The 70,717-nt window shown below is 44.2% G+C and overlaps 1 protein-coding gene across 1 annotated transcript; it reads right to left on the bottom strand.

Annotated features, from left to right (window-relative positions):
* Positions 1 to 10,055: 10,055 nt before the first annotated feature.
* LOC142490796 (uncharacterized) lies at positions 10,056 to 52,350 on the bottom strand. The gene is made up of 7 exons (XM_075593218.1): positions 52,341 to 52,350; positions 40,476 to 40,553; positions 39,382 to 40,112; positions 25,550 to 25,735; positions 14,018 to 14,173; positions 12,635 to 12,880; positions 10,056 to 10,160 (listed from the first exon to the last, which is right to left on the bottom strand). The coding sequence occupies exons 1-7, from the start codon at positions 52,348 to 52,350 to the stop codon at positions 10,056 to 10,058; spliced, it is 1,512 nt and encodes a 503-aa protein (XP_075449333.1).
* Positions 52,351 to 70,717: the final 18,367 nt, after the last annotated feature.

The following is a 70,717-nucleotide window of genomic DNA, read 5'->3' as shown; positions in this document are numbered from 1 at the left end:
TGTATTACTTCCTGGTAAAACATTTTATAAATTAATTAATGTTACGCTAAAGGTGTTACTTAGAATAAGCATTAATGCATCAGTACATTGCAGGCTCTTCTGGAAGTAAAGGGGTTAAATTGGAAAGTAATTGAAGGAATTGACCTTAGCAGATGTAATGCAGGGTACAGCTGATGCATGAGCAATACAGGTTCATGTGGATTGTGGCATGTAGCTGCTCTTTGTAACACCGGGTTTGATGGTAAAGAACAAAGCATTGCAGTTGCTTGTCTACAATACGGTGTTTCCTTTGGGTCAGCAATGTGCCTGCAGTTCCTTATTAAAATCAATGCACTAACGCTACAGTAAAATTGCCTTGAAAGAATTCTCTATCCATGGCTGCAGGGGAAGCAATGTATGCTAAGAGATAATGGGGAAAGGCAGGGCTGCAGACATGTCTGAGACATGTGAATGTGCTCACAAGAGATATTTTTATTTCCTTTACACAGTGCGGGGGAGGGTTGTTGTCACTTTTTTACCCACCATAACTTGTATAATGTGTGGTTGAAACGTATTCCAACTTCACATTGCAAATCCAGTATAACCCGCCTCGCACTGATGAGACCCAACAAGTCAAAACAGCTGTCTGTGAGTAGGGTTACTGGCCTTGCACTTCTTTAACCCAGGCTGTGCTGGAAAGCTGTGTAATACGGCAGGCATACCCTTATAGGGGTGCCATGTTAAAATAAACATGAAGTAAAAGGTGGCACTGTGAGTGCTCATTTGCATGTCATTACCCAGAATCCCTGGCTGCAGTGGAAGCACTGATAAGAGACAATGGGGAAAAGCATACAGACTCGTCCGAAAGGTGAATATGCTCACAAGTGATATTTGTATTTGCTTCCAGATGAGAAATAGGCAACGGCATCCTCGTTATACACTGCTCTGCTCATTATGCTGGGAAGCTGCTTCCCAAGGTCAGAGAAGAGCTCAAATGAATGGGACTACAGTCTTCTGCACCACTGCAAAGCGGCGTCACATCTTATTGAATAAGAATCTAGAAAATAAAGCTGCTCAAGGCAGACTGGGTATAGTTATGGAAATGATTCAGCTTGAACACGTACATTTTTTTTTTTGCTTCCAAGCCTGTGTTCCTTGAAACAGGAAGTGTCTGACCAAACATGAAGATAAGAGGAAAATGTTGCCGACGCCCCTTTCTAAGCTTTTGCTTTTATTGTGCGTTTAATCAGCTTACACTTCCTTGTTTCCCAAGCATTGTCAACCCTATTATCTTCCTCGCCTACTTTACAACTTTACAAGATGCATACATTACGCCCAAAGGGCAATTTGCTCTGTCTGGTTTTTAGTCTTTGCATGTCTTTGGTTGTTTTAGGATCATGCTGTATTCTGTGTTATGGTAAAAGAACAAAGAACTCCCCCCCCCCCACACACCCTCCCGAAAGTTAACATTATTTAGAAGTGCCGAAGGCACCCACAAAAACAAAACTGCATGAAAAATAGACGAGACCACAATATTCATGTTTTCTCATCGAATATATATTTTATTTTCCTTTTTCATTACAAATGCCCAAGTCTTGTAGCATAGTGTTCACATGCTGCTTATCTTTTCTGAAAGTCCCATTTCACGTAGCAGACCCCAAAACATCCTTTTGTAACGTTTTCTGTAAGTCTCGTTGTCTTCCTTAGGCTAAGATTATAATACCTGCGCGCGCACGCGAGGCAGACCACGTGGACTCGCACACACCTGCAGCCTCAGCGATATGTGAACTGAGCTGCAGGCGATTGGGGAGGCGTGGTGAAGTGTCACAATGCTGGTTCGCCCTCATTGGCTGAACTGCTCGCGTGACGCGGACGCGCTTGAAAAGACATAATTTTTTGTCTCTTCAAACGTGCTCGAACCATCGCGCTCCATCATGCGAGTGCACTAGGGGCGGCCTCATAGGCATTATGTAATTTGTGCTTGTAGCACAATCGCACTGACTATAAGCTCAGCCTTAGACTAGTCACACCATGCTAACATTAAAGATCGGACGTCTTGTTTTCTGGAAATAAATTACCAATTGCATTTCTGAGGGGTCTCTGAACTTGATTGGGGGTTTGTTTGATGGGGGTGAAGACGGTACCAAGGCAAACACTGTGCAAAAGTAGCCAGAGGAAATAACCGTCCAACCCCCAGTCTCTGGTCCCCATTATTGCATAATAACTTTAAAAAATGATGTGGAAATACATATAGGTGCCAGATTTTTTGTAATAAAAAAAAATGAATAAAAGGCATCAATCACCCAGATGTATCATCTTACACGTCACTGTCATTAGTACACTTTAATTGCCCCTTTAAAAAAATACAATATCCATCAGTGTGTTTAAATGGCATCCGAGTGGGCCCCCAAACCTAAGGATTTTGAGTAGTGACATGCAGATGTGACTCCAGTCCGTGAGTCACATTTTTCTTCCCTAGGGCTTTTGGCTGCTGAATAAATCAGCTTAAACAGCTCAGCCTGGGACAAGAAAGATACAGAATTAGTGTACCCTCTCAAAGACAGCTGTTTCATTCTTACCTACAGGAGAATTCTCCCTCATTGTACTACATGGATTCTCATTCACAACTCATCTCCCAGCTGGCTACACCACCTACCATACTGTTTAAATCACTGGGGTGCTAATATTTAACACTGTTCCTCACAGTTACACAAGCTCTTTCTTTACACGTAAGATCCTATGGGGCCTATGCAGAGAGCAGCGAATTTTAAAATTGGCGAATTTATTAAAAAGTAGCTTTTTTGGAGAGTTTTATTCTCCATATGCAGAAAAGTGCGACTTCTGCTATGTTTAACATGGATGCGTGTGGCGAGTTTAAATTGGCGAGATGCGCGCTTCAGAAACGTGTAAAAACAAATTCGCGCCTTTTTTTCCCATTGCAATGGCCGCGAGCGGCAGCTTCTTGCCAATTTTTTCTGGCGAGGCAAAAAGGAGACAATCGCGCCATTTTATTGGCGCGAACAGCCGCTAGATGCCGTTTGCGCCTCTCTGCATTAGGATATTTTTAAAACTGGCGAGATTGAGGTTCTCGCCAGCCGTGAGGTGAGTTTTCGGAACTCGCCATTTTCTGCTGCTTTCTGCGCGATTTTCTCCAAAAAATGGCGAATTTCGAAATAGCGCTTCTCTCTGCATAGGCCCCTATGTGTTTTGCTTTTTTTTTTTTTTTTGCCATAACCCAAAACAAAGCCAATCCCAGTGTGGTTTTTTTTTTTTTTTTTTGCAGCCTTTTTGATCTATTTTAGGGATGGAAAAATAATTTAGAGATTTTCCAAAAAAGAAAACAATCGCTAACAAGCAGCAGATGTTTTATAAGTGCCCAAAACTTGTATTAATAATATCACTTAACCAACAGAAATATCAATTGTTCTCTGTTCATGAGTTTGCAATGACGACGTGTTGTGCTTATAATAATTTAGGCTATTTGATTGCCATCTCTCCATTTCGTTCAGTGAGATATATAACTTCTTTTATTTGAAAAGCAGAAATATTTTCTTTATTGGAGAGACAAAGCAAACACAATGGCTGTCCTACAAAGACATGTTAAAGCTGCAGACTAAGCAATATCCTACGTGTGTTTATTTTAATAAATCAGTTCTGTACTATGAGAAAAAACTTGTAGCATTTTTTTTAAAACAATTCTGAATTACATTTTTTATGTATTATAATGTAACAACCATTTTTGGTTTCTATAGCAAATATTTACAAAGTTACATCCCCTTCCTCTCCTGAAACAGGCTCTAGCACATAGCACACGCCTTTTTGAGCCCTGTCCTCTCTCTAGCAGTGCACCAATTGTATCTAGTGACTGCCTGGTCACATGATCTTCCCCACAGAACTTTGCATCTTTGGTCCTCAACTGCTGCACTGACAGCCATTTTGTAAATCCCTGAGCCGAATCTTCACCGATCGATCACAGGAGAATGGATCATGCAAACTGCTATAAAATTGTGGGAACTTGATAGAAAACCGAACTCCAGACTACACAGTGTTTGAGAATAAAAAGTTATTTATTAAAAGTCAACGTTTCGGTTTAATAACTACACCTTCATCAGGACTTGAAGAGGGTGAAGTTATTACACCAAAACGTTGACCTTCATAAATACACTTTAATTCTAACACTATATAGTCAGGAGTGTGGTTTCCTATCAAGTTCCCACTGGGCGGTATATAAGCAATTTAGAACTCTAGTAAAAGATTTAACACTAACTTCAGATACAATAGTTTATAAACTCTTTTCTGTGAGGGGGGTGTTTGTGGGGGGTGTTTATTGTGCCTGAGACACATACAATATAAGCATTATAGAACAATACATTGTTTTTGTCATCAGTACATTTGTTTTCAATGGAGTGTAGAAGAGAGTGAGGTCACAAAGCCTGATGTTCAATAACACCTATGTATGTATATATATATAATGCTGAACCCAGACATAAACGCACCTGCTTTCACTCAGGCATCCCTGCCATCTCCTCCAATGCAAATGGTGTTAACCTTCTGATTTAATCAAGACCAACCTTAAAACTCGCCCCACAAATCAAGCATCCCAATAGCCTGCACTCATGGCTATTGACCCACACCCACAGTCACTCCTACCCCCCATTGTGAACAAGCACTGCCATCTACAGCACTTACTCCCTCACCCGCTGTCTCTATAAGTCTCCCATAATACCTCTTAGATTGTAAGCTCTTCAGGGTAGGGATTTCCTTTCCTATTGTCTGATTTTGCTGCGCTTAATGTATTATTATAATCCCCTGTACTGTATTCTTTGTGAAGCGCTGAGTACACTTTTGGTGCAATATAAATAAAGACATACAATACGATATGACTTATTTTATTAAAGCACAAAAAGGCCTAAATGGTGCAAAATAGGTGTACAATACATAAATGTAAAAAGAAATTCATATTCCTTAGGATTGGAACAGTTGTGACAGCTCGTCAGCCGTTGACAGTCAAGCAGAGTTTATGTAAAATAACTTATCCTCCTGCTATTACTTCAGTAGAGCAATTGAACAGGCACGTACTGATATTAGCAAAGAAGAGAATGAGGCGCAGACGCCCTCAGGAAAAACACTCTGTGACAAATAAATGTGTGAATGAAGGTGAACATACACACTCCCAAAACACTAACGGTCCTTCCAGGTGCAGGGAAAAACGCTAAATTAACTAGTGGGGAAAAAAATGACATAGTGTGTAATCTGTTTTTAATGCCAGCACGCATCAAAAGGCATGAATTGCACTCACAGAATAGATTAATAAAACGTGCAGTGTTGCATATGTAGCCCTGGTTCCTATCGAACACAGATCACTACCATGTGCTGTATAACCTGTAGGCTCACAGGGCCTAAGCCTCTGCCACGGAGAGCCTGGGGTATTCACAATACGTGTTAAATTGGTGCAGCGCCTCCACCTGCGATAGCTTCCGCCCTAGGGGAAGTGGGTCTTCGCAGGAACTTATGTACATGAAATACACACCCACAGCAATACCTTAACCAATAAGCTTTACTTATAGCAACCGTCAGCGTAATCAACAGGTGCCCCCTTCCTAGAGGAGGCACTACTAACAGCGTCCTGTGAACGCTGACTCTACCTTTCCCTTCACTGGGTGATCCCACCCCGTGTCCAGTTCCCTCCTGAGATACGTTCCCCACCCCCACGTGAATCAATGAATGTATGAGTGTGTGACTGCGCAGCCACCGTGTCCCGGAGTGAATAATGGTACCGTTGGTGCACTTGAAGTTTACCTGCCGGGCACTCCTGTACCCAGTGCTGCAACTGTCTTCACAAGGGATCGGCGTGGGCGTAGATGACGTCACCCGTAGGTGTCCGGGGCGATCCCACCCAGACACGCGGCTACTTGGCAGCGGGGCCTGGTCCCAAGCCTCCCGCTGATATAGAACTGTCCCGTAACTATCGTCGCACAGTAAGGGGATCAGGAGCCTGACTTTGGCCAGTCACTAGCTCCGCTGCACTCTACTGGAGCTCGGGGCCTATCTGGGCCTGGGGCATGCGGCCTAGGTAGGGGGCGGCTGCCTCCCTACTCCGGAGCTCCTTCTCCTTCCTCCGCCAGCTAGCTCTGACTCCTCGTGCGCGCCACCACTTCCTATCCTCCCTAAACTCGTACCTCATTGGTCCTGCCGTGTCACGGGGGGCCGCGGGGGCTGCTGGGACCCGACGTCCCCTAACTCCCCTCCTCCCTGAGCTCTCCTCCTTCGTGGGTTTCTGACACCCTGCCCTGCGCATGCGCAACCTCCAGCCGGACCAGGTATGCGCCAGCGCCACCTTTAACATGGCAGCTCCCTAACGCGGAGCCTCCGTTATTGGAGCGTTCCCTAGGTGCAACAACCCCCTCCCGTAACATCAAACAAAGGGTGAATGGGGGTCCCGGCTACACATAGTTACATACAAGTTCAATCTATGCTAAATTTAGACGACAGATACTTTATCCAATATCCCTACAGTAAATAGACAAACAAAAAAAAAAGGCAAACAAAAAAACCCCAGTGAAATATCATCCAATGATATCTTATAAGGGGAAAAATAAATTCCTTCCTGAGTCCAAGAATTGGCAATCGGATTACTCCCTGAATCAACATCTTTCCCATGTATACTTATTTGGTATATCCCTGTATATTTTCCCTTTCTAAAAAGATGTCCAACCTTTTTTGAACATATCTATTGTATCTGCCATCACAGTCTCCATGGGTAATGTATTCCACATTGTAACTGCCCTTACTGTAAAAAAGTATTTCCTTTGTTGCTGGAGAAATCTCCTTTCCTACAACCTTAAGGGCTGACCCTGTGCCCTTTGTACTGCCCGTGGGATGAATAGTTATTTTGAAAGCTCCTTGTACTGTCCCCGAATATATCTGTATATAGTTGTAGCCAGGTCCCCTCTGGCTCCCCAGACATTCGGTTCTCTCTCTCTTATCTGCAACAGCGTGAGGGCAGGTGCAGGGGTGATCATCAGCTACAGGGCGCCGCCATCTTGTGTGTATTCGCGCATGCACGGAAGCTCGCGCACGCGCAGTATAGCCCCAGAAGCAACACGACGGCCATTACAGGGAGTGGGAAGAGGCGCTCCATAGTCAAGGACATCCCCAGTTTGCACATGCGCAGTTAGCAGCGGCGGCGGCCATTACAGTTCGCGCACACGGCCCCAATGTAAAAGAGGTCCTGAGAGGACTACAACTCCAGCAGCCTCTGGAGACTGCCCTTTCACCCCTATCACCTGCTGCATTGAAGCCAATAAGGTTTACAAATTCTCCTGCAGCAAAGAAGATACATTGTTGTGTGCAGACAGGGAGTGTCAGTTGGTGCTGGAATAAGGTAGGGGAAGGTAGTGTGTGTAGGTAGCAGTGCTCCTACACACTAGGCCAGGTTGCCCCCTAGGCCCAGCTAGGCCCAACTCACCTCAAGTTGTGATAACTGTAAGGACGCCCCTGCAGTTAGGGAATTGCCCATGTAGCAGTTAGATTAGTCAGTCAGGGACACAGCTGCAGTGCTGCGTGTCCTGGCAAGAGTGATCAGTGAGACCAGACCTATCTCACTACAGATAAGGGACTATCTGTGTGGTGGGATCATCCTGTTTGACAGAGGACGCAGCTGTGGAGACTTCAGCGCTGGACACAGGCGGGTCCTCTTCGGTTGTTTTGCTGTACCCGGGTGCCGGAGCCCGGGCAGGTACAGTCAGTCATCAAGTGCACCAACTTTACCAACAGTCACTCACTTGGGGTATTGTGGGACATTTGGGACTATTGATATAACGTGTGGGGTACAAAGCCCTGCGTGTGACGGGTAGTTGTGCCTATTAGTGTTATAGAGGGACACTGTCAATGTCATATTGTTGATGTATGTTGTGTTGTGTTATTTGAAAAAAGGAACATAGGGCACAACGGATTTAGCATATCCAAACTCATTTATTGAGCCAACACAACGTTTCGACCATGATGGTCTTTTTCAAGTGACAATGGCATGTCACTGTCACTTGAAAAAGACCATCATGGTCGAAACGTTGTGTTGGCTCAATAAATGAGTTTGGATATGCTAAATCCGTTGTGCCCTATGTTCCTTTGTTCATATATCCAGGACTGACTGCAGGCTTTCGTTCTAACACTGGAGCACCGGTAACTGTATCAATTCTTTTTACCTTTGAGGTGTGCAGCATTTCTCTCTATTATCTGTGTTGTGTTATTTGCCATATAGTAAACCCTTTTAGCCATAACCTTTGGTGTGGGCTGGTTACTTTATGGATGTTCCTATGTGAGGGCCACTCTACACTCCTAGAATCTCACATAGGTGGAGGCGCTGACAAGAAACGTTCCAGAGAAGCACCCCAGGTTCCCATCAGCGGAGGCTCAGGTCTCCTGTGAACCTGCAGGTATACGCACCACACCTGGTAACATATAGGCTCCCCCTCACATGCACTGTATCTGCGATTGGGGTAGGGGGAATACCCGTTACATAATTATCATATCCCTCTTAGATGCCTCTTTTCTAATGTAAACAAATCTAACTTAGCTAGCCTCTCCTCATAAATCAGATTATCCATCCCCTTTATTAATTTGGTGGCTCTTCTCTGCACTTTATCTAGTTCCATAACATCTTTTCTAAGGAGTGGTGCCCAAAATTGTACTCCATATGGGTGTTGTTTTCACCAGGACCCCCGCGCCTCTCGATGACACATTCCAAGACTCAGCTGCTGCTACAGCATGCGACTATGCAATCCTTCTCTCATTCGGCTGATGTCCGTGTGTCAATAGTACCTGCTGGGCTGGGAGGCGCTGTTGCATCGCATCCCCCCAATTCTCCTAATGATACAGGTCAGTCAGAACTCCTCACAGTGGCTAAGGCCCCGCTGCACGCGTCCACATGGCCGCCTCGCTTGCCGTTGGCGCGTGAAAGTCACTGCTTGCAATTAACTTTTTTCAGCACGGCGGGGGTGTGGCCAAAACAGGTCGGGTGGGCGCGGCCATGACGTGGGGGGGGGCCATCACACAAACACTACCTGTCTTCAGATTGGCTGCTGGGATCCAATCTGTGATTGGTTCCCTTGCGTACCACGTGACGCGTCACCACTCTGGATCACCAGAGGCTTGTAGCTCGGACGGCTGACGCGTCACAGCACGTAGTCAGCCACGGAGGGAGGAGGCAGCGGGGACCACCAGAGTGCAGGTAAGGGGCTGCGTGGCCCGCGCGCACGCAGCCGCGCACCGCCGACCGCAACGGGTCCTCAGCCTTACCCACAAGTAAAAGAAGCGCACAAGTCTATAGCAGCACAAACTGGGTACAGAACTGCAGCCAAAAACAGGCACCAAAAACTTAAAAATGTCTCTGTAAAGCGCTACATAAAACTAGCAGCAACTAGAACAAACAATTATAATTATTATTATTAAAAATAAATAAATATACTGTCTTGTAAGCTGAAGCAATGAAGTCCGCTACATCTGTATATCATGGAAAAAAACAGCATTACATTACTCTTAGAAGTTTATTCATCAAAGTCTTCTATCATATGTATAGAGCCATTATTTCCTGTGATAAGAAACTGCTGTCATTCTTTACCACAAAAAAATGTATAAAGAACATTACAGATTACTGTAGGCAGCATACTGTTAAGAGGTGGCAAACATGATTTTTTTTTATTATTATCAGCTAGCATGGATTGTACCTTTAATAGCTGTACTGGTGGCGCTGAGCTGATGGAGTGGCTTAGTGAGGAAAGGCACTGATGTGAAGTTGGAGAGCCCAAAATTCCAGTGTTCGCTCCTTGATTGCAAGCTTGTTAGGGCAAGCACTGTACCTGCATAATTGTATGTTCATTATGCTATATCCGTAAATCCCATTGGGAACAAAGCGTTGCATTAAATAGTTCTTATTATTAGCTATTGGGACGGCTGCAGCTTGTCTTCCCTTTCATTCCACAAACATTAAAGCCCTCCATGAAAAATGCTGTAAACATGACGCCAGTAGTGCCTTTCCCATCGGAAGAAGCAGAACATGCCCCATACTTTTCAGAAGTTCATGTGCCATTTATGAAGACTTTCATGTTGGGCCACTTGCAGCTATCAAGAGCAGAAAAAAACCTATCCTCAAAGCCTTCTGTGTAAGTGTTTATTTCACACATCTAGAAAAACATAGGATCAAAGCCAACTTCACAATTACCGAAGCTGCTAAAATGCTGCTCAGATACTCTGTAGTGCAACAACAACAAAAAACGTCCCAAAGATCTTTCATGCCCTGTTGTTCATCAAACAGCTGTTTAAACAACCTGTTTATGGGCTGCTTTTAGTCTTTTTTGTTGTTGAAATAAACAGTTAATTATGACTGAACAGACAATTCAATCTTCTATCCAGGGCAGGCATCCTACTCACAAGTAGTCCTCTTCTGCACTTTTCATACCTTCACTGTCGTACTTCTACATGTTTGATCCAGATCCGACTGTCTTCAATATGTCTTGTCGTGTCAGTTTACCATTATCTATAAATCAATGCAGAGTAGGGATAAGTTACCCAAGAACCATTTTTCTGGTCAAGCCAAACTTTATAGAGGTTTCTTTTTTAAAGTGAGCTATGGCTGAAATGACACTCATTTATAAAAATGGACACGCTTTCTTGGGCCCGGATGCAGCAAATTGCGGCAACCTTAAAATGCAGTATAATGACCAAAACATAGTGCGTTCATTTAATAGTGCAATACAGTTCAAATTTCACCGCCAAAAAAATGCACTTTATATCGGATCCGAAAAGGCAGAATACCGTATTAACGGACATACATCATGGTCTGATATTTATCAGAACGGGATTAATGCCAGAAATCCGGCAAATATTTTACCACCTACGCTAGGCTGGTGCTCGCGCTAGCGCTAGCCCTATATTTTCTATGTATATAATGGCCAATATATTAACTGTTATATACATAGGTAAGATAAGCCATTATACTTTAAATACATTACAGTAAATATTAACCCCATACTAGCACACGGGTCAACTAGCCATGGGTTTTCATGACTAGCAGACCACCCAGGGCTACAAAGGGTTAATATAAACATTAAATTACACTACCTACCCCCAGTTGTGGGATTCAGAAATGTTAGCAACAGATTCTCTCTCACTTTACCGCTCAAACACAGAGAACCTGAACGGAACCCGGGGACCCAAACCCGGGGCACCGGAACGTAACTCGGTCCAAGCCATGATATTTATAAATGACTGTTACGTCATTTTTTCTAGATTTCACTCCAAGTATTCACCAATTTGCACCAATTTATATTCTGTTTCGTAAAAAATCTGGTGAGGAGTCTTGGGAGGGAGCACCCTTCCGAGGATTTTTTTAGGAAATAATTATGAAATAGTGCAAATTGGTGCATGCTTGGAGTGAAATTTAGAACAAATGACGTAATGGTCAGATCATTTATAAATAACTGACCTGCAGTCATACTGTACATGGCGAGCAATACTGATCTTACTGCTCCTCCCACAAATTCCAAGATTGTTGCACCCCTCCTCATCCTCTCTCACTCCCTCTCTTCATGCTCTCTCGCCCCCCTCCCTTCATCCTCTCTATCCCCCCCCCCTCCCTTTATCCTCTGTCACCCCTCATCCCTTCATCCTCTCTCATCCCCTCCTTGTGATTCTCACCCCCACTGAACAGCCAGACACACACAAAAAATAAAAGAACAAATACACACAGGACACAGACAGGATACAGACAGGACACAAGCAGGACAGAGAAAGAGGTAGGATACAGACAAGACAGAGGCAGGACACACAGGACACAGAAAGGCAGGAGACACATGGGCAGGCAGGACACAGCCTCACCTCTCTCTGCTACATACTTTTCTTCCGCTCTGTGGCCCCACCCCCAGAATCCTCCCACCTCTTCCTAATTGGGTGCATTATACAGTAACAGCCAATCAGGATGGATCAAGCTGCCCAGGCCCCTAGCAGTAGCCCTGCTCTCTCCCTTCTCGCACCGGTTCGGCGAACATGGGAAATTCTAGGTACAGGTTAGCACAAACTGGTACGAACCGGCTGAATCCCACCACTTCCCCCCCTTAATGACTAATGCCATGTAATGCTTTGCTACCTGCTATGGTAACCAAAGGGTTTCCCCCTTCTGCCACCACTCCCGGATGGCCTAACCACAATCTCTACGGGGAAACTACCATCTTAATCCACCCCAAATAACCCCCCCTCCCAAAATTTTTGGCCAACAGCACTATAAGCCAAATGTGGCTTATAGTGCTTTTGGCCGTGGAAAAAAATAAAACACAGTTAAAAATGTATAAAACACAACATTAAAAATAATTTCCCATTACATTTTAACCCTAAAAGAGCTGGGTAAAGAGACCTCCAATGATGTTTTCAGGAATGTTACACTGAGATATGAAGCCTCTGGTTGTGGGATCACAAACTACCTGCATGGTTCTATGTTTTTGCTGGGGAGGTTAATCCCGATTTAATGGACAGGATTAATTTCATCAAGAAAGGACAGATAACTGCTTGAAAAATCTGGATTCAGTTACCTTCTCCTCCCCACGCCTCCTCCGTTGCATTTTTGCTGAGAGGGTCTGTTTGATTCCAGCTGCTATCACTTTACCTCAGAAGTGATAAAGGCGGCTCCAAAAACAGCGTCTCCCCACCCTGCTTCCCCTTGCCTACTCCTGTCCACTAAGCGAGGATGAACAGGGTTCATTTCATTAAGAAAGGACAGACACAGCTTGAAAAAAAAATGGATTTTGTTGCCTTCTCCCAACCCCCGATGCATTTTTGCTGGGAGAGTCTCTTTACTTCCAGCTGCCATCACTTCATCAACTCTCTTTGACATGAGAACACAAGACTCTCCCTAAAGCGGCAAGGCTGATGTTAGAGACGCTCTGTTACAATTCCCATAAACATATATTATCTCTAACTGCCCATGAAATGTCTGCAAATTGAATGTATAACCTCTGTTCATTTAATGTAACTGTAACAGGGACTTATCACTCTCGGAGAGAAACTGCCTCTAAATCCAGCAGCGAGCTGGTTAATTGCACATAGGCAATGAACTAGACTCCACCTGGCTGATAGGACTCTGAGAAAAGCCTGATGTGAGGAACAGGAGAGAGATTCCTTAGCTCACAATTGGGCTGACATAAGGAGAGGGAGGACTGAACATAGTTTTTCCTGTGCATACAACTACGCTGACAGAGGAAAAACCACACTGTTACTCCTGGGAGCATTTAGACTGCAAAAACCTACATACTATATATATGTAGAGGTATTGGTACTGTGTTAGCCGAGCTTTAATAATCAAAAATGAATAGACGATACTGTTCTGTGGCTAACGAAATTCTTTTATTTGTGCGAGCTTTTGCGATACCCTGATCTCTTCTTCTGGCGATGGTACATTGAAAAAAGCAGGCAAGATTAAACATACAAACAGTGCACATACTGTAGGAATGTTATCTGTGACTGAAACCTGCGCACATCTCTTACAGTAACCATGTATTGTTAACATACTGTAACTGTGCCCTGGACATACTTGAAAATGTGAGGCAACACTGAATGTATTACTTTCTGGTAAAACCTTATTTACAAATAAAATAAATAAATAAAACCATTGATTTTTACTGTGACTACCTAGTAGGCCACTCCTCCCCCCCTCTGCCCGGAAGTAGGATTTACAGGTGTCCGGTATTGAATTGGACTGTCCTGTATTTGGATACTCTGTCCAGTAAAAAATGAGAAGTACTGAAATACTGGACATGTACGTGTCCGGTATTTTCCTCCCTGGACATAGTGACCTGACGCACCTTTCACCATTGAGTCCAGTATTTTTGGAGAAGCCACCTGGCAACCCTACCCGGAAGGCCTAAGCACTCAACACAGGACAACTATCCTCCCCACCCCAACAATATTGGGCAATTGCCTTAATAGCCAAATGTAGTAAGAGAAAAATCTGGTGCTGGCCTGTGTGAAGCTCAATGGATCCTCAACTTGCCACGAAGCCCTGGATCCTCTTTTGCTTGAAGAGGAAGATGGTGTAAGTATTTGTTCTTTTCTTCTGTTCTTTGAAGATGTGTTCTTTCTTCTCTTCTCTCTTCACCACAGAATACGGCCTCTTCAACGACTTCCGGTCTTTTGATACGACCTTATACTGTGATGTCAGAGAAGAATAGTCACATGGTACATAACCAATCCTATTGGTTGATGTAGCGTGTGGGGCCCTCACTTTTGCCTGAAAATGACTTCTCAGGCAAAAGTGAGGGAATCCCATGGTACATGAACCATCCTGATTGGTTGATCCCTTCCCTTTTATTGTCATGCTGTCATTTCAAAGGGAAGGAATCACATGGAACATGAAACAATTAGGTTGCTTCATATTTAATAGTTATTACAGAGGCTATGATAGCAATAGTATTACTGTGATCATGATGTGGTAATTAATGCATAATTAATGACACAATATTAATGTATCCCATCTTAAAATTGCAGTAATAAGACTCGACATTAACTCCACATTAATAGTGTTTGATGTATCCGGGCCTTAGTCCACTTAATGGCTATTTTATGATTCTCGGTGTCAGAAATGTCTACTTTTCCATTTATACTTGTGACATTTTGCTTCAAGGCATAAGCATAAGACAGCAAAAACAGAAGGGTATGGTCAAAAATAGATTTTCGTAACTTTTATAGGTAACAATAAGGCTGAGAAGCTGAGTTTGCAGGAGTGGCTATGGTCCCATGGGCCCTTTTTAGTTGAAATCTATATTCCTGCCATTGTCCCGCTTCAGGTGGGCCTAAGGCGATATCAGAAAGATTACTCACATTAGTGATATTCATCACTTCCTTTTTCTGTATCACTGAAATAACATGGCTCCTATTTTTTTTCTTGACTTTCTACTCCTCCAGGTCTTTTTACTTCCGTCTGTGTGAGTCGCTTCCCTATACGTGGACAATCAGCAAAAAGTGGCACTGAGTGCTCTTTGGCAGGTCATTACCCAGAATCCCTGGCTGCAGTGAAAGAATTGAATGCTAAGAGATAACGGGGAAAAGGCAGGTTATGTGCCTGTCTGAGACATGTGAACGGGCTCACAAGTGGTATTTTTATTTGCTATACATTGTTAAAAATGTGTTCCGTTCTTTTGCAAATAAGTCTTCCTCGCTACTTGAAAATGAAGGATTGTAGCCAGAGGAATCCAGATTGGAGAAACTCACATTTGTGCAATAAGCATTTTATTTTTTTATTTTTTTTCTTCAAAATAAGCCTTTGCAGTGTGTTTGATCTCGTTAAAGAAGGGTTGTTCACATAACATAAAGGTGGAAAAAAAATTTAGAGGCCCATGTATAAACCAAGTTTTGTTCATAATCAAACTTGCCTCTATTATATTTCTGTTTACCTTCGACATGATAGATTTTTCATAGGTATAAATATATATATTTTTTTCAAATCTTGATATTGAAAACATGCTACTTGAAACTCATCCAAATGATTGTATATCTATTGAGCCGCCATTAAAATGTTAACATTTTTCTTATAGGCAATAATCGGATGCATGAGCTCCATGGAGTAAACACCCAACACAGCGAATCACTTGTTTTTTTAATTTTTCATCTTGAAAACGAAATGTAGGTCATTCTAATTTCCCAATATTTAGACCTCTTGGAACACATGTGACATTTCTGATAGTTCTCAAGTATGATAATAACCCACCAATGATTGTGGCCTGAAACTTTGGAAAATGGCTGAAGGAATGGCTCAGTAAGTAAAGGCTTCTTATGACCATGGGCAGTGTGACAGGGTGAATTCAATATGCCAGGGAGACTTATGTATAGGTCTGCAGTCCAGCAGAGTCCTGGTTAATCCCAGCTTTGAAAAGGCTGGGCTAATTAACCAGGCCTCAGCTGCCTCGTTAAGGGGCTTGAAAACCCAGACTTCGCTTATGCCTGGTTCCTGTTTGATACAAAGAAGCATGCCCTGACACTCTGGAGGGAGAACAGCTTGCCAAGATCAGCCCTGCTCAGGATCCTGATCTTTACGTTGTTTAAATATGTTGAAGAAAATCTGTGTTATTTTGTGTTCCATATTTTAAGGCTGAATAAACAAGCCAACTCAGAACACCCGCGTGTCGTTGCATTGTCCCCAACGGGCAGGGACTCATAACTAGAAAAAGTATATGTACAGCGCTGTGTATACTGTCAGCACTATACAAAGAGGGGAGGGGAAACTATTATTATTAATGTAGCCAGGTCCCATTACCTCTCGGTTCTGGGGGTGAGGAGATAGCTGCAGAGCTGTCCGGGTGCCACCAGAGCTGTGGGTGGACCTTGCAGGGAGCAGGGAGAGCGGCAGTAGGGTTGCAGGCTGGTGACCGGATCGCCATAGCTCCGTGGCGGGCCGAAAGTGCAGGGCGCTGCCATCTTGTGTCTTCGCGCATGCGCAGTGTCACCCTCGCGCATGCGCAGTGCAACACAGTGTGCCAGCCATTAGCAAGGCTCTGCACAGGACTACATGTACCCTACATGTGGCTGATTGCCACATGGGCCTTGTCAGCCAAAAGGGCTAATGGATCGGCACAGAGAGGTTAGATACATTTGGCGCGCTCAGGAGACCATGCCAATCAAAAGCAGGATAGCAAGGGGTGAGGTAAGGTCCAGGGAGAAGTGCTCTTCTGGACTAAGCCAGATATCCTCTCAGGTCCCAGCTAGACCCGACCACCCATACCGTGTGTGCTGTAGGGAAGGCCCCCAGATAGGGACGCTCCCCTTACCACATTAGTGTCATTATTAGCACATTCGTGACGGACGCTACGCGGTGTGTGCAGCCTGTGGTCTGGGACCAGACCACAGGCAACTATAGACATTTAAAGGGACACACTCTAGCTGGAGCTCCCTCCAGAGGTGGACGCTTGAGGACAAAGAAAGGAGAGGATCCAGCAGACCATGGCGTGGGAAAACGTTGTGTTTCGGCAGATCCATCAGCCAAGTCTGCCTTGTCTGGCCTAAGTCCAGGAAGGTATCAAAGTACACCAACGGCCATACACTGTGGGTAGCGCTACTCCCCACACACTCTTTGGATGGGCCTGACCCTGTGGACACCGGGGTAGTTAGGTGCCCAGTCACCTCCGTACTTTGGGGATTGGTGGTGTATGGTGTGGGTATAGCCTTGTGGGGCATTGCCTGGTATTGTATTGTACTGGTGTGTGTGTGTTTAATGAAAACTCCTGGTATATACTGTGTGTGTGTGTGTGTAATAACTGAATATATTGGTTCCTGTGAGGGGCTATCCTGCTGCGCTAGGATCCCGTCTTAGGTGGAGGCACTGTAAACAGAGGACTGAGACCACCCCAGGCTCCCAGTGGCAGAGACCTAGGCCTCCTGCAAGCCACACAGGTAATCTGCAGCATGTGTAGTTCCCTTAGACACAGGGAAAGGGGGCTACATTAAGATCAGACACATCTTAACAAATAAGGACAGAGGGATATGGATTAGGCACTAAGTTGAGTTTGTCAAATATCAACCATTTCTATTCAGCAAAAAAGTTATTGGCCAATTTGATTAAACTTCAAGAGGTAAAGGCATTGGTGCTTCATTTAAGTTCACTTTAAAAGTTTGATGTGTGCTTCTACTTCACCATTTTTCACAAGCAAATTGAGACATTTTATCAATTTGAGTAATTTCGGTAGAAGTTTTGGCACCCAAAAGTCAATTCGAGATGGTAGCGAATTTTTACAATTTCCATCAAATTGCCGGTGAATGGACTATCTCCAGGTTCGCATATCTCTACAATCAAGTGCCACAAATCGGAGCTCCAGTTTTTGCTACAAAAACAGGTGCACATTTCACTCTGCTTGACTCCATGATTTGCTCCCCTTGCGCCATGTGCATCTTGAAGGGGGAAGGCTGCGATGGTGGCCCTGACACATAGAACCCCGGCCTCCATCTGAAAGCATTGGGGATAGGACCCAGGCACCGCTCCCTTCTAGTTCTATGCCCCCCTCTCTATGCAGGGCAACATGCTTCGCTGCCGGGGGAGAGGACAGCAATCCGGCCTTGAAGTGTGTACTCTCCCAGCAGGTGGGCACATCTCCCCTTTGTTTTACAACATGGCACCTGGCCCAATAGAATGGATAGTCCTTGGATTCATTGTATGCTAACCTCGCTAAGTGAATCACAGGCCCAATTTACAATGAATCCTACAAAAAAAATAAACACAGATAACACCATTAACAAATAAACTGTAATTACGAATGCCTAGCTCAGGGGACACAGTATGACCGGGATGGCATGCATTTTGGCTGGACATAGATAGTCAATTTAACCTGTACCATAGGTCGCCATCTTGATGCTTGGAGCAACCAGCGGGCCTAACCTTTAATGTACTGTGCCAGGTCGCTCCTACTGTCACACTATTCTGGTGCTGGTTTTTTTTCTTCTCTTTGTGCCAAATAAATCCACAAAAGAAAGAAGCAAGATTAACTAGCTACATACATATGTAGCCAGACTTATGGTCTTTGGTGCCGCTGCCACGCATGGTCTGGATGTTCTGCTCAAGGATGTCTTCTTTCTACCCCCTTTTTATCTAAAGCCCTCTCCCGCCTTAAACCTTTTTCACTGACTGCCCCACACCTCTGGAATGCCCTTCCCCTCAGTACCCGACTAGCACCCTCCCTATCCACCTTTAAGACCCATCTTAAGACACACTTGCTTAAAGAAGCATACGAATAGCACTGTGAACATTCTGAACACATGATACATAAAGCTTGGCCCCCTGCAGACGCACTTACCAGAACTCCCTCCTACTGTCTCTGTACGTTCTCCCTACCTACCAATTAGATTGTAAGCTCCTCTGGTCAGGGACTCCTCTTCCTTAATGTTATGTTTGTCTCACGTGGCAAAAGAGTAGAGCACTGCCAGAAAAGAAAATCAAAAAAGGGCCATTATGTTTGTCTAAAGCACTTATTCCCATGATCTGTTATTTATATTATCTGTTATTTATTCGATTACCACATGTATTACTGCTGTGAAGCGCCATGTACATTAATGGCGCTATATAAATAAAGACATACAATACAATACAATACAACCATGGCGATTGCAGCACCAAAGGGTTAACGCTGTGTGGGGGGGGGGTCCCGTTCACAAGCATGGACCCAGCACAGCTCCTTCCTGGCAGACACTGTCCCTGGCACCGCAGAGGTTTGCTTGTTCGTCGGCGACGCTGAGGACCGTAAGTCTTGCTACATCTGTATGTGCTGGCGCTGATTGACACAAGGGCAAATTTTGAAACACGTGCTTCAGAGCTCTCAAAAAGTAGGGTTTGTTTCCTTCCACTAGAATGTCCCTGATAGGATAGAACACAAAGGGAATATCTGCAAATAGCAAATCCATATCAGGCCCACTGCCAATACTCATGAATCATGAATCCCAGGCGAAAATCCACCAGTACAAGGAAATACAAATTGATAGCATATCAGGAAACACCAACACAGTACTGATTAATACCATTATAGAGTATGCGCATACACTTACATAGGATCAAGAACACATATAAATTCCATCCAATGTCAGCAGATTCTGCTCTGAAATTTCTACCATCGCATGAACCGGCCAATTGGTTTTCCCGTTTAAAGCCTGACCTAATGTAGGAAGTATTGCATAACAATGAATGTATGTCTTTATTTATATAGCGCCATTAATGTACATAGCGCTTCACAGCAGTAATACACGTGACATAATCATATAAATAACAAGTAATACGAATAACAGGTCATGGAAAATAAGTGCTCCAGACATAAAAAGTAACATTTCGGAAGAGGAGTCCCTGCTCCGGGGAGCTTACAATCTAATTGGTAGCAATCTAAGAGATAGGAGTGTGACACTAAAATGAAATCCAATAATGTCCAACATTCAGAGCAGATTTGTTTTATGTTGTGATACGCACATGAGACTTACTAAAAGATTACATTTGGAAACCCCACGGGTCTGTTTATGGACTACTAACCGTACACTAGGCGAAGACACCTATGAAGATCTGCACACCATCATTTAATCTATGAAGAAATCTCATGTTAGTCCTTTAAATTCTACAACCTGCCATGAGTCTACATTTCTCTAGGATCAATACGGCTACTAGAACTTTGAACAACAAAATACAGAGCTCGACCCCAACAAAGTTCACTGTAATGCGTGTGAAGAATGCAGCTGAGCTAGGTCCTAATGCAACCACAATGCACTTCATTAGAGGGTAGAAACCATGAAAGTCCCGAACTAAGCCTATACTATCCTTAACTCCATGCAACCAGTGTCGGTGGGATTAGGGATTTATTTGGTAAAAATGCCATTGTCCATAAACTATAGAGCTTGGCAGCAATATGACAAAAGCTTGTGAAGTTGCCATCAAAACAGATTTGTGTACCCAATGGCACAATCCTGCACCTATTACTAATTATGAACTCACAGTTACAGACTAACGACCTCAAGCTTCTCATGGTAGCTACTGAGACACAGAAATTCTTTCCTCTGGTCAAACCAGTTGGGCAGGGATCAAACTGAAGGCAGATCACAAGGGCAGAATACTCATCCATAATGTAGCATTTCACTCTTTGGCATATAAACTGTTACATTGCGTCTATCCCACACAATCAAGTAAAGTTCTTGAATGCTGAAAAAATGTAGCTATAAGAGCCTTGAATAGAAAAGTAAAAAGTCAGAAGGCTGAATCACTTTCCCGACTATATAACAATCTAACGAGGCCTTGAAGCAAGGAAATATTCGCTTTAAATTGATGCTAAGAGATATTTTCACCCTGTATAACTTGGTTAACATCAATGTGTTTAGGAAACGGTTTTGTTCATCCTCTTAGATGGTCAACAAAAGGATTTGGGGAGTTTTTTTGACATAGATGTAGCCAGGTCCCCCTCTTACCTCCAGGCTGCATGAGGGAGATGGCTGTTTGGTTGTTGCAGGGAGATTGTAAGCCAGCGGCGTCCATTACACCCATAGATCCGCTGGTAACTACAAGTCCCAGCAGCCTCAGGGGCTGCTGGCCACATGTTGCCAGGAGCTACTCATATGCTTCGTTAAGTAGGTGTGTTAATCTATGAGTTTATAATCTACTAGCTGAGAGACCCGGCGTTGCCCGGGATGTAATTTTGGGGGGGGGGGCGTACGACAGGGTTAGGCTTCCCGCCCCCCTTGACAGCTAGGTGGGTGACTGAGTTGACTGAGTGTGTGGGTGACTGTGTGGGTGGGTGGGTGGGTGACACTTGACTGAGTGGGTGGGTTGGTGACTGAGTGGGTGACTTTGGGTCGGATTGACTTTGGGTCGGTAGGTGGGTGACTTTGGGTCGGTGGGTGGGTGACTTTGGGTCGGTGGGTGGGTGACTTTGGGTCGGTTTGACTTTGGGTCGGTGGGTGGGTGACTTTGGGTCGGTGGGTGACTTTGGGTCGGTGGTTGGGTGGGTGAGTTGGGTCGGTGGGTGGTTGAGTTAGGTCGGGGGGTGGATGACTTTGGGTCGGTGGGTGGGTGACTTTGGGTCGGTGACTTTGGGTCGGTGGGTGGGTGGGTGACTCTGGGTTGGTGGGTGGGTGACTTTGGGTGGGTGGGTGACTTTGGGTGGGTGACTTTGGGTCGGTGGGTGGGTCGGTGACTGGGTGACTTTTTCAGGGTCGGTGACTGGGTGGGTCAGTGACTGGGGTCGGTGACTGGGTGGGTCAGTGAGTGGGTAGGTGGGGTCGGTGACTGGGTGGGTGGGGTCGGTGAGTGGGTGGGTGGGGTCAGTGACTGGGTGGGTGGTTTTGGGTGAGACTGGGTGGGTGAGTGTGAGACTGAATGGGTGGGTGAGTGTGAGACTGAATGGGTGGGTGAGTGTGAGACTGAATGGGTGGGTGAGTGGGAGACTGAATGGGTGGGTGAGTGGGAGACTGAATGGGTGGGTGAGTGGGAGACTGAATGGGTGGGTGAGTGGGAGACTGAATGGGTGGGTGAGTGGGAAACTGAATGGGTGGATGAGTGGGAAACTGAATGGGTGGATGAGTGGGAAACTGAATGGGTGGGTGAGTGGGAAACTGAATGGGTGGGTGAGTGGGAAACTGAATGGGTGGGTGAGTGGGAAACTGAATGGGTGGGTGAGTGGGAAACTGAATGGGTGGGTGAGTGGGAAACTGAATGGGTGGGTGAGTGGGAAACTGAATGGGTGGGTGAGTGGGAGACTGAGTGGGAGACTGAGTGGGAGACTGACTGGGTGGGAGACTGACTGGGTGGGAGACTGACTGGGTGGGTGAGTGGGAGACTGACTGGGTGGGTGAGTGGGAGACTGACTGGGTGGGTGAGTGGGAGACTGACTGGGTGGGTGAGTGGGAGACTGACTGGGTGGGTGAGTGGGTGGGTGACTGGGTGGGTGGGTGGGTGACTGGGTGGGTGACTGGGTGGGTGGGTGGGTGGGTGACTGGGTTGGGTGACTGGGTGGGTGGGTGACTGGGTGGGTGGGTGGGTGACTGGGTGGGTGGGTGACTGGGTGGGTGGGTGACTTGACTGAGTGAGTGAGTGGGTGGGTGACTAAGTGAGTGGGTGGGTGACTAAGTAAGTGAGTTTTTGGGTGACTAAGTGAGTGGGTGGGTGGGTTACTGAGTGGGTGGGTGACTGAGTGGGTGGGTGGGTGACTGAGTGAGTGGGTGGGTGACTGGGTGAAAGTGACTGGGTGGGTGACTGAGTGGGTGGGTGACTGAGTGGGTGGGTGGGTGGGTGACTGAGTGGGTGGGTGACTGAGTGAGTGAGTGGGTGACTGGGTGGGTGGGTGACTGGGTGAAAGTGACTGGGTGGGTGTGTGGGTGACTGGGTGACAGTGCGTGGGTGGGAGACGGTGGGTGAATTACCTTGACCCCGTGGCATCTGGCTGGGGCAGGAGGTGAGTTCGGGAAGCTGGGGGGGGCAAGAGTGGCAGGAGACCCGCGCCGCGCTTCCCCTCCGTCCGGGAGCCGGCGCACGTGATGGGGAGTCCCGCGCCGCGCTTCCCCTCTCCGGTAGCGGCGCACGTGAGGGGGAGTCCCACGCCGCTCTTCCCCTCTCCGGTAGCGGCGCACGTGAGGGGGAGTCCCACGCCGCGCTTCCCCTCTCCAGTAGCGGTGCACGTGAGGGGGAGAGCACAAGGCCCGGGACGCGCTTCCCCTCTATGGTAGCGGCGCACGTGAGGGGGAGAGCAGGAGGCCCGGGCCGCGCCGCGAGGGGGGAGGAGCCTGGAGTTTGCTGCTGAGCAGGAGGGCCGCGGCGCACGGTGAGGGTGATGGTGCGGCTGGGAATGTTGCGGAGCGTGGGGATTTGGGTGAGGTGGGGGGAGAGAGTGAGGGGCACCGGGAGAGGAGGGGGGGGGGTGTGTGGAAGGTGAGCTGCGGTCCAACTGATGGGGGAGAGTGAGGGTGTGTGTGTGTGTGTGAGGGGGGGTGTGTGTGTGTGTGTGAGGGGGGTGTGTGTGTGTGTGAGGGGGGGGTGTTTGAGGGGGGGGGGGGTGTGTTTTTGCCCGTCACTCTGCCTCAGGCCAATGAGAGTTGCGGGGGCGGGCAGGCCAAGGGACCAATGAGATTGCCGCTAGGGACGCAGACATACAGTGCTTTCAGAAATATATAGTAGATGATTTTGGTGCCTGGGGTACAGGAAGATAAAGTTACTTGCCCACGGTCACATGGAGCTGACAGTGGGATTTAAATCAGGTATGTATGTATGTATGTATGTATGTATGTATGTATGTATGTATGTATATCTTTATTTATATAGCACCAAAAGTGTACTCCGCGCTTCACAAAGAATACAGCATAGGGAATTATAATAATACAATAAGCGCAGCAAAATCAGATAATAGGAAAGGTTCTCCTGATTCAAACTAACTGTCATTGTTATCAGGTAGTGCCTTTACTCACTGAGCTACTCTTTCCACCCTATAATTATAAAAAAAATCTCTCAAATTCAGTATTTTTGTGCATCATTTATTTTTCTTTATATCAAATGTTTGCCGGATCAGAGGGGACATAAATATTTCCGGTTGACAGAGATGCATCATATTTAGGAAGTGTTAATACAATTTCTAGTAGCTGTACTAGTTCTGGAAAAATGTAGACCTGGTGTGTCTTTAAATGGACCAACAAGTGAGTTTGTAGATTAAATGATCGTATACTGAGCTTTTGTAACCTCAACTACATTTGTAACATGTGCCTCACGTAAAGTATGTGATTAACAAGCTACCTAGTACTTACTACTGTATCCAGAATATTTACACTGGCTGGTTTTTCTATGAAGGTTTGTATATGGGAATGTAACACACTCCCCCGGCCCCCCTATGGAAGATGTGGTGGCTACAGTATTTGGTGCATTACCTGTGGCTCACAGATGGCCTGAACTTCCGCCGCTGGGAGCCTGTGGTGTACCTGATTCGTCGGGTGCCAGTGCCTCCACCTGCAAGGGATCCCTACAGATGGGATGGTCCTCTTATAAGAACAATACTGTTGCAGGGTACATGCAATTACACACGTGGGTTTCTTGACAAGGCTTATTTATTTAGCCTTAAAAGATATACAGCACACAAAACAAAAATAGCTTTTCATCAGCAAACAAAAGAAAAATGGCTTTTTCTTCAGCAGACTAAACAAAACCGTTTCTCTTTAGCAGACAGTGTAAAAATAAGGCAACTACTCATTTCTATGCAGGAGACAGACAGTTCATAAACCATGTACTTTGCTAACAGACCTTGTATCAGTAATCTCTTCAGTAGCTTACTCCTCTCTCCTCAACAGCCAGCCCCATGTGTCTACAGCCTGGGGTTTTAACACACCTTGATTAGGCAGCTGGGATCCAACTAATTGTCCTGAGGTTCCCAGCTGAAGTTAACCTAGTCACTGCTGCACTGCAGACTAGACATAGGTCTGCCAGGCATATAGCTGGTGGCTTTTATTTACCCTGTCACAAATACCAATAATGCACGCACACAAATATATGCTAACAATCTTTATTACACACAATAATAGTGGTACCACACAGTCATATAGGCCGCAACCTGAAACCAACAGTGAGTGTCCCCAGAGTACATTGGGTGCAAGGCACCAATTCCCTGATGTCCATTCCCCAATGTCAAGGCCCATCAAAGTGTCGGAGATAGCGCTATACTGTGAAGTGTTAGTGCACTTGGTTAGGTACCTGCCCGGGGCTCCAGCACCTAGGTGTTCCAGAATAACAAGAAGGATCCGTCTGATCCAACGTTGTCGTCCACGATGGCATCCGCCTCCGCGTGGGGGTGAATTCTGGCGTGGATAACATCACCCTATCGTCTTTGCAGCGTCACTAGTCTGGTCCCTGACCACAGGCCGCAGTCACCGCGTGGCGTCTCACCGGTGCTGTACCTGACTATGTGCAGCTACTTGGGAAAGGTCCCTGACTATGGGCTTTCCCTATAGCAGCCACAAGCTACAGTGAGTCAGGGCCTAACTGGGGCCTAAGGGGGAAGATCTGGCTTAGTCCAGGGTAGCACTGCTCCCTGGACACTACCTGCTCCTCAGAGGTCCCTCTTCCAACTTGCGTGGCCCCTGGCATGCCAAAAGTATAAATTCCTGGCTGCAGGGGATGCTGCAGCTCGATTGGCTGTTTGGGATCAGATGGCTGCAGCCCCTGGGGCTGCTGGGGGTTGTAGTCCCCTACGGAGTCCTGCTGTATTTGCCGCCGCTTGCGCTTGCACTGCACATATAAATAATGATATACCTACATACATGAATCCTTTAACTAGTGCAAAGCATGTGTCATTACTTAAAGCATAACATTTATTGATACACAAAATAAAATATAGGCGCAGCAAAAAGATGATAAAACTGCTAAAATATGTGTGACGGGGAGGGAGGGGAGAGATAATACTATGGAGGAAGGAAGGGGAGAGAGATAATACTATGGAGGAAGGAAGGGGAGAGAGATAATACTATGGGGGGAGGGAGGGGAGAGATAATACTATGGGGAGGGAGGGGAGAATTAATACTATGGGTGGAGGGAGGGGAGAGATAATACTATGGGGGAAGGAAGGGGAGAGAGATAATATTATGGGTGGAGGGAGGGGAGAGATAATACTATGGAGGGAGGGAGGGGAGAGATAATACTATAGAGGGAGGGGGGGAGATAATACTATGAGGGGAGGGAGGAGAGAGATAATACTATGGAGGGAGGGAGGGGAGAGATAATACTATGAGGGGAGGGAGGGGAGAGATAATACTATGAGGGGAGGGAGGGGAGAGATAATACTATGGGGGAAAGGGAGATGAGAGCTCATTTATCTCTCAGAAAGCCAGGCTAGAAACAAAATGGCTAATTAAATGAGAGGTTAACAGATGTATATAATACAACTGCCTGATGCGCCTGATGTGTGTAGCTAGGAAGAGACAGACTGGTAATTGAGCCACTGTAGTTAAAGCTGCTGAAATGCTAGATATGCCCCCCATGGGATCTTTAGAAAGGAAATAAAGTATCAGAGCAATCATGTAACAACTGTGCAGCTAGGAATGCATCTAATACTGTATCCAAGCCGTCAGGGCAGCGCCTCCTTCTCCTATTGTTTTATGTCTGAAGCGCTTATTCCCATTATGTTACAATATTATGTCACCTATATTGTAAAACGCTATGTACCTGGATGGCGCTATATAAATAAATATATATATATATACATACATACATGGCCTCCTGGTGCAGCAGCTCCTGGGTGGCGTCTATACAATCTCCTACTCGCACACGTCCCAGCCTCGCCCCCAGAGATGTCTGACGCCACTTGAAATTCAGACTACAACAAGCGCCTCGCTCCAACTGGAGCTTTCTCCAGAGTAGCTTTAAAGTTCAGGATGTGCCGACAGGTCATTAACTTGTTCCTCAAGCCAACAAGACTTTGGCCCCACGGATGCCATTTGTATCCACATGTAGTAAGTGTTCAGGAAGCATTAGCAACATTATACGTACACATTGGCAAGAGTTGCAAAAGATGGATTTATTTACAGAACCGCCACTATGATCTTACAAGAGAGGCACAAGTGTAGGAGAAAAATGAGTCGAAGCAGACTCGCACGATGATACTCCTCGCACAGGAGAAAGAAACGGTGCACCGCCAAGATGAAAAAATGCAAAGGCTGGAGATGTGACTATGAAAGTTTATTGGAGCATAACGGGGGAGCTCTGGCGGATCCTCTAAGCAACTACAGTGAGTCCTGTCCATTCAGCAAAATGCCAGAACCTCCCAAGTTAAAAAGGTGGGGAGGTAGGTGGCACCTCCCCCCAGAGCTCACCTCTCCCCACCTTTTTAACTTGGGAGGTTCTGACATTTTGCTGAATGGACAGGACTCACTGTAGTTGCTTCCCCTCATACAGAGGTAAAAGGAAGGGCTCACAGTTTTAGTGTTAGGACCTGCATTCATTTGGTTATACCTTGGCGTTGGTATGCAGGCTTATGACGCTTTGGCCAAAGGGTTTAACTAAATAACCAAGTAATTACTATTATTATTGAAGTATTTAAACTTTATACTTATTACCATATATGTTTTGTCAATTTGATGTAGCATTGGGCACCTCTGTCTTTTGTTGTATACCATTAACATAGTAATACAATGGATACCAATGTTAACCCCTGAGAATCCATCTAGACTGGTAGGGTCAATGACGGGGCTTAACCTTTAATATGATAGCTACATTTTCTCTAACGTCACAAGCATAATGACAAGATAATAGACACGTAGGAATAAATAGCAGGAATTAATACTTAAGTGATTGTAGCACTTTAATGATACATTACATTGGCTTTTCTTAAATAGAATCAATGTCTTATTATGCCTATATAATCAGCATATACGCAAAATGTTGTGTAATAGTTGATTATAGTTGAGAGGTTTTATTCCACAATATGATTAGGATTTATTGTAGTGAATATATGTCTTCTGGTTTTGCCATATGTTTTTTTATGCTATAATAGTGTGAAAATATACACATGCTTGTTTATAACATCTGTAAGCCCAGTATATGTGAATGCTAATGATATATATCTTCATCATATGTTAATGCTGAATATGGCAGTTTCTGATGTCATGGAGTGGGTGGCTTGGTGCCCAAAATGCATGGAGGTCCATGATTTTGTATGTGTCTTTTAGGGTATATGTATGTTGCATTTTGGTTTATGGTTTGCAACTTGCTATCTGATGAAGGGGATATGCCACCATAACGTTGTGCAATAAAATACAAGATGATTCTTAAAGTAGTGTTTTATATGGAGTGCGGAGCTGGCACTGCTACCATTTTTGTTTGGATCCTCAACGAGCAGTGAGGTAGGGCCCCTGCCTGATTCCCCAGTCTAATGTAAAGAAGGCTGCACTCCACAAATAAAATAAGACATACAGTTTACCGGTGCTGCTGGTTCAAGGAAGTACCTGCCAGGCAAAATCCAAAGTACACTCAGGAAAAAAGGGATCCAGCGCTCCACGGGTTTCTAAATAAGTAAATTTATTGTGCCACACAACGTTTCGACCAATAGTGCCTAGTCACTTGAGAAAGACCTATTGGTCGAAACGTTGTGTGGCACAATAAATTTACTTATTTAGACACCCGTGGAGCACTGGATCCCTTTTTTCCTGATTCCCCAGTCCAGCACCTGATAAGGAAAGCGATAAAGCCATTACAACTGAGCGTAACACCGATTTAATTGTTTTTTTCTTGTACTTGCAAAGAAAAATAAAAGATGGCTGCGGGGTCTCCCAGTCGGAAAGCTGCAATGTTATCTCACAATGATGTCACGGCTTTCTATTGGCCGCTAGTGTGAGACTGATCCCAGCAACCATATTGTTTCTCCTGGACAAGAAAGCATGGAAGTAAATGTCAACTAATGAACCCCCCAATTAGAACTAGGGGGTCATCATAAGATAAATTGTATTTTTCGGCTCCAGGGACCTACCAGTGAAGTTACCGTTATTACTTTCTGGTTTTTAAAGGCTATTTAAATGAGCATCCAATAAGAAGCAACAACAGATCGTGTTATGGCTTCATATGGTCCTGGTTCCCATCCTAGTGGGGGCAGGGTTGCCACCTTCTATTGCAGGTTAACCACTTTAACAACTTTTTGCAATTACAGATGTATACATTTATTTTATTTATTTATATATTGATTTCTCTCACCTTTAGCGGCGGCCGCATCTCCCGGCATCTCCCCTGCAAGGTCCAGTCAGCACGGCTCTGCGACGTCAAATGGTGCGCGTTGCCATGGCAACCTGCCGTCACGTGACGTTGCGGCGCCATGCGGTGTCAAGTTGCCATGACAACAGGACGCCTTACGGCGCTGAGGCATCACATGATGCACCGTTGTCGTTGCAATGCAATGCCGTGTGACATCGTGCCATCACGTAGCGTCCTATTGTCATGGCAACGCGGCACCAGTTAACGTCGTGGAGCCATGTTGACAGGATTTGCAGAGGGAGATGTCGCCGCCCGGCGATTTTTCAGGTAAACCCGTAGTCTGGAGATATGTGGCCAAAACCCGTAGTCTCTGGGTCAAACCCAGAGCGGTGGCAACCCTGAGTGGGGGGTATTGCTGCTTTTAAATAACCAGGGGTCCCTGTTGCTTGGCGTTCTATTGTTCAGCTATGGGTGACACCTTATATCAAATCAAGTGTTTCTAAGTAAAAATACACAACCAATGTTCTCCCCAGAATCACTGCATTGGGGTCGTGGAGCTGTGAGACATCCCTGTAAGAGGCCTGCCGTGCATTTCAAAGCAGCACTGGAGGGATTTCATGAGAAATAATCTAGCATTCGTGAAAGAAACAGATGTGGGCATTTTTGTTTATTTTGTTTGAAGTGTGTCCAGATTTATTTTGGCATCATTCCAATGAAGATATCATGCACAAATGTGATACTAAGGAGATCGTATGCACATTGTAATCTCATAGAATGCTGGCTATTATATTATTACAGTGTGTGTCCTTGTGCAAAGACCTCATTTTAGATCATTTTCTGGCTTAGTCATATGAAAAATACATTTGTACAGAAATCAAGGCAAATTTCTTTTTAGTACTGATCTAATTCCCATAAAATCTGTTAGAAGGTTAGAAATCATTTCAGTCCTCTGATAAAAAATACGTTTTAGTACTGTAGAAAATACATAGGCTGCGGTAACCTAAAAATGTGGTATTAGCGCCCAAAAAGGTGCCTTATTTTAGTTGTGAAATATATGAACATTGCACTGCTAAAAATCATGCACTTTTATCAGATCGGTTAAAAGCATCGGATTCAATAACAACAAAAAACAAGCATAGGGCATACTGCATTTTAGGTAAAAACAGCATACATCAAGTTCCCATATTTATCAGAGCGGGATGAACGGCAGAAATAAATAAGTTATCACCTAGTCCAGGCTCGCGTGAGCCCTGTCTTTCCTATGTATATAATGGCCAATATACTGCCCATTATATACATAGGCCAGATAAACTAAAACAACCTGAAATAGATGATAAAATAGTAAGTAAAATACATTACAGTGAAAGCCCACGGGTCAACTAGTCATGGATTCCAATGGGATCCAATGTGGCCCCAGCATTTGCAAACCTTTGTATGGGTTATTATGACAACTTGCGCATCCGTAGTGACCGCAAATTCACTGCATTTCAAATGACACTCGATACATAGATGATCTGTTTTATCTTTGGTCAGGAACCGAGGCAGAATTGTTGGAACTTTTCAATAAACTCAATACATTACCTAGCCCCATATGCTTTACCATTGTCACGTACGGCACCCTGCGAGCCCACGACCTGCATACGGGACAAGGGTTAATACTCACGCCCGCAAGCGCTCCCACTCTTCACCTCCGCAGAGGTCCGTCAAATGGACAATATCTCCTCTACACGACAAGGATTAATACACATCCTGCACGCTGCCCCACTCTTCACCTTCGCAACGGTCCCTCAAATGAGTTCTATCTCTCCTAAATCCGTCCCAATATACCACCGCCATGAACAGCACACAAGTGGGCACGTGACTTAGATATGCAACCAGGGTTAATACACATGGCTACTCTAGCCAACTCGCCTTTCTCCTCCGCAAGGTACCTCCAGTGAGTTAATATTAACCCCTTACTCAATTGCAAATCATATCTATCCACTGCCACCACTTGAGGTAGTTATGCAAATAAGAGATATCAAATTAATATTTGCCAGGGCCCCTGGTACCTGTTTATTATAGAAAAACAATGCATTTTAACACACAAATCAGTTTTATCAAAATGTGTCCGAAAACGTTAATACTCTCTCTAGAGCATGCCACGGTTCATTCGGAGCCCAAAGCATTACTTATTAAATGTTTATATATAAAAATACAGTGCTTAGGTTACAGAAAAAGAATTATGAAAACATACAATTGAAAATAAATGCAGAACAGCTTCTTAAAATAAAAGGGCAAAACATAAAAGAAAAACCTATACATTACTATGGGCCTCATGCAGTAAGCGTTGATAAGGGAAATATGGCCATGTTATAGGCAAAATTGGGTTTGAGATTCAGTAAGCGCCGATAAGTGCTTCATATCGCCAGGTTTCGGAGCCGATAATTTGGTTATGGCCAGTCGCCTGCCGATAAGCCTGTTTTCGACACTGATCGCCACTTTTTTAAATCGGCTGGATTCAACAAAAAAAAACAGCTTATCGGGGCTGATCGGCACTACGAAATTGAGATGTTATGGCCGATTTCTCCCGCCAACTAAAGTTGGCAGTTTGGACGGGAGAACGATCGCTAAGGCTGCCGGAACGGCACTTAGAAAAAAAAAATCTTCTGTACATCAATGGAAGTCAATGGAGCGGGGACGTATAACAGTATAGTACTGTTTACGTTTCATTGCTCACAATACAAGGGGGATTTGCATTACAGTGTGGGGGCATTCCCTGCATTGTGTCACAGCTGATGTGTCTTATTTGCATAACATTCGACTTTTACATGTTTTCAGCATTTGCGGGTCACATTACTCATCATGTGATGATGTGGCAAGGGAAAATACTATACTACACTCTTAAAGGAGAACCTCACATCATAGCACACATTTTACTCAACTCAGCGACAATTATTTACATGATGTTACACATGTCACACATGTCACACATACACAGTATATTCATCTTCCTTTACATTACACAATGCTTGTAATGTGACACGCATCTTTAAACGTTCATGTACATCTGTCTTCTCATGTTTACATATACTTTTGGGTCCTCCCTATTTTCATGACGTCACTTATTGGACGCTCAATCACATTGCATGTTTACATTGTAACCGTTGCATTACAAGCACTTCAACCTAACTTATACACACATGTACAGTAATTCATCATTGGGACACCTTGTAAACTCATTCTATACCAACTATCCTCCTTACACAAATGCATGCATATGCACACGACTATTCATTGTTGCCAACATGTCACAATAACATGGATAATTACACATGTTACACAAAACTTTTCCCACGTCAATCTCAGCCTTTTTGTCTCATTACATGACTGACTCTTGCGTTCACAAGTGTTACATGCATTGCACATGCAACTATTTATTTGCAAGCAATCTTTGTACAAAGCTTCACGTCACATCATTGCCAAATATCATCATTCCCTGCAGAATACACACAACAAATACTTAGAACAACAAGTGCACACAGCTTGCCACAGAAGTACTTTATTATGTTAATGTAACACCTTGCATTTTACTATGTCACCTGACATCATCACATACCTATTTAAAGGACGCACATTACCTGCTCATTCACAGCTACTCATTTCAAAATGTTGCGAATGTTTAGGAGACGCAGGAACATTCTTTTCTATGACATGCTTGCTGATCAAGAGAATGATATAGGGCAAGGTAGGGACACACCGAGGGACAGTGACAGTGACGCGGATACGACAGGGACAGGGAGAGGGACAGGCCGAGGGACAGGTAGAGGGACAGGAGATCAGAGGAGAAGACAGAGGAGACAACTTGTGCCTCGTCCGCGTCTGTACAGGGAGAGAACCCTGTTAGATGGGATGAGTGAGGAGGAGATTGTAAGTCGCTATCGTTTGAGTTCAGCAGCAATCTTAGCTCTTTATCAGGAAATAAGGGGGGATTTAGATTTTTTCACAGCCAGAGGTCGTGCAGTCCCTGGGCTTGTTAAAATGCTGTGCTCATTACATTATCTTGCTTCCGCGTCATACCAGACAACTGTGGGCATAGTGGGCGGGGTCTCGCAATCTACATTCTCGCGGGCCTTGACCCAGTTTCTCTATGCACTCAATAGACGCGCTAGGAATTATATTCATTTTCCTACAGAGGCGACAGAGTGGCTGGAAGTCAGGACTGGCTTTTATAATATAGCAGGGATACCATCTGTGCTGGGTGCAATCGATTGCACACATGTTGCTTTGATTGCACCTAGTCAGAGTGAGCATGTGTACCGCAATCGGAAGCACTACCATTCACTCAATGTACAGGTGGTATGTGATGCCACGATGAGGATAATGCATGTGGTACCCAAGTTCCCTGGTTCCAGTCACGATTCCTCTATCCTGAGGAACTCTTCAGTCTTCCATGCGTTCGAAGAGGGACATTTTGAACCTGGTTGGCTGCTGGGTGAGTACATATTTACATGTTCTAACACAAAACACATGTTGATTTAGGAATGTTGGCATTGTACAATTTGATCACTAATGTCAGCTTATGTGTGCTCCATTCATTATAGGTGACTCAGGATACGGAATTAGGCCGTGGCTCTTGACTCCGGTGCTAAACCCTCAAACTGAAGCAGAGGACAGGTACAATGCAGCCCATATATCTACAAGATCTGTTATAGAGAGGACATTTGGCCTACTCAAGACCAGGTTTAGGTGTCTGGACAGAACTGGTGGGGCTCTTCTATACAAGCCTCAAAAAGTGTCTGATATTATCCTTGCCTGTTGCATTTTGCACAATGTTGCACTCAGGCACAATGTACAGTCAGACCTAGCTGAGGCTTTGGTAGACGAGCATCCCACCCATGTAGCTGCTGAAAATGAACAAACAGCCAGTGGTGGCCAGACACGACAGAATCTCATCAATTCATTTTTTTCTTGTAAGTACAAACTCATATGTTCCTAGTACTACTTTTATAGTTTAATTATGTTATATTAACAATAATGTTTCTTTATATAACCTTCTGTTAGGACACAGATGAATATGGGTTGCACACCTTTCTTTTCTCTGCTGTGTGCACAAAGGGATGTGGCACCGGTATGTTATTGTTGCACAGGTTATATAATCCCTCTTCAATTGTACTTTAGTTGTGTGTATGTGAATACAACTTGGGTAACAAAGCAATAATATTTTAGCATTGTGTTATTCCTTATGCTAAGACAAAACACATATTATGCCCATAATCATTCATGCTTCTAGTATGCTTACATACAATGTTATTGGTGCAGTGTAACATGTACATCCATATGATGTGTACACCAGGCTGATTTACATTTTGAATGTCATGAAATATACATGGTGTTGTACATTTAACACCAAATACACACTTTGCTGTGTTGTTTACGGTACTGAAGATGGCATGTCAATGTTTGCAATTTATATATTGTTCCTTTGCATTATAGGTATATCTCCAGTATGACTGATCATGGTATGTATATTTGCTGACATCTCTCATAAGATGTGGCTACCTCAATCTTCCTATAATTATTGGAACTAAAAACCCAACATATTGGTTTAAACACAAATGTTACATATATGTACTTTCTGTATCATGTATATGCATTTAGCTACTCTTGAGCTTTCATGTGCATTGTATTACAAAATGATTACTCCCATTTCATCACATTTTATGTATGTTTCCTTATAATTTCCATTAATGTAATATAGAGGTGGTTGGAGAAAAGGGGATAACTGTACTTATTTGTTTACTTACGGGAGCACATTCATCACTAGCATAGACACACTTTTTAAGACAACTGTTTGTGTCTCTATCAATTGGTGTAGGATCCATGTATAACACCGACAAATGATAACACCAGCTTTATTATGGTAGCTTATATCATCATATTGACTATACTATGTATTTCTAAACGATTAATAAACACAGTAAACTATAGTTAGTTAGGTTAATGAAATATACACAGAAACGTACTTCATAACATGATGGTGATGTCATATTCAGAACATCATGCATTGGAGGGGACCATAACATCTGGCCAGTAACATTATTTGCTACAGTCCCAAACCATTTTATCTACATACCCATGTAACAAGAGATTTTAAAAATAAATGGCTACTTGGTTGTAAGTGTCCTTTACATTGGGAGAAGGAGTGGCTCACTGAGTAAAGACACACACTGGCACTGATAGTTTGAAGCAGGGGAGTCTGGTTCAATTCCCGGTGTGGGCTCCTTGTGACCTTGGCCAAGTCACTTTATCTCCCTGTGCCTCATGCGGCAAAAAAACATTTGTACGTTCCACGGGCCAGGGACCTCAGGCTGAAACATGTGTCTGTAAATCGCTGCGTACAACTAGCAGCCCTATACATGAACATGCTCATATTATTATTATTATTGTTACATAGTTTCGACAGTCATACGTTCCATTACATATTAGAATACACAAATGTGTTAGCAGAGTGGGAATGGTTGTTATATATAAAACACACCATGTCATAAAATGTTAGTAGTCATTAAAGAACACTCAATAAAAATTCATGAGGCACTCTTTTGCAACATCATTATGTTAATTAAGTGCTTATGCAATATAGGCATAAGGGTATCACATTTTTAATTGTTTGTTAATAAGCGCTGCAAGCAATATAAAATTAGTTCCATATGTAGTATAGTAGTCGGTGGCTCCTCCTCACAATCATCTCATATAAAGGTAGACTCTTCTGAAATCATACATTGATCCGATTGTATCTTCCCCGACATCTCTGAAATACAGCAAACACATGATGGTCAAAGATGGCACCTTACTAGATATGCATCCGTGACAACGCGTTACGCAGCTCTATATGATTGTGTAGATACACACGTCACTCACTTATATGTTAGAAGTAAAACTGTTCATCAGTATGTAATGTTTCTTTAAATTTGTAGCAGGCATAACTATGTATAAGAAGTGAACGTTGCCTGTATACTGAAAGATGTGCGCGCACATCTTTGTGTGCGCACGCACTTCACGCTTGGCTCCACTAACTGTTAGCGCATGCGCAAAACAAAGCGTACGTTGTGCGTTCAATACATGTTGAAAATACCAGTAAACATAACATCTTTATTTCAAATACAATGAAGACGAAACTACATTCGTTCTAAACGAGTACATCTGTATTCTTTTTAAACAGACGTGTTTGAACAGAAAGCACGGCCGATAACACAATGCGCAAATGCAATACGTGTGACGTCATGTTAAGCCAGCGTGAAACGCACGCTAACACTCCTCCCACTCAATTAACATTCGGCTAACGCCCAGGGTACGCCTACAAACACTGAGCCGCACGCATCACACACTGCAGTTACCGTTACTATAACAAAACATGACAGCCAATAGGCTTTGAGGCGCGCATGTCGCTTGGGGGCGGGACTTACATCACTAATCCTTTTTAAGGACGCCTTGGCCCATGACAAGGGTCCCACGTCATACGTGGTGGACCCGGTTTTCAATGTTGTAGATGTTGCATGATAACAAAACAGGTATGTGTTAGAGTAATGGTAAAATGTTGCTAATATGTTTAAAGGGATAGGAAAGTACGTATATTTATTCCGTCAGCAATGTGTACTACTCTTTCAGGTCCTACTATATTGTATTAGGAAACAATTTGTTTGTGATCGCTACATGTTATGCAGTCTGCAATGTTACGCTGTATCCACGCATTGAAAGTGAAAATGGTGGTTACAAAAAAAAAAAAAATTTAAACGCAGAGTCAACGCATAACGATTGTTATATTTACCATTCTTCTAGAATTAACTCTTCGCCTGGCTGCAACTGGTCGCTCCAGAAATGCAAGCCATTTTCATCCACGCTTAACCCAACCGCTGAATCCAGTATGGCACATATCTCCTCCAGGATGCGCTCATAGGAATCGCCACTGCTTTCTTCAAATAATTGGTCGGGAGGTAGGTTCATTTCTTCCGGTTCCCATTCCAATGCATTTTCAGCTGAAAGGCTTGGTACATAATCATAGTACTTTTGTTCTTGTACAATGTGGGTTTCAGGAATGGAGGCTGCAGATATTGCAGCACGTATCGATTCAAACGGATCAGTAGTAGCGGATACATTGCTATTGCCATTAGGAATAAATATGCCTTTCACGACAATATAAGTGCCGTCTTTCAGGATAAATTGTTTTTCCGGGGCAATCTTCCAGAAACCATAGGTGTGTTGTAGCTTATCCTGGTCACGTTCAAAAAAGTCATTACTTGATAAAGTGAATCTTATTGAGGAATTAAAATTCCGTGCATGCTTACGGTCTTGGTAATAAGGATATTTTGCTCGAATGAAATCATCGATTTGGCGTGTGCTTGCTTTCTGTCCGCGACTGTTCAAGATGGCTTCACAGATCATGTACTTATACCCTAAAAGGGGATTAATATTGTTAACGAATTCATCAGCCATGTCTGAGTAGCACAAAAGCTGTGTGCAGGTCTGTGTTATTTGCTCATCAAAATGAATGTGCTGAATGGCTAACAAACTCCTGTTTTTCCTTGTCAAGGTCAACAAAAGTAACTACTTTGACTCCTTATTTCAAACGCCAATTGGATTTGTTTGTCTAATTGGGTTAACAGTTGTGGTTCGTGATATGGGACTGTGGGAGAAACATTTCTCCTTCTTTTATCTCGTTTGTGAAAAACATCCCTAGACTGTGAATGCGTTCACATAGTGTTTTTTTGAAAACTAACAAAGACCAGTGTGTGAAAATATTTCTTAGCCAGGCATATCAGTAAAAACACACCTGCAAAAAGAAATGTTTTTTCCCCGCTTACATTTCTGTGTGTATGTGAAAGTCTGGTTAACTCCCTGTCTGCATGAGTTTAAATACGTGTGTATATATATATATATATATATATATATATATATATATATATATAAATATATCTCTTATAAAAATATATATATATTTATATATAATATTTTATTTTTTTTTATTTTGCAGGAGTACACACAACATTGATGGCATTAAGTATACCTTGTATGAAACCTATTTAAATGGTGAGAAACATGATTGAATTAAGTAATAAACATTTGTTTAAGCACAATACTGTTAGAGTCTCATACTTAGGATATTTCTCAAACATTAGGCCTGTATTATTAAAATAGTGTTTTCACAAGGAAGCATGAAGTGTATTAGTTTGTGTATACCAGTTTATATAGTACTATATATATATATATATATATATATATATATATATATATATATATATATACACATACACACACATATACATATATATATACACACTCACACACTCACACTCACTCAGTGTGTGTGTGTGTGTGTGTGTGTGTGTGTATATATATATTATTATACATTCTGAGATGTTATAGAAACGAACACACAACTGATTAAAGGACAAAATTACAATGGCCAAGCAAGGCAAAGGTAAGTAATAATTTACACATAATCCTGCTGTACACGTACAAGAAAGATGTTTGCACTTACTTAGGTGTTTTAATAATTGCATGTGACTAATATGCATATGCAATTCTTACATCAATTAACACACCCAAATGCAATGTTTTGCTGCAAAGTCAATGGCAGCTTCTCTAAACTTAGCAACTGGCTCCTGGTGGACCATTACTGAACAGACGATTACAACATAAATATTTTTAACACAATTAATTATGAGTGTTAACATTTCCAAAACTTCACGTGTACAAGAACATAGTTGAAAGTTTGGAAACAACACAGTCTTCAGCATACATACAATAGTAATTAGATAATCTGAAGTCAACAAAACAAGGCCAAAGACATATTTTCTGAATTATAACATTTATTTTTTTTGTTCCTTTTGCGAGCGAGTAACAGGCCTGCTTGTTGTCTCTTGAATTTTCCTTTTTCTTTTGCCACCAACTTTAGGCACAACAGAGCCACTTTGAGTGGCCTCTGGCACTTCACGGGCAGGGCTTGTGGCCAGTGACTGTTCACCTACGGGGCTTGTGGCCAGTGACTCACCTACAGGGCTTGTGGCCAGTGACTCACCTACAGGGCTTTTGGGCAGCGATTCACCTACAGGGCTTTTGGGCAGCGATTCACCTACAGGGCTTTTGGGCAGCGATTCACCTACAGGGCTTTTGGGCAGCGATTCACCTACAGGGCTTTTGGGCAGCGACTCACCTACAGGGCTTTTGGGCAGCGATTCACCTACAGGGCTTTTGGGCAGCGACTCACCTACAGGGCTTTTGGGTAGTGACTGTTCACGGACAGGGCTTGTGCCCAGTGACACATGTGAGCAAGTTGGTAGACACTGCACAAGTGATGGTTGGTCTGTTTCATGTGTGTCTTGTTTTGTTTTTGTCGCCTCCTTTGTAGGTGTCTGCTGCTGAATTTGTACAGATGGCAGCGGTAGGATGTCATCAGGAACCTGCACAGCAATGTCTGCTACTTGACCGGTAACATTTGGGCCTGGTGAATGAATATCAGATGAATGTGGTGAAAACTGACCTGCATGAACAGATCCTGGCTGGGAGGTGTTGAATTGTGGTACATTAGTCATTCTCCAGTAATTAGCTTGTGTTTGCTGAACAACTAATGCTTCGAATGAGGTGTTGATTTTTTGCAACTGTTTAGGCACTTCAATGAAGACTCTGTGGAGATGTGCCAATTGTGATACTGTTTCTTCCTGCAGTCCAATCATCCTTTCCAGCACTGTCATCATGTCTGAATGGCGACGATTTTCTGCGTCCACTATTTTTCCCTCTGAAGCTACAATTGCATCGTATGTGGAAGTTGATGGACGATTTGGCGGTACAACAGTTTCTATTGGCACCTCTTCATGGTCACATGATTGTATTTCAGTCTCTTCTGTGGCGTCATCCTCATCATACTCATCATCCTCATCACCATGATGTTCTAAAAAGAAATGTACACATTATTAAATGGCATGTTAATGTATGCTGTGTTACTATGTAATTGTACTGTGTCCTAAGTAACACCTAACATGTTAGCATACGTTTTATAACCTCATTAAAAACTACCTTGACTTACGAATAATGTTTGGACTCAGTATGAAATATGAATGAATGAAAAGTTGCTCTAAACTCAGAAGTCCTACATGATAATTAACATCACTAACACAATACATGTTGCCTTACACTTAATTTTCACTGACACTAAGTAATCCTATTTAAAGAAGATGTGCAAAACAAATAATGCACATGACAACATAACATATAGAAGAGCACATATTATATGGCCAGCAAATGATACACTCACCTTCTAGTAGTGTTGAGCTGGCTGACCCAGGTGAAGACACTTGTTCCATCTCAGGTGACACATGTCCTCCAGGGGCAACTATATATAACAATAACATAAGTTTTACATTTACATGTGTAAATATTGAACAAACACTTATTGTATGTTCTGTATTTATGATTAACTAACAACATCAGTTCCTTAACCGAAAATGTGTGTGAAAGTGAACATAAATAGTTGTAATAACACTGTACATGCCTGTGTACTTAGAATTTTTGAGTTCCCTAACATACAACATACTATGTTTCTGCAGTAATGCGTGAGGATAAATAGATTAAATGAGTACATAAAAATCATATGTTGTGTAGTGATATCAGTATCATAATGTACATAACTATCATGAGATGACCATTCACAATGGTTATCATGAAGGTGGTCATATTGCAAAAAGTGTTGTTTTTGGTAGAGGATATGTGTGGTACATTAATCGAAGATGTGGCACACCTGAATGTGGCTGTGACTCAACAAGACAACACATGCAGTGTGTGATAATGTGTCTTTCATAGTAGTTCAACTATAGATATGAGTGAACTAATGTGTGACGTACGCTTTGATAAGTAATGAGTTGTTGGGGCATTTAGTAGCTAGAGTTAAGCTTTCAAATGAGTGTGATTAACTTCAGTTGTGCTATTCAGGTTGTAAGAAAGGTATTCCCTTCCCCAAAAAGCCTAATCAGCCACACCTTTCAATGACTTGAAACAGGTGCAAATGGTGTGAACTAAGTTGACCGTGAAATGAGGCTGTAATTAGTGTGTGTGCTGAACCCCACCCCCTCTGTTGAAGTGTATGCTGTGATGAGATATTAATTGCAGCTGCTTTAACACAATGGTAGATGAGCTAAGTAGTCATCTGCAGTGTTTAAGTTATGAAAACAATGACATAACATATGATACGTGTGCCTCATTATGCTGTCTGTATATGACATAAAGCAAAAATGGACCTTTTCATAAGCAACTATAGATGTGTTAGTGCCAGTGATGTTTGTAGGCCGTTACATGCAATTTCTTTGATGCATGCTTAAAATAGGCAGTAATGTCATGTTTGTCGGAGTAAAATCAATAAAATACACAATAATATGATACATATTTCTGTTCTGTACCTGTAGCTACTAATAATTTCTCATGAACATGTGTTACACATGTGTACTACCCTGTTGTTCCCCATCTTCGCCCACCATCAATTGCTTCCACTGCAGCTATGCATTTTGGGAATTCACATGTAAATGAGCACGCAATGGCACGTGCTATATTAGTTACTGCTTTTAGTAGGACTACTACATATATGTATATTTTGAGATATATATATACAGAATCAGACATATACATATATAGATGCAGGTATGCTTATATTGTGAAGACAGTATAAAAAGCAGTGTAAATATGCAAAATAACTGTAAGCAACGACACGCCTAGTACAGTAATATTTATCACCTGCTGGAAATTGTGACGGATAAATTCCAATGTCACGGTCACCAGCCAAGCCTTCCACGACGACGGTAAGTAATTTTGGCCGAAGCAGCTCCTCCAATGGAGTCAATATGAGACGTTGTGGTGTGGGCCCACCTCCAGTGCCAGTAGCATGCACGCGTTGGTCTTGTATTTTCTTTTTCAATTTGGACCTAATATCATCAAATCTTTTCCGACAATGATACTTGTCCCTGACACTATTCCCACAGGCATTGACACCAATGACTATTGTGTCCCACATTTCTTTTTTGCTTGCTGCACTTGTCCGCCCTTGAAAAACATATAAAAGATATGAGGTAAATTAATAATAATATAAGCACCAGTTTCCTACACTGCTAGCTGTTCCAAGAGATAGCAAACATGCTGTTTTATGTGTAATATGTGAAGCACATGAGCATTCACTACTAAACCTATACATGTAAGCAAGGTTGCATTCATATTGTATGCAGTTCTGGCAAATTGACCGCCTGTGTTTATTTGTCCTTGTAAGGCATGATAAAAAGCTGTGTTTCCACACTAATGAACATAGAAAGATATTGTGTACCCATATTTGCATATGAACAAAACTCAGATGACCTAGGATCACATGTATTTGAATAATAAATGTAAAGTTACACTTACCTACTAAATGTCCATAGAGACTGTCATAGTGCTCCAGAATGCCAGTGACAAGAGCCCTATTTTCCTGGTCATTGAAGCGAGGATTACGTGGCTTCTCCACACGTTTTTTCCGAGCAGGTTTAGGGTCAGAGCTTGGCTGGTGCTGACTGGACTCTCCTTCTTCCAATGGAAGAGCCTCCAAAAGCTGGCCACCAGCAAGCACGCCACCACCAGACACCCCATCAGCAACTGCGCCACCAGCAGCACTCCCAGCACTCCCACTCCTAGCACCAGCACTCACACTCCTAGCACCAGCACTCACACTCCTAGCACCAGCACTCACACTCCTAGCACCAGCACTCCCAGCACCAGCACTCCCACTCACAGCAACAGCACTCCCACTCCCAGCACCAGCACTCCCACTCACAGCAACAGCACTCCCACTCCCAACAACAGCACTCCCACTCCCAGCAACACCACTCGCAGCACCAGCACTCCCACTCCCAACAACAGCACTCCCACTCCCAGCACCAGCACTCCCACTCCCAGCAACACCACTCGGTGCACCAGCAACATCACTCCCCTGAACAGAACGTTCACTCCGACGCGTACTCGCACGAGTAGCACTCCCACTCCCACCAGCATCACTCTTCCCACGCTTTGCGGGCATACTTCCAGCACTCACAAAAAACAGACAAGAAATGTACAGGCAATCACACGACCCACTTCCACATATAAAACAAGACAAAGATGTAAACAAAACAACAAAGGACAAAGCTCACCCAATACACAACAAGTCTCTCAGTCAATATGCAAATCTTCAATCGTCCAGCTCTGTGCGTCTCTCTCTCTCTCTCACTCCCAACAACACAGAGAATGATTAGCAGTACACGTTGCCTTTAAATATGGCGCGCAATCAAAAACATGCTTGTTTCGCCTGATTCAGCAAGATTTGTGATTGTGCAACCTAACAGCACCCCGCCACGCACGCCGATACACCTGTGTGTGATCGGCTCATCATCGTGAGAGTGGGCGGATTTGTTTTCTGGTTGATTTTGAATGTATTCGGCACTTACTGCATACGGAGAGGGAAAAACGCCAATAACATGACTAATCGATAAGCTTGCCGATTTCACATAATCGTCGCTTACTGCATGAGGCCCTAAATGTCATATGTTTTCCCCAGAGAGGACATTGGTTTAGGAATGTGAGATTCACATGTTTTATCCAAAATACTCTCCTGGTGAGATCTCATTTTCATAATCTTTGCTCAGACTTAAACACAATTCTTTCCCATTGAACATAACCTAACCCAGCTGTGCGCAAAATGGGGGGCATGCCCCCCATGGGGCGCCAGATTTTCAGGGGGGGGGGCGTGGCAGTTATAGAGGTCCCGCGCTCTCCCCCGAGGCATTTAAATTAAATGCTGGGGGACTGTGCATGCCTCTATAAGAGACTTCCCTTCCAGCAACGCGTCATCCTGGTAACACGGCGTCAAATGACGTCACATGACCTCACGCATCATTTGATGCCGGTGTAGAGCAGGTGGGGCGCGAGGTGCCAAGAAGAGCAGGCAGGGGTGGGCACGGTGAAAAGTTTGCGCACCCCTGACCTAACAGAATAAAACACCTCCAATTAAATGACATTTAAACTCCTTTTCAATAAAATGTACTTTTATAGATGTACTCATAACTTTCCTTACCTAACACTTACACACACGTGAGTCACATCAATACATTGAGGCACTTATGGCGGACGCAATGAGACTACATATGAACATCGTAATCCTAAAATTAAGACAAATCAGTATGTGTCTCTTAGTACCTGCTAGACCTGGCATGTGTGTAATCATGTGCGGCTCAGTGCCACGGATACACACGTCATTTTTAGCATGTTCAGCAGAGGACGTCACAACCATCAATTACAGTATGTGGTGTGTAACCCGGGCGCTTTCTCTAACCGTTGTTTAATATTAGATATGTATATCCTACTTGAATAAGAAAGGTAAATACAACCTTATCGGTGTTCTCTTGAAATGTCCTCGTGTGACTCAAAATACCCCACTAGGGTCTATCCCAAACCCTTAATAGATATGGAAGACAAGAAAAGATGGGGGAGCACAGTGTGAGGTAGATATGCTTTCTTTCGCTGACGGTCAATGCGGTGCTTAGACCTTCATTAATCCCTCAGGGAAAGATCAAAAACTCCTTGGATGGGGAGCTTACGTATATGTGTGTGATCACAGAAATTCAATAGATAAATAAATAAATAAATAAAAAACTTACACGGCCTTGTGTAAGTTGTATCACATCAAGGTTTCTTTTGCGTTCGGTCGAGTCTTGCTTCTGGGTGGTAGTGCTTCTTTCTTTCTGGTGCTTTTTCTTTCTTTGCTTCTCACTCCGACCTTGATGTTTCTCGTTAGATGGGTGGATGCTTCACAATCGTTCGCCTCTCATGTAAGTGTGAGTATAGACAGAAAACAAGGCAATTAGGCACATGCATAAACAGATCAGCTGCGATACAGGGGAAGGGGATGGAGCAATATAATACTGCACGTAAGGGTAATAATGGATAATATTCCACTCACACGGCCTAATGTGAGTGATCTCCCATAACAGTGTTTTGTGAACACCCGTATGGATAACAGTTCTTCAGGTAGATAAACACACAATCACTGACCAGAGGTCAAATGTTTAAACCGGGTAGAGGGGGAATAGAGGTATATATCAAAATACTCACACGGGCGCGTGTGAGTGGAATATTATATTATATTATATTTTTACTTCTCTAGATGTTCTTTAATTTCTTTTTGCAGTGCTGTCCAGAAGATTTTTTTCATCTACCTGTGACTTAAGGCAGCGGTGCGCAAAGTGGGGGGCGCGACCCCCAGGGGGGGCAGGAGATTGTGCTGGGGGGGCGCGGGCAGTTGCAGAGGCCCCGCGCTCTTCCCCCAGGCATTTAAATTAAATGCCAGGGGATCGCGTGAGGCCCCTGCAACTATTTACTTACCGGGATTCAGCTGTCTGTGTTGCGTCGCCATGGCAACGCGGCGTCAATAGACGCCGCGGCACCATGTGACCTGACTTCACACGCACATGCAGCGTCATCTGACGCGGCTGAAGGAAGGCATGGGGGCGCGAGAGCCGGGGCAGAGAGACAGGGGGGCGCAGCACAAAAAGTTTGCGCTCCCCTGACTTAAGGTACTGCAAAAAATAATAGTACTTACATTATATTAAGTATGTCCTGTTGAATCTTTGATTTATTGTCAACAGATCTTTCAGATACTGTCCATTCTACATGTGACGTTTCACTATGTCCTGGAACTAGATTCCATATTCCTTTGTCTTTCCTTTAGTTATGGGATCCATTTCTCCCTTGTTTTATTGCCTGTCAGTTTCCCCTGTCCCAGCAGCAACGCTGCATGTAAAATGCAACATTATTGCTACATGTTGTAGTTCCCTCAGACATTCTGTGAGTTGCCATAGCAGCCCCAGCCTTTCTCTCCAGAACGGGCTAGTCTGCCCCCCCCTTCTGTTTGTTTTAAGATAGTCTGTCCCAAGGCTATTCCCTTTACCTACACTGCTCCTCACTTCCTTTTACCCTGGACTCTGAGTGAGTAACTGCCTGCTATATACCCCAGCAAGGCCTTTTTGTTTTACACTGTCTCACCATTGATACACTGCACATCAGACAGAGAAGCACTCTCTATCTACATTACATCACCAAGCACCTATCTCCCTGTAATTTCCCTCAATAAAATCAAGAAAGAGAAAAGGACTTGTTTGTGCTTTGGAAGAGGTGAGACATGAGTTAAGCTACATGGAGTCATTCATACACCATTCGTGACCCTGGCTTCAGGATACACTATATTTTCTGTGTTGTATGATACTATCCGTGGAAGCTATCTGTAACCACGTGACTTAAGTTATCAGCCTCTCTTAACAAAATGTGTTTCTAATAAGTGGTGCACCAATAAATAATAACAGCAATATACTTTAAAAAAAAGCTATACAACTATATTGTTATATATCTGTTACTAGGTGTGAAGCCAGGAGCTAGGCTATGTGGTAACTATATCGTATAAGTAGAGGCAATTAAAAACATATATTAAACATATGTGATGTTTGACGAGTGATTTGGTTTTGATCTATAATCATAAAATGATAGGATTCAGTGGACACACTATAATAAACTATACATTACTGTCATGGAACAGAAATACCCCTGTCTGCCTTTTCTGTTTCAGCCCCCCTTCCCTTGGCAGTTCCCCCTGCTAGCTGCACTAGGATGTCACTTTCCTCGCAGTTCTCTCTCAGTGCAGATGGAATGGATACATTATGTATCTCTTTTTCCTTCCAGTCTGCCATACCCCTAGTTGCTCTGGCAACTTCTCCAGTCCTCCTAGTTTTGGGCTTTCCCATTTTCCCCCCTGTCTTTTGCTGACAGTTAGTGCAGTCTCACTGAACCTTTAGTGTGACCCTTGCCCCTCACTTCCTTTTCCACCATTACCTCTGGATGAGTGAGCACTGCTGTATACTCCTGTATGGTAGGATTATCTTCTCACCTGCTCTTAACTACCAAGGCACCCACAGAGAGACACTATTCATACATCAACATCTCTTCACAAGTGACTGTATTTTATGCTACTTTCGCCAAATAAAGTAAAGAAAAGAAAAAGAACTTGTTGTGCTTGGAAAAGAGGGCCGAGTTGACACTATCTGGGCTAAATCATCTTACACATGACCCCTTGCTTCCAGAATAATTACATTTAAGTGTGGGTATTAGGTCTCTTCACAAGACTCATGTCTAGTTCTGACCTTGATATGCCACAGTATATGTATACAAATTAAAGATGTAACTGCCTTATACACCTTGCAATGATGCATCTTGCTAAAAACACAGTATAATTTTGTTTAACAAGAAAATATCCTGTTGATAAAATATCTATGGCAGCATTGGCAAAGTATGTGTCTACATTGTTGCTAGGTTGTAACTTTTAACCAATACTACAGTACAATCGTTACATAGAGTGAGTTATGTTTACAATCAGGTTGTTTCAGTGTTTGTAATTGTTGGCTGTTTTAAGTTCTCTGTTAAGTTACTTTTCAGTTAATGCTATAAGAGCTTTTCACATTTGAAACAAGTAGTTATTTAGTTATGCAAATTTACAGTCTTAAGGTTCTGTTTGTGTTTATGTATAGATAGTTTATTTAGGGTTTTGATTTTTAGCTTTAACACACACAACTATCCATCTGTTTTTTCCCTTCTGTTTCCCTTTTTTCCCCCATGTAGTTTTATCTTTTTGTACAGCATCTAAATAGTTACATTCACATACAGAGCCAATGATGGTTGATTAAAATCACAAAATGATGCTTGATTTGGGGATTATATAAAGATGTGCACCTCACAGGTGCTTCATCACTTATCCTGTGTATAAGGGAATGGGTTCACGTCTCATTTTGATCTTGATAAAGATCCAAGTTATGGATCGAAACGTTGATTTTGTCTAAATAAATATTTAAATAAATCTTTTTCTACTTTTGAAATAAGACCTTTGGAGTCCGGCTCTTTTCTCCTGTAAAGGGAGAGTTCATGGACAAGATCCCAATTGGTCAAATATTTTGGGGAGGGTGATTAGGCCGCCCGGGGGTTGGGAGGACAGGTTAACCCCTGGGTTACCTCAGTGGTTACCTACAAAGGTGGGAAAGGGGATTATGCTTTTTTTAATATATTAACCCCATTGGTGCCTTTGGTAAACATTGGTAACCACAGGCATCAAACAGGTTAATGTTATTTCTATCATAGGCATGTGTAATTATTGATATTACAGAAGCCGGGGATAGAAATATATGATCGTGAATTTGACTGAATATCGCACCTAGTAAATTATTACTGCAATGTTGATGAATACCAACTTAAAATTGCGGTAATAACGCTCGTAATTATTGTTTGGCCGGGTGCGATATTAACTCCACTTTAACTGAGTTTGATGTATCCGGCCCATAATATATTCATTGTAAATTGACTTTACTTTCATGTCTTGATGGATATTATTATTATTGTTATTTATTTGTAAAACGCCAAACACATTCCGCAGCGCGGTACAGCAGGGGTACAGAGAGATGTATATTACATAAACAGAATGATATAGCAAATAGGGACGAACAAGCGCAAACAGACACAGAAGGTAATGAGGGTCCTGCCCCTGAGAGCTGACACGCTAGTGAGGATAAGGGGCAATGTTGGAACAAAAGGAAAAGCGGCTCCTCATTGTGGGACGGAGAATATCTCAGGGTGGGGTATGGTCTAGCCGCACAGTAGGACCCAATTGGGTTGTTAGCAGCCAACAAGAAATGTTCATCAATGTTACATAATAGATGAGGTGATAAAAGACATGCGCCCATCCAGTACCTTCTGTATCTGTTCTCATGCATCTGCCAACACATTTACTTAAAATTGCAGAGATTATGTTGTATCTGTATTTATATAGTGCCATCCATGTACCATTTACAGTGATAATTTACAAGTCATAATACTACGAAGAATATTACTAATAAAGGCATAACCCATAAAGGTGAACATTGGGAGATTGAAACATTTGCCACTTACAAACTAACCAGAGCAGGGGTGGGCAACTCCAGTCCTCAAGGGCAACCAACAGGACAGGTTTCCAGGGTATCCCTGCTTCAGCACAGGTGGCTCAACAGGGAAGCAGGGATATCCTGAAAACCTGACCTGTTGGTGGCCCTTGAGGACTGGAGTTGGCCGCCCCTAAACTAGAGTGTTGGGAGACATACAGAATAGAATAGAAGGTTATCCCCATTAGAAAACGAGAAACTAGTGTCTGACCGCCGCTACGTCACAGCGCCCCCGGAGTGCCGGACCCCTGAGAAATGATAGATCACCTGGAAGGTCACAGCCAGAAATCACTCCTTCCTCTACAGCAAAAGCCTTTCCAGATGTCTGTTTTCGTCCAGGATGGCAGCAAACTGGGCGAGAAGGCGCAGGCAAGTGAGATATCAAACCGTGCGATCGTGAACACGCCCAGATTTTTAATTGTGTGACATTTGCATTGGTAATGCCTGGGTTTCAAGAATAGGCCCAAGAAGGAGAACACCACCCCCCCCCCCCCCCCCCAACAGATCAGATTTTAGGGATAACCCAGCTTTAGCACAGGTGGTTCAATTAATGATTAAGCCACCTGTGCTGAAGCAAGGACTGATTGAGCCACTTGTGCTGAAGCAGGGATAGCCAGAATAGCTAACCTGTTGGGGGGTCATGAAGCCTGGAGTTGAGCACCCCTCGTCTAAAGGGTTAAGGTTAACAAACACCTTCTGTGCACTTTGCCATACATTAACAGTTTTATTGGCTGTTGGTCTAAGCTCATTAGTTTATACAGGGGGCTTGTAACACATTACTTTATTAGGCAGGGTTATGGACCTGTCCAGGACATGGGAATGTTGATCATAACTTTGGTCTGGTAGTGAAGGGTATACTTTGTGTCCATGTATATGCTCCTCACATCTAGTTTTATTCCATTCTGCATGGTCACTTTATGATCTGTACGACTGTGATATTTTAGGGCAAAACTGAAATAATAATAATAATGCACCTTGAACCTTTTGCATTCAATTAACGGCTGAGATATAATGAAGCACTGTTTATTTACATGAGTTAAACTGTAACTATATTTTCTATGCAGTTTGTACTTTGCTTATGAGGATACATAGGGGTATATACATGATGGTTTGCACCTGTTCTTTATCTTCTTTGGGTGAATGAAAAGAAAAAAACATATCAATAGTGTAAGAATTCCTATTCTATTCATTCCTCTCCCTCCCCCTCTAAAAATAGTGTATGTTTGAATAGAATATGATAGTTCTTTGGAGCGGAAGGTTGAAGTCCTTGTGTATAGAAAGATAGTTATAAAATGTCAGGTAGATGAAAGATCTTGTTGGATCCTTGTAGAGAAATACACTTAGAAAATAATATTCTTACTTGTGTGATATTTTGTTCATAATAAACTGGTTGAGAGCAAGGTTAATTGGGAAATGCTGAATACCTATAACAAAAACAAAAATCGATACAACTACCGGTGCTTCTGGTCCAGGGATCTCTGTGTGGTATTCCAAATCAATATAGATAAGTGGAAGAAGCAAGGCACTACGGATTTGGATATAGGTAATTTATTGCCAATAAATCAACGTTTTGGCCTCACTTGGCTTTTTTCAAGAATGAGTGGCATCATTCGATTTATTGGCAATAAATTAACTATATCCAAATCCGTAGTGCCTTGCTTCTTCCACTTATCCATGTGAGAGCTTAAGGTTAGGTTAAGGTTAGACAGAGTTGCAAGAGGAAGAATCACCAGAGAAGGAAGAAACCTCTACTAAACCATCTGGGAGAATGCACGTCATCTTGATGTAAATACCATATGTCTGTACGTTCATTTGGAGAGAGTGAGTGCTGCGATTTATGAATCTCACAAGAATAAAAGACATTTAACAAATAGAAATCAGGTACAGTATGTGAAACTGTATCATTATATGTGAACATGCCATGTAACTACAGTTGTATATAAGACAGTTACTGTATGTGGAAGGAAACGATGAATGGCTGTAAGAATGTGTATGATTGTGCTTTGTGACCAGTGCCGCAGACAGATTTCACGGGGCCCAGGAATAGAATTATGACTGGGCTCCCCCCAGTGTCGGTGGTTATGCACTCACTTCACCCCTTTCACACACCCCTCTCTCCTCTCACTCTCCCCCCCCCCCCACCATCAATTACTCCACTCTCAATGAATCCCCTCCTCCACCCCCCTGGCGCCACACACACAATCCCCCCACAAAATACATACCAAAAAATGCCACGGCCCCCCCAAAACAAAAAAGCCACCCCAAATACATCAAAAAAATTCCCACCCTCCAAATCCATGAAAAAAAATCCAAATACATACAGAAAAAACCTCCACCCCCAAATACATACAAAAAAATCTCCACCCCAAATACATACAGAAAAAACCTCCACCCCCAAATACATACAAAAAACCTCCACCCCCAAATACATACAGAAAAAACCTCCACCCCCAAATACATACAAAAAAACCTCCACCGCCAAATACATACAGAAAAAACCTCCACCCCCAAATACATACAAAAAAATCTCCACCCCAAATACATACAGAAAAAACCTCCACCCCCAAATACATACAAAAAACCTCCACCGCCAAATACATACAGAAAAAACCTCCACCCCCAAATACATACAAAAAACTCCAACCCCAAAAACATACAGAAAAATCTCCACCCACAAATACATACAAAAAACCTCCACCCCAAATATACATATTTTTAAAACACCCTACAAATACATACAAAAAAATCCCCCGCCCCCCAAATATATACAACGTTGTTGCGAATGAGAATGTTACATGGAAGTGTTTTACAGTTTTTCATGTTATACTAACCGGATTTCTTTTCAAGTTGCAATAATATGAGAGTTGAAGTGGTATTCAGTATTTACATTTTTGCTTGACTTAAAGACAATGCTTGATCACTGTGACAGACAATAGCAGGACTTTCTGGACAACTCGACCTTACTCTGCACTCCGGACGCGGTCTCCCGGTTTGAGGTCGGTGTATTCCAACATCCCACCTCAGCCTCGCGGTCGCGTCTTGTTTGTAGTGAGCATTCGTTACAGCATGCTCAGCCCCCACACACATGGACCCCGCTGAGGTGGGTAGAGTCTTGAACCTACATTCTGACATGTTCAAGAAGTTAGAGAAATATCTTGATCAGAACAGTCAGCGGATGGAGCAAATCCTAACGGACTGTGCAAACCATGACAGATCAGGCACCACATATCCCTACTGGTTCCCTCCCCTCAGCTGTTTCTGCCCTCACATCCATGCACATAAATACAGCCTCAGAACCCCGACTTCCTACGCCCAACCGCTACAGCAGCGAACCACTTGGCTATCGCGGTTCCTGAACCAATGCGATATCCAGTTTGAACTGATGCCATCTCGCTGTCTTTCCCAGCGGTCCAAGGTGGCCTATATCATTTTGTTACTCATGGATGATGCCTTGGCATGGGCTTCACCCATCTGGGAACAAAGGCCGGACCTCTCGGGCAACATAACCCGCTTCATCACGGAATTCTGCAGAGTATTCGATACACCCGGGTGCAAGGTAACAGCTGCTTTATCTTTATTCCATATGTCTCAAGGCAGCCGCCCCGTGGCCCGGTATGCGGTTGAATTTCGGACCATAGCGGATGACACCGGTTGGAACGATCAGGCATTGACGGCGGCATTGTGGCAAGGTCTCTCAGAGAATCTTAAAGATGAACTCGCTGCACAGGAATGTCCCACGAAGCTTGAGAAGCTAATCGGACTATGCATTTGAGTGGGACTAGGTTGCAGGAGAGAAGAGCGTCAAGAGCGCTCAACGCAAGCCAGGTACACAGTCTTCCCACAGCGCCTACGCAGGGTTCTACAAACCTCCACTTCCGGATCCGGAGGAACCTATGCAGCTCGCAGGCAACAAATTGTTGTTCGGAGAGAAACAGCGCAGACGTGATGCCGGACTCTGCTTCTATTGCGGTAATGCTGGGCACCAGGCACTCATCTGTCCCTACAAGTCAGGAAATGCCAAATCTCAATTGCAGACTGGGAGGACCTTACTGAGAACCATGTCTGCTTCTCCATCTCAAAGGCCAACCAAAGTTTTGATCCCCATCACCTTAACCGCCGACGCGTTCAAGGCCAATACACAGGCTTTTCTGGACTCTGCGTCAGGGGGAAATTTCATTGACCAGCGATTTGCGGAAAAGTCATCTAGTCGGCCTGGAAGCTATTGATGGACGTCACTTACAACCCGCTTTCATTTCTCTCCAAACGGTCCCCGTTCAACTACAGACCAGAGAGGACCACACGAGTCAATCCAGTTAGACGTCATCCATACACTTACTGTGGACGTCATTCTGGGATTTCCGTGGCTTCAGCGGCATAACCCTCGGATCGACTGATTGAGGCACAATCGCTTCTATGGAGCCCCTACTGCTCCCAGAATTGTGCCTTACCATCCAAAACCTTATGCGGGACCTCTGTACCTGAACAGGTAACCTCTCTTCTACCCAAGATTTATTCTGAATTCCAAGATGTCTTCAATAAGGCTCAATCTGAGGAGTTGCCACCCCACCGTTCATTCAATTGTCCCATCGACCTATTACCCACTTCCGTGCCTCCGCGTGGATGTTCATATCCTTTATCGCCTCCGGAGACCAAAGCCATGAACTATATCCAGGAGAATCTTCAGAGAGGCTTTTTTCGGAAAGCCTCGTCCCCGGCAGGTGCAGGGTTTTTCTTCGTGAAAAAGAAGGATGGGTCTCTCAGACCTTGTATAGACTATAGGGGGCTTAACAAAATTACTATCAAGAATTGGTACCCTTTACCCTTATTACCGAGCTTCTTGACAGGTTACAAGGTTCCACCATTTTCACCAAATTGGACTTACAGGGAGCTTAAACCTGGTAAGAATCCGCCATGGGGATGAGTGGAAGACGTCCTTCAATATCGGGACGGCCATTATGAATACTTGGTCATGCCCTTTGGACTTTGTAACGCTCCTGCAGTCTTCCAAGATTTTGTCAATTAAGTTTTTAGGGATCTCCTCGACCAATACGTCATTGTGTACTTAGACGACATACTAATCTTCTCCAAAACCATACGGGACCATCCTGCCCACGTCAACAGGTACTGCAACGTCTTCGAAAGAATCACCTGTTTGCTAAATTGGAGAAGTGTCAATTTCACCAGACAACGATGTCCTTCCTAGGCTACATCATCTCTGACACCGGCGAAGGTGAAAGCAGTATTGGATTGGTCTCGGCCCACAACCCTGAAAGCCGTAGAAAGGTTCCTGGGATTCGCCACCTATTAACGTAGGTTCATACAGAACTTCTCTTCTGTAGTGACGCTCATCATGGCATTAATGCAGAAAGGAGCCGACACTGCACTGTGGTCCTCTGATATCATCCACGCCTTCGAGAAGTTGAAGAAGGCCTTCGTCTCCGCTCCGGTGCTCGTGCATCCCAATCCAGGACTATCTTTTACCCTGGAGGTAGTTGCTTCTGATGTCGGGGCCGGAGCAGTGTTATCCCAAAGAAAATCTCCACAAACCAAATTGCACCCCGTGCCTTCTTTTCCAGAAAATTCTCGTCTGCCGAACAGAACTACGACGTAGGCAATCGTGAGTTGTTGGTCATCAAGAGGGCTTTGGAGGAATGGAGGCATTTACTCGAGGGTACCCAAAATCCGGTTACCATTCTCACTGACCATAAGAACCTTCTCTACATTGAAGGCGCTCGCCGCTTGGGGTCGCGACAAGCAAGGTGGTCTTTTTTCTTCTCTCATTTCAATTTCATTATTTCTTATTTACCCGGTTCAATAAATGTGAATGCAGATGCTCTCTCCCCTCAATTTCTGGTGGAAGACAAAATCAATGATCAAGAGGAAATCATATTCCCTCCATCTTGTATAATTTCTGCCAATACGTTTGACTCCTTGGAAGACATCGCACAAAGCCAGTCAGATATTCCTGAAGGTATCCAAGTCCCAGAAAGACGTCCCTTCACCGCACCACCTTATCGTAGCAAGGTACTGGGCACTAAAAGAACCATCGATCTCCTGGAATGGACCTTTTGGTGGCCAGGCGTGCGAAACGACATACTGCAAACTGGCTGAACATAAACCCTGTTTATGTACTTCTGTTTGCCCCAAACACCCTGCTGTCTTATTGCTGTCTTGTCTTGCGTATCCTGTTCCTGTTTTGACCTCGGCTTGTATCTGGACCTCCGCCTCTCTGACCCTTGACCTCGGCTTGCTATTGGACTTCTACCGTCTCTACTTCTGGACCCCGGACCACACAACGACTATCCGACTTCTCCCATCCCTGACCTTGGCGAGTATATACGATCATTCTGAGCTCTCCTATCCTGACCCAGCTACATGACCTTACTCTGCACTACGGACACTGTCTCGCGGTTGGAGGTCGGTGTATTCCAACATCCCCATCTCAGCCTTGCGGTCCCATCCTGTTTGTGGTGAGCACTCATTACACAAATGATGCAGAGAGGTTGAGTAACATGAGCAGAGTGTAATGACCTCTGTCTTTGGCAGCATGGAGTCATTAGTTATTTTAGTGAGTGCTGTTTCAGTCGAGTGAGCAGTGTGGAAGCCAGATTGTGGAGGGTCTAGGAGAGAATAGGTGTTGAGCAAATGGAGAAAGCGAGAGAATACAAGACATTCAAGGAGTTTAGAGGCCACAGACAGGAGGGAGACAGGTCGGTAGTTAGAAAGACTGGTAGGGTCAAACTTGCTGTTTTTGAGTAATGGTATAACTGTTGTATGTTTGAAGGAAGAGGGAAAGGTACTAGAGTAGAGGGAGAAATTAAAAATGTGGGTGAGCATAGGGATTATAGTAGGAGCAAGAGGTGTTAGGAGATGGGAGGGAATGGGGTCAAGGGGGTAGGTGACAGAGGGAGAAGAGGAGATCAGCATCCTCCTCTGTGACAGCGGATAAAGAGTAAAGAAATGCAGGAGAAGAGTTAGGAAGAGGTGTAGGATGGGAGGAGGATACAGAGGGGATGGCCTGATGTATGGATTCCACCTTTTCCTCGAAATAGTCGACAAAGTCCTGATGTGAGATAGAGGACGAAGAACAGGCAGCAGTGGGTGGTCTGTGTAGGGAGTCAAAGACAGAGAAGAGTCGGCGTGGATTAGAAAACTTGTGCTTGTTGATTAGTGAAGAAAAGTAGGTTTGTTTAGCTTGAGAGAGGGTAGAGTTGAAACAGGATAGCATACATTTGTAGTGAAGGAAGTCTGCGAGAGTGTGAGATTTCCTCCAGAGGTGTTCAGAAGAAAGAGTGCAGGAACGCAGCATGCACATGTGGGAATTAAGCCAGGGTCTGGGGTTCAAAGGGCGAGAGCAGCAGAGAGAAAGCGGGCATGTAGATCAAGAGAGGAGGATAGGGCAGAGTTGTAGTTCCTGACCAGGTTGTCAGAATCTGGAGCAGAGCTGAGAGAGGAGAGGGAGGAGCGTAAAGTGGACTCAAAAGCTGGTAGGTTAATAGGGCGCAGGTCTCTGCAGAGATGAAGGGTAGATGGAGGTGGAGAAGGGGAGAAGTGAGAGAGAGAAAATGGGATGAGGTGATGCCAGAGAGAGGAAAAGGAGAAATGGAGAAATTGAAGAGAGAAATGTTTTTAGTGAAAACCAGGTCTAAGGAGTGGTCGTCCATGTGGGTGCTGGCTGCAGTCCACTGTTGAAGGCCAAAAGAAGAGGATAGAGTGAGAAAGAGGGAACCCCAAGGGAGAGAGGGGTCATCAATATGGCAGTTGAAGACGCCAAGGAGAAAAACAGGGGAGTCTAAGAACAGAAAGAAAGAGAGCCAGGATTCAAAGTGAGAGAGAAAGACATTTGGGGGATGAGTAGAGGTAGGTGGGCGATAGATGACCGCTATGTGTACAGGGAGAGGAGAGGAAAGCTGGACAGTGTGAGCCTTAAAGGAGTGTAAAGCAAGAGAAGGAGGAATAGGAAGGGTACGGTAGTGGCAGAAAGAGGAGAGCAGCAACATAATGCCTCCACCCCTGCCACCAGGAGTGTGGGAGAAAGAAAGGCCACCATAAGAGAGGGCAGCTTCCAGAGCCGAGTCAGACTGAGTGAGTCAAGTCTCAGTTATAGCAAATAGGAGCAGAAAGTGAGAGAAAAAGCAGTCATGCACAGAAAGGAACTTGTTAGAGAGGGAGCGTGCATTCCATAGGGCACAGGAGAAAGGGAGAGAGGAGGGAGGGTGGCAGCGGATGGATATGAGGTTAGAACGGTTGACACCAGAAGGAGTAGAAGTTGTATGTGGAAGGCGAGGACGAGAGCAATTCATGTTTTGTTGATATTGAGATTCCTATGTAATAATGACAAGAATTAGATGATTGACTAAATTGGAATCAATATAAATTCAGTGAATAGATTAAATCATTTCAAATTACTTCTTTCTATATTTTTATATTTCTCCATGATTAAAAGTTATTACAAATTATTTTATATTTTAATTGTTTTTGTTGAGAACAGAGAAAACTCCTCATATATAGTTCATGGTGGTATTTCCGTTTGGATCTCTGTGATCAGTGTATGATGATAGGGTCAAGGATGATGGCTATAAATAGGCTGGCGGGAGACCAGGAATGTATTCCCTGATGAAGCCGTGTCATCTGTGAAACGCGTAGGACTGAAGGAGTGGAGAAACGGACAGCAACGACAGCCAGGACATGGAACCGGAAGTGACATCATATGTCGTGTGCAGATAGTCAGAGCCACACCAGGTTCTCGTGAGACTTCGCTCGAGACTAATTTGCTGTTTCCTCCTATATCTATCATGTGTATTCAAGAATTTGTATTGTGAGTGTTTTTAATTTCACAATACGTCGTTTTTACTTGGTAAAAACATATTACACTAGGTTGTGTCTGTTTTTTTTTTTTTTTTCCTCTCTTTTCTAAATTGGATTGAAGAATAAGTGGATCTAAAACCAAAGAGAAAACACTACAGTTCGCTACAGTTCGCTACAGATCAGAGAGAGGACCGGAGGCTGCAGGAAACAAAATACCTGGGATCAAATCTACATCAATCATTGTTCAGTATTCATTTTTTTGGGGCACTCTATGCGAGCGTATTTTTTTCTTATTCTGTGCACTCTATTCAATTATGTCTTTTTAATTACCTAGTCATTTATTTTTTTTACGATTTCTATAATTTTCTCACATTTTTCTTTTCCTTTTTGCTGAGGAATGTTTGTGCTGAGAATTATCCCCCAAAAATATTTATGCGCAGCTTGGGGATTATTCTCAGAAGCAACCCAGCTACTGTATACAGGGAAAGTATAGGGTTAACATAGACATATATATTGTGTTCCACTAATAATCCATTGATTATACTTAGTAAGGTTTACAATAACACTGTCAATTTTCATTGAAATATTCTGTCACATTATATACTTGATTAATAATTGCCAAATTGTGCCAGTGTTTTTCTCCTTGAGAGTACCGGGGTAGCCCCACTGACAATCAATCAGTTATTTTTAACCATTTAACTGTGTGTGTATATATTTATATATAAAACAGAAATAGCCGTGTTAGTCCAGTTGCGATAGTGCAGAATAAATGAGTTCTTCAGTATTAGGTGATACCTTTTTTATTTGGACTAATAATTGATGTCATAGGACAAGCTTTTGAGAGTTCTCCGCTCTTCCTCGGGTCGGTAATACTGATTAAAAAAGGAATCTATGGCTAAAACAGGGGTTAGGAGAGCAGAAAAACCCCCAGAGATGTACTGTAGATAAGGGTGGGTGAGAAAGTAGTTTTTGAAGACATGGAAGGGTAATAAAACGGTGACAAGGGACAACATGGGGGGGAAGGGGATGTTGTGGGGGGGGTTGAAAGGTGTGGATAAAGGTGTGGATATTGACTCTGGCAATGTTCTTACCCACAACTTCCCACCCGCCACACCCCCACCGCATCCCCTTCCCCTCCATGCTGTTCCTTGTCACTGTTTTATTACCCTTCCATGTCTTCATACACTACTTTCTCACCCTACCTTATCTACATTACATCACTGGGGGTTTTTTTGTTTGTTTTTTTCTGCTCTACTAACCCTGTTTTAGCCATTGATTCCTTTGTTAATCAGTATTATTGACCTGAGGAAGAGAGGAGAACTCGCGAAAGCTTGTCCTATGACATCAAGTGTTAGTCCAAATAAAAAAGGTATCACTTAATACAGGCATACCCCGGTTTAAGTACACTCACTTTAAGTACACTCGCGAGTAAGTACATCTCGCTCAATAGGCAAACGGCAGCTCACGCATGCGCCAGTCAGTACGTCCTGAACAGTAATACCGTCTCCCTACCTGTACCGAAGCTGTGCGCAAACGGGGAGACTATAGAGCCTGTTACACATGCGTTATTTACATCAGTTATGCACGTATATGACGATTGCAGTACAGTACATGCATTGTAAAGTGGGAAAAAGGGAGTGCTTCACTTTAAGTACAATTTCACTTTACATACATGCTCCGGTCCCATTGCCTACGTTAATGTGGGGTATGCCTGTACAGAAGTACTCATATATTTATATATCTATATCTCCAAATGCAACAGAGAGAGAAAATTCCATAACGAGCAATCTGGTTAAGAACAGATTCAAAAAGATTTATTAAACATAAGAAAAGACAGCTTAAAAGCACTGTATCCCTAAAGGGTCTCAAAAATCTCCTAAAAGAGCAAAATAGAAAGCGGTTCTGACCACTGTAAGGCCTTAGCCATGTTTAGCGCTTGCTGGCGGAAGCGTGCTGACGCGCGCTCCCGCTCAGCACTGAGCCCCTACAGCCGCAATTAGAGCGGCTTTAGTAGGGGCTCACCTGCGCTTCCGCGCGCTTGCAGAAGCGCAGGTCTTAGGGGAATTTAAAATTCCCCCGCTTGCCGGCGCGACAGGCCGGTCACGTGAGCGGTTCGCCCAATGAGGGCGAACCAGCTCCGTGACGTTACTGGCCCGCCCCCAGCCAGTGACGCGCCTGCCCCCGGCCCGCCCCCTGACGGCCCGCTGACAGCGCGTGCGGTAAGCAACCGCAAGGCCAGGGAAAGCACCCGCTTTCCCTGCGCCTCAGCGCGCCTCAGCACGCCAGCAGGGAGCATGGCCGAGGCCTAACACGTAACTGTGAGCAGCACAGAAAAAGCAATGCAGTGTCATGTATTGTGATGGGAAGAAATGCTAGGGTCGTATGTTCCAGACCGGCCGGTCAAAAACGATGAGAATGAATATGCAACATATGTAAACACTGCATAGCATGGGTACAACAGAACCTGCCTATCATAGAAACCCCTGAGAGGGGTATGGAGTGAAATCACTCAATCAGTAATGTACTGGTCAGAGTCAATACAGGCAGACAAACAACTCATGAATTTCAATACACAGGCCTGTAGAAAAGGTGTAAATGATGAGAAAATCACATAGAAGTATACTCAGCACATTGTCAAACAGTGCCAGAAAGTCCCAGATTGTATCTGAATCAGCGGGTCAGCAAAACAGCAAAGAGCGCAAGGAGCGACCGTCGGACAGTATATAAAAATATTGCTACATCAGCAGGTCAGCTTTTCTGAAGTGGAGACGAGGAAGGGTTCCAGGCAGTCAGGCTCACACTTGTGAGTGTACCTTATCTTGAGATTTCATCTGTGTTATTAAATTGCCCTATCCCTCTCTCATAATGTATAGCTTCCAAGGGGTTAATACAAGATTAATTCTTTATCTTGAATTGGGAAGGCAGATGCCAGGTATACTCTATTTATTGCATTGCAATATATACCCAGCATCTTCCTTGGCACATAGCTAGCGCGAGCCAGCATTACTTCCAAATAGTGGCGGGGTGTCTTATACCGACATTAGCTGGCTAATGCCACGTTAGTCATATGCAAATGAGGGCCCCAATGGCCGTTGCTTTTGCATGCCATTAGCTTTATGGATCTCTGTTAAAGTCAGGTTAGTTCATGTCCGTTTACTATGTCCGTCTCCTGTCCTTCTCTCTTTCTTCCCCGTCTCTCCTCCCTCTATTTCTCTCTTCACCTCCCCCCTCTCTCTCTTCACCGCCTCCTCCCCTCACCTCCTCTCTCTACCCCCTCTCTCTCTTCACCCCCTCCTCCCCTCCGTTCTCTTCACCCCCATTCCTCCCATCGCTTCACCCCGCCTCCTCACCTCTCTTCACATCCCCTTATCTCCTCTTTTCACCTCCTATCTTCACCTTCTATTCTCTCTCCCCCTCTCTTCTTTCTCTCCACTCCCCACTCTCTTCTCTCTCCCTTCTCCCCCTCTCTTTATTCCTCCCGCTCTTTCCTCCTCTGTATCCCCCTCTTCCCTTTTTCTATCCCCACCGCTTCCCCCTTCTCTCCTCTCTCCCCCCACCTCCTCTCTTTGTACACCCCTCTCTTCCCCCCTTCCTCTCTTTCTTCCCCTCTCGCTTTCCCTCTCACCTCTCTCTTTCTTAACCACTCTCTCCCCACCTCTCTCTCTACTCTCCTCTCTGCCCCACCTCTATCTCCTCCCTCACCTATTTTCCCCCTACCTCGCCTTCCCTTATCTCCCTTTCACCCCTTCTACCTTTCCCTCTATCCTCTATCCACTTCTCTCAGCACTGAGCACCTTTATCTCCCATATCCTCCGTCGTTTTTCCTTTCTCTTCTCTCTCTGTTCTCTGCCACTTTTTTCCCCCTCTCCATTTTACCCCCTCTTCTCTCCCATTCTCTCTTCTCTCTATACCCGTCGTCCCCCTCCTCCCTCTTTCTCCTTGCTCTTCCCTCCCTCCATTCTCCCCCTGTCTCTTTCCCTTTCAATTCCTCCCTCTCATCTATGCTCCCCCGTCTCCCCTTCCCCCCCCCCATTTTCTCTCCATTCTCTTCCCATCTCTCTGTCCTCCATTCTCTTCCCTCTGGTTCCCTGTGGCAGAACTCCACAGAAGCCCAAAGGTCAGATGCAATGTCTTGGTGAAGCGCTCCCACCTCTCACATTTCCCAAGCCTGGTTCCGATCAGCTTCTGTGAGGTCATGGGCTTTCGTACTAGGGTCTGGACTGACCATGGACAGGGGTGAGAGCACACTCAAGACCCAGAATTTGGGCTTGGCCAACGAGATCCTGTTAGCAGGTCTCCCGCAAGAGAGCCAGGCTGAAACTAAATTTCCCCTGGCCAGGGTTATCACATGAGGCATCAACATTCTGTCGCATGTGATACCTGTCAACGAGTAGGCAGGCATGGCGATCAGGCAAAGGCACCCTCCGACCGCTTGTGGTGTTCAGGGAAACCTTCTAGTGGGAAGTGGTTGAAATAGTCGGGCAACTTATGATTCGATTGCAGGAATATGACTTTTCTAACAACACAAAAAGGGCAGTGCTGATGACCTATCCCAACAGGATGACCCCAGCCTGGACAAGAGAACAAAGACTGATTCTGGGGACTAACCCATCACTATAGCTCTAATCTTAAGGGAGGGAGGTCTCAGGGTAGGAGCAGCCTGGGCTGCACATTAAAGGTAGAGCCCGGTAGTTGCCCCTTGCCTGTCAAGGTGGATGTGTAGGCTTATTGCAGCCTAAAATGGCTGACCAGTGTGTTTCTGTGTATCCCCCTGTAAGACAGTTTATTCCCCCATGCATATGTAATGTATTCTTATCATTCCTTTGTATGCTGGGCTGGTAATTCACTTAGACAGCCAGAACACAAAGGAATCTGGTACTGCTATCCAAAGATGGTCTGGGCGAGGTGCTTGGGACACTGAAGGGTGTTTACTCATGTCTGGGGAACATGGGCTTCAAAAGTGGGGCTATTGTTCATCCAAGGCATCCATCTTTGCAGGGGGTATCAGGCTGAAACTGGAAATTGAGGCTTGGGTCCTAACCCCAACCGATTCAGTTTCAATTGGTCAGTTTAAATTACTCACTCTCTTTAAGCCCACCTCTGTGGGCTGTCTTAAAGCACTGTCACCTCCCATGGCCCTTATTGGCCTATCACAGGTGAGCCATCGCTCTGTGATTTGCTGACGCAGCATCTGTGCTGTAATTGGACAGGACGTACCATCCATGATCAGATTGGTTGGCACGGATTGGAGACTGGTAACTATGTAAACCCTTTCTGATCATAATTCATTAGATTATTTATTTATTTATAAAATATTTTACCAGGAAGTAATACATTGAGAGTTACCTCTCGTTTTCAAGTATGTCCTGGGCACAGAGTTAAGACAAATAATACATGGTTACAAATACAGTTACATAAATGAACAGGGTATACATTATATACAAGACATTGCATGCACAGTTAAAAAAATATATATTATAGGCGAATGAAACAGTTACAGACCAGATTAAAATGTGAGACAGCCTTAGATTTGAAAGAACTTAAACTGGTGGTGGATGTGAGAGTCTCTGGTAGGTTGTTCCAGTTTTGGGGTGCACGGTAAGAGAAGGAGGAACGGCCGGATACTTTGTTGAGCCTTGGGACCATGAACAGTCTTTTGGAGTCTGATCTCAGGTGATAAGTGCTGCATGTGGTAGGGGTGAGGAGCTTGTTCAGATAGCTGGGTAGCTTGCCCATAAAGAATTTAAAGGCAAGACAGGAAAGGTGAACTTTGCACCTAGACTCTAGTGATGACCAATCTAGTTTTTTGAGCATTTCGCAGTGATGTGTGTTATAGTTGCATTGGAGAACAAAACGACAAATTAAATTGTAGAGGGTGTCAAGTTTGCTAAGGTGGGTTTGAGGTGCCGTGCCATATACTATGTCTCCATAGTGAATAATTGGCATTAGCATCTGCTGTTGCGATACGCTTTCTGACCAGGAGACTTAGGGAGGATTTGTTCCTGTAAAGTACCCCTAGTTTGGCATAGGTCTTGGTTGTCAGGGTATCAATATGCATTCCGAATGTTAAGTGGGAGGGAAACCATAAGCCCAGGTATTTAAAACTAGTGACAGGGGTTAGGGTGGTGTTAGCGTTGGTTCTAATCAGGAGCTCAGTCTCTGGAAGCTTAAAAAATTTAGTCTTGGTCCCAAATATCATTGTTACAGTCTTGTCAGTGTTTAAAAACAGTTTGTTTTGGGAAATCCAGTTTTCGAGTCTCAAAAAGTCAGACTGAAGTATGTGTTGAAGGTCAGAGAGGCTATGGCTGTGTGCATATAGGATTGTGTCATCTGCATACATGTGTATTGAGGCTTCCTTACAAGCGGTGGGAAGATCATTAGTGAACACTGAAAAGAGTAGGGGCCCCAGAACAGAGCCTTGCGGGACACCACAGGTGATATCCAGGGGGTTGGAGTTAGAGCCTGAGATGGACACATGTTGGGATCTTCCTGATAGGTAGGACTGAAACCAGTTTAAAGCATGCTTCCCTATTCCAGAGCTCTGGAGTTTGTTAAGCAGGATAGCATGATCAACAGTATCAAAAGCCTTTGCAAAATCTAGGAATACTGCACCAGTGAGTTGTCCCCGTTCCATTCCACACTGGATTTCATTGCAAACTTTTAGCAGGGTAGTTACGGTGAAGTGTTTGGGACGAAAGCCAGATTGGAATTGGCTAGGGAAATTTGTCTTGGTATAGTAATCGCTTAATTGGGAGTGGACACATTTTTCCATGACTTTGGATAGAATTGGGAGAAGTGAGATTGGTCTGTAGTTTGAGACAGTGTTTTTTCCCCAACTTTTGAAGATTGGGACAACTCTGGCAGTTTTCCAGGTCTTAGGGATATGGCCTGCAGACAGGATAGAGTTGACTATGGAAGCAATTGGTTTGGCAATGGCTGGGGCACCAAGTCATAGGAACCTAGATTGTAGTAAGTCAGGTCTGCATTGGCTGCTTAGTTTTAGTTTGAGGAACGCTTGTGTAATCTCCTCTTCAGATACTGGGCCAAATTGAAAATTGTGGGCAGTGTTGGGAGAGGGTGGGGCTATAGGGGTACTCCCAGGATGAGATTCAAGTTTGTGGTTTGGGCTACGTTTCGCTAATAAGTTAGTGGCACACCCCACAAAGTAATCATTGAATGCTTTTGCAATGTCAGTGGGGTTTGTCAGAGTAATATCCCCCTCAGCACGCCAGCAGGGAGCATGGCCGAGGCCTAACACGTAACTGTGAGCAGCACAGAAAAAGCAATGCAGTGTCATGTATTGTGATGGGAAGAAATGCTAGGGTCGTATGTTCCAGACCGGCCGGTCAAAAACGATGAGAATGAATATGCAACATATGTAAACACTGCATAGCATGGGTACAACAGAACCTGCCTATCATAGAAACCCCTGAGAGGGGTATGGAGTGAAATCACTCAATCAGTAATGTAATGGTCAGAGTCAATACAGCAGACAAACAACTCATGAATTTCAATACACAGGCCTGTAGAAAAGGTGTAAATGATGAGAAAATCACATAGAAGTATACTCAGCACATTGTCAAACAGTGCCAGAAAGTCCCAGATTGTATCTGAATCAGCGGGTCAGCAAAACAGCAAAGAGTGCAAGGAGCGACCGTCGGACAGTATATAAAAATATTGCTACATCAGCAGGTCAGCTTTTCTGAAGTGGAGACGAGGAAGGGTTCCAGGCAGTCAGGCTCACACTTGTGAGTGTACCTTATCTTGAGATTTCATCTGTGTTATTAAATTGCCCTATCCCTCTCTCATAATGTATAGCTTCCAAGGGGTTAATACAAGATTAATTCTTTATCTTGAATTGGGAAGGCAGATGCCAGGTATACTCTATTTATTGCATTGCAATATATACCCAGCATCTTCCTTGGCACATAGCTAGCGCGAGCCAGCGTTACTTCCAAATAGTGGCGGGGTGTCTTATACCGACATTAGCTGGCTAATGCCACGTTAGTCATATGCAAATGAGGGCCCCAATGGCCGTTGCTTTTGCATGCCATTAGCTTTATGGATCTCTGTTAAAGTCAGGTTAGTTCATGTCCGTTTACTATGTCCGTCTCCTGTCCTTCTCTCTTTCTTCCCCGTCTCTCCTCCCTCTATTTCTCTCTTCACCTCCCCCCTCTCTCTCTTCACCTCCTCCTACCCTCACCTCCTCTCTCTACCCCCTCTCTCTCTTCACCCCCTCCTCCCCTCCGTTCTCTTCACCCCCATTCCTCCCATCGCTTCACCCCGCCTCCTCACCTCTCTTCACATCCCCTTATCTCCTCTTTTCACCTCCTATCTTCACCTTCTATTCTCTCTCCCCCTCTCTTCTTTCTCTCCACTCCCCACTCTCTTCTCTCTCCCTTCTCCCCCTCTCTTTATTCCTCCCGCTCTTTCCTCCTCTGTATCCCCCTCTTCCCTTTTTCTATCCCCACCGCTTCCCCCTTCTCTCCTCTCTCCCCCCACCTCCTCTCTTTGTACACCCCTCTCTTCCCCCCTTCCTCTCTTTCTCCCCCTCTCGCTTTCCCTCTCACCTCTCTCCTTCTTAACCACTCTCTCCCCACCTCTCTCTCTACTCTCCTCTCTGCCCCACCTCTATCTCCTCCCTCACCTATTTTCCCCCTACCTCGCCTTCCCTTATCTCCCTTTCACCCCTTCTACCTTTCCCTCTATCCTCTATCCACTTCTCTCTATGCCTTTATCTCCCATATCCTCCGTCGTTTTTCCTTTCTCTTCTCTCTCTGTTCTCTGCCACTTTTTCCCCCCTCTCCATTTTACCCCCTCTTCTCTCCCATTCTCTCTTCTCTCTATACCCGTCGTCCCCCTCCTCCCTCTTTCTCCTTGCTCTTCCCTCTCTCCATTCTCCCCCTGTCTCTTTCCCTTTCAATTCCTCCCTCTCATCTATGCTCCCCCATCTCCCCTTTTCCCCCCCATTTTCTCTCCATTCTCTTCCCATCTCTCTGTCCTCTCTATACACCCTTCTCTTCCCTCTGGTTCCCTGTGGCAGAACTCCACAGAAGCCCAAAGGTCAGATGCAATGTCTTGGTGAAGCGCTCCCACCTCTCACAGTTCCCAAGCCTGGTTCCGATCAGCTTCTGTGAGGTCATGGGCTTTCGTACTAGGGTCTGGACTGACCATGGACAGGGGTGAGAGCACACTCAAGACCCAGAATTTGGGCTTGGCCAACGAGATCCTGTTAGCAGGTCTCCCGCAAGAGAGCCAGGCTGAAACTAAATTTCCCCTAGCCAGGGTTATCACATGAGGCATCGACATTCTGTCGCATGTGATACTTGTCAACGAGTAGGCAGGCATGGCGATCAGGCAAAGGCCCCCCTCCGACCGCTTGTGGTGTTCAGGGAAACCTTCTAGTGGGAAGTGGTTGAAATAGTCGGGCAACTTATGATTCGATTGCAGGAATATGACTTTTCTAACAACACAAAAAGGGCAGTGCTGATGACCTATCCCAACAGGATGACCCCAGTCTGGACAAGAGAACAAAGACTGATTCTGGGGACTAACCCATCACTATAGCTCTAATCTTAAGGGAGGGAGGTCTCAGGGTAGGGGCAGCCTGGGCTGCACATTAAAGGTAGAGCTCGGTAGTTGCCCCTTACCTGTCAAGGTGGATGTGTAGGCTTAAGGCTAAAAGACCATCTTATTGCAGCCAAAATGGCTGACCAGTGTGTTTCTGTGTATCCCCCTGTAAGACAGTTTATTCCCCCATGCATATGTAATGTATTCTTATCATTCCTTTGTATGCTGGGCTGGTAATTCACTTAGACAGCCAGAACACAAAGGAATCTGGTACTGCTATCCAAAGATGGTCTGGGCGAGGTGCTTGGGACACTGAAGGATGTTTACTCACGTCTGGGGAACATGGGCTTCAAAAGTGGGGCTATTGTTCATCCAAGGCATCCATCTTTGCAGGGGGTATCAGGCTGAAACTGGAAATTGAGGCTTGGGTCCTAACCCCAACCGATTCAGTTTCAATTGGTCAGTTTAAATTACTCACTCTCCTTAAGCCCACCTCTGTGGGCTGTCTTAAAGCACTGTCACCTCCCATGGCCCTTATTGGCCTATCACAGGTGAGCCATCGCTCTGTGATTTGCTGACGCAGCATCTGTGCTGTGATTGGACAGGACGTACCATCCATGATCAGATTGGTTGGCACGGATTGGAGACTGGTAACTATGTAAACCCTGTCTGATCATAATTCATTAGATTATTTATTTATTTATAAAATATTTTACCAGGAAGTAATACATTGAGAGTTACCTCTCGTTTTCAAGTATGTTCTGGGCACAGAGTTAAGACAAATAATACATGGTTACAAATACAGTTACATAAATGAACAGGGTATACATTATATACAAGACATTGCATGCACAGTTAAAAAAATATATATTATAGGCGAATGAAACAGTTACAGACCAGATTAAAATGTGAGACAGCCTTAGATTTGAAAGAACTTAAACTGGTGGTGGATGTGAGAGTCTCTGGTAGGTTGTTCCAGTTTTGGGGTGCACGGTAAGAGAAGGAGGAACGGCCGGATACTTTGTGAGCCTTGGGACCATGAACAGTCTTTTGGAGTCTGATCTCAGGTGATAAGTGCTGCATGTGGTAGGGGTGAGGAGCTTGTTCAGATAGCTGGGTAGCTTGCCCATAAAGAATTTAAAGGCAAGACAGGAACGGTGAACTTTGCGCCTAGACTCTAGTGATGACCAATCTAGTTCTTTGAGCATTTCGCAGTGATGTGTGTTATAGTTGCATTGGAGAACAAAACGACAAATTGAATTGTAGAGGGTGTCAAGTTTGCTAAGGTGGGTTTGAGGTGCCGTGCCATATACTATGTCTCCATAGTCAATAATTGGCATTAGCATCTGCTGTTGCGATACGCTTTCTGACCAGGAGACGTAGGGAGGATTTGTTCCTGTAAAGTACCCCTAGTTTGGCATAGGTCTTGGTTGTCAGGGTATCAATATGCATTCCGAATGTTAAGTGGGAGTCAAACCATAAGCCCAGGTATTTAAAACTAGTGACAGGGGTTAGGGTGGTGTTAGCGTTGGTTCTAATCAGGAGCTCAGTCTCTGGAAGCTTTAAAAATTTAGTCTTGGTCCCAAATACCATTGTTACAGTCATGTCAGTGTTTAAAAACAGTTTGTTTTGGGAAATCCAGTTTTCGAGTCTCAAAAAGTCAGACTGAAGTATGTGTTGAAGGTCAGAGAGGCTATGGCTGTGTGCATATAGGATTGTGTCATCTGCATACATGTGTATTGAGGCTTCCTTACAAGCGGTGGGAAGATCATTAGTGAACACTGAAAAGAGTAGGGGCCCCAGAACAGAGCCTTGCGGGACACCACAGGTGATATCCAGGGGGTTGGAGTTAGAGCCTGAGATGGACACATGTTGGGATCTTCCTGATAGGTAGGACTGAAACCAGTTTAAAGCATGCTTCCCTATTCCAGAGCTCTGGAGTTTGTTAAGCAGGATAGCATGATCAACAGTATCAAAAGCCTTTGCAAAATCTAGGAATACTGCACCAGTGAGTTGTCCCCGTTCCATTCCACACTGGATTTCATTGCAAACTTTTAGCAGGGTAGTTACGGTGAAGTGTTTGGGACGAAAGCCAGATTGGAATTGGCTAGGGAAATTTGTCTTGGTATAGTAATCGCTTAATTGGGAGTGGACACATTTTTCCATGACTTTGGATAGGATTGGGAGTAGGGAGATTGGTCTGTAGTTTGAGACAGTGTTTTTTCCCCAACTTTTGAAGATTGGGACAACTCTGGCAGTTTTCCAGGTCTTAGGGATATGGCCGGCAGACAGGATAGAGTTGACTATGGAAGCAATTGGTTTGGCAATGGCTGGGGCACCAAGTCATAGGAACCTAGATTGTAGTAAGTCAGGTCTGCATTGGCTGCTTAGTTTTAGTTTGAGGAGCGCTTGTGTAATCTTCTCTTCAGATACTGGGCCAAATTGAAAATTGTGGGCAGTGTTGGGAGAGGGTGGGGCTATAGGGGTACTCCCAGGATGAGATTCAGGTTTGTGGTTTGGGCTACGTTTCGCTAATAAGTTAGTGGCACACCCCACAAAGTAATCATTGAATGCTTTTGCAATGTCAGTGGGGTTTGTCAGAGTAATATCCCCTTTAGTGATATTACTTGGTTGTTGATGGTTAGGAGGCTGTAATATATTGTTGATAACCTTCCAGAAGTTAGCTGGGTTTGATGTATTCTGGTGGAGATTGTCAGAGTAATATTGTGCTTTTGCATGCCTTGTTTGCCTTGTGCACATGTTCCGCAGGCATCTGTAGTGATTGCGATCCTTGGTAGTGCCAGTTACTTTGTAGCTTTTCCACAAGGTATCCCTGAGTTGGTAGAGTGCAATAAGGTCAGTTGTAACCCATGGAAGATGGGCCCCCTGTACCCTTATTTGTATTCGTAGTGGATCATGGGTATCGCAGAGTTTTAAGAACTCGGATTGGAAATAGTCGAGCGCAGAATCAGGGTCGGGAATTAAATCGATTCTGTGCCATGGGCAGTTGGTAAGGTCATCCAGAAACTGTTGTGGGTTAAAGATTAGATCCAGACTAAGTCTGGGAGACAGATGGTGTGTGGTGGTTAGTCCAAGGTTTCAGATGGGAAAACACAGATCA

The sequence above is a fragment of the Ascaphus truei genome, chromosome 3, assembly GCF_040206685.1.
Source record: "Ascaphus truei isolate aAscTru1 chromosome 3, aAscTru1.hap1, whole genome shotgun sequence".
NCBI classification, from domain to species: Eukaryota; Metazoa; Chordata; class Amphibia; order Anura; family Ascaphidae; genus Ascaphus; species Ascaphus truei.
The sequence above is the reverse complement of the archived record's forward strand: the minus strand, read 5'-3'. Positions and strand labels throughout refer to the sequence as shown.

Bases quoted from the DNA above. Each gene is read 5' to 3' on its own strand.
- LOC142490796 (XM_075593218.1), bottom strand. The intron at 40,113-40,475 runs GTGAGTGTATCA...ATTTCTTTTTAG, and splicing joins CAGCTCAACACTACTAGAAG to AACATCATGGTGATGAGGAT. The intron at 12,881-14,017 runs GCAAGTTGAGGA...TTGCCGCTTTAG, and splicing joins AGAGGATCCAGGGCTTCGTG to GGAGAGTCTTGTGTTCTCAT.